Source organism: Theropithecus gelada, chromosome 4, assembly GCF_003255815.1.
Source record: "Theropithecus gelada isolate Dixy chromosome 4, Tgel_1.0, whole genome shotgun sequence".
In the NCBI taxonomy this organism is placed as follows: Eukaryota; Metazoa; Chordata; class Mammalia; order Primates; family Cercopithecidae; genus Theropithecus; species Theropithecus gelada.
In genome coordinates this window covers 138,534,016-138,606,104 of record NC_037671.1, presented here as the reverse complement: position 1 = coordinate 138,606,104, position 72,089 = coordinate 138,534,016, and the positions used below count along the sequence as shown (strand labels likewise).

Genomic DNA, 72,089 nt, shown 5'->3' with positions numbered 1-72,089 from the left:
GCCACCATACCTCGCTAATTTTTTTGTATTTTTAATAGAGATGGGGTTTCACCATGTTGGCCAGGCTAGTCTTGAACTCCTGACCTCAAGTGATCTGCCCGCCTCGGCCTCCCAAAGCCGGGATTACAGGAGTCAGCCACTGCACCCGGCCTCATTTAAAATTTTTTTTTAAAAAGGTAAAATTGGCCTCTTAGCTAAGTGATTATTTATCTTGCAGTGTGAAAGGACAAGAAAGCTCTACCGGCACAGGACTTAGCTGCTGCTGACCTCCTTTATGTTATCAGTGGACAAAAAGGCTAGTTAAAACTTGCTTTGATGCCAGGCGTGGTGGCTCATGCCTATAATCCCAGCACTTTGGGAGGCCGAGGTGGGCGGATCACTTGAGGTCAGGAGTTCAAGACCAGCTTAGCCAATATAGTGAAACCCCATCTCTACTAAAAATACAAAAATTAGCCAGGCCTGGTGGTGGGCGCCTGTAATCCCAGCTTACTCAGGAGGCTGAGAGAGGAGAATCGCTTGAATCTGGGCGGCAGAGGTTGCAGTGAGCCAAGATTGCTCCACTGCACTCCATCCTGGGTGACACAGCAAGACTCCATCTCAAAAACAAACAAACAACAACCAAAAAAACACACAAAAAACAAAAACAAAAAACAAAAAACAAACAAAAAAACCTGATTTGATATAGTTTCCTGGTGATTTTTTGTTTTGTTTACTGCTGAGATTTAAAATGGTTGCTTACCTTAAGACAAAGAGAGTATGCTTGTAAAATTTAAGTGCAGGACCAAAACATGGACCCAAGGGAGCGGAGGGTGAGCACACAGGAGATCACAGCTACTGTCTGCTGTGTTATAGGAGAGGGTAGAGCCAGCTGGCAGACAGCAGGCTGGAAGCCAGCAGTTAGAAGCAGCAGCTGTGGGTGACCTCGTCTGGGAGAAATGAGAAGGATCCCTAGAGTGGAGAGATGTGACGACAGTGCTCATAAAACCATTGTTGCCTTTACTGAAAGAGCAGAATTCAGGTGTTCTCAGATATTAGAAGACAGACAAGTCAGGTGAGCTGCTTAAAAATTCAAATTCCTTGTCCTACTTCAGTCTTGAGGCCCGAAAATCTTTATGTTACACCATCAACACGGATGACTCTGAGACAGCTCTTTCAGGAACCACACTTTAAAAATCCCTGGACTACGGTGCAGCATCTGTGAAAATAAAACACAAAGATCTGTAACAATTTTGCAGGCGATCGGGCTACATATTTCTACTTAGGGATTTGGCTTTTGTTTAACCCCTTTTAAAAGTCTCACTTACCCATGAAATTAAATTACTTCAGGATTATTTAATTAAGTAAGACACTTCCATTTTCTGATATTCTGACCTCTTGTCAGACAATGTGTCCCCATTGGGAGTGTTCTAATATAATCTTTATTTTAGAAGAAACTATGCTCTTTGCTGTTACAGCAGTTGTTTCTATTTGTTGCTGTTTCATTCTTTAAAAATAAAACCATACTGAGATAAATGCACAATTCCTGCTTCTCTCAGTTACCTACCCAGAAATAAAATAATTCTAGCTGTAACTGAGTCTATGCTATGCCAAGCCTGTCTGGTAGCCACTGTTTGAAATGCCTGCATAGAGCCTTGAAGGAATTCATTGTTCTTCAAAGTGCCAGCTGTACATACCGCGATTTCCTGCATGGCTTCTGCCACTCAGGAATGCTGCACCCTGGTGGTTCTTTAGGGGTGTCCTTTTTCTCAATTGCTTCATTGTGGGTCCCATAGTGTCTGTCTGAAGATGTTCCACCACAGCTCAAGAGCACCATCTTGGGATGCACATTTTTGCAACAGATAGAGGACTTGAGTGGCACAGAATGCCATAACTTGCTAGAGGCAAGTGCAGTAAACCTAGAACAAAAAATCAAAAGAAAGAAAGAAAAGCAGCAGTGAGGCAGTTACTTTAACCATGTGCATTAGCTTGGCAACACTTCTTAGAATTTTTCTTGGTAGGAGATGCAGACTTTATCCAAGAAAGACAGTGCTACTGCCTTCCACAAAATTTGTATTTTGCTATTGTTGTCTGTAGGTCAAGGTCACAGACAACTTTGAAAGAATCAGCTATAAATCTAATAAGCGGCAAAGCAGCTTAGAGGGCTTTATGGAAAAGTAAGTTCTTTTCAGATACCCTGCAAAAATGTGCTGGCCTTAAATCACCGATGACATTGTAATATTTGAGATATGCGAGAAAATCATTGAACTTTGGGACCATTTTCAGAAAAACAAAAATATAAAAGTACTTTTATTTTCACATCTCTAAAGTGAATCATCAGTAAATTATCATGTAATCTAAAGGTCTGACAAATTGGTCATTGCACCTTGGATATATGTGTTAGAAATTCTGTGATGGAGTCTCATTTGGCCTTTGCTTTTTCCAGGCTAGGCTTTTCAGCACTGATGTCTTATGCTGGATCTCCCTCAGCTGCCCACACACCCCATGGAAATGGGACAGATGAGGCAGTTGGTGGATGGGGGAAAGAAGAGTGAGACTAATAAGAGAGACCAGACGGGGAGAGAATTCATGTTTTTCCTCATGGTAAGTAGAGAGCTTGATGTATACGCAAATTCATATACATTTCTTTAGGTTGCCATAGACACTGATGCCAATATTCCTTTTGTCCTCAAATTCTCTCCCTGAGCACAGGCAGACTATTTAACAATGTCAATGCCAATCTGTGTGTGGAACACCAACTACAAAAAAAAGTTGGATGGCATTAATTTCACATGTGAAGTGGTCTGAACAATGCAACTAGGAGTTAAGAAAATGCCAATACCGGCCAGGCGTGGTGGCTCACACCCAGTAGTTTGAGAGGCCAAGATGGACGGATCACTCACCTGAGGTCAGCAGTTCAAGACCAGCCTGGACAACATGGTGAAACCCCATCTCTACTAAAAATACAAAAATTAGCCGGGTGTGGCACACACCTGTAATCCCAGCTACTCGGGAGGCCAAGGCAAGAGAATCGCTTGAGCCTGGGAGGCTGAAGTTGCAGTGAGTCAAGATTGTGCCACTGCACTCCAGCATGGGCGACAGAGCGAGACACCATCTCAAAAAGAAAGAAAAAAGAAAAGAAAACGCCAGTACGATCTCTCAGCCTCCCTGGTGTCTAGGCTGCTGTGGAAGAATCAGCAGCCTCTCTTCCAGAAGCTTGAGGGGAACTGGACTGCTGGGGGAGAGGCAGGAGAAGAAATTTAAGGCAAGAAGTTTGAGGATGTAGGGAAATCCATTAGGTATCAGCTAGGGTAATGCTAGACAAACGCTCACGAATAAGCCCTCACATTTCAGTGGTTGTCGTCACCCCCAGGTTAAGAGTCCACTGCAGGTGCTCTTCATTGACTGCAGCTTTTCTCCATGGAACAGTTCGGAGATCCAAGCTCCTTCCATCTCGTGGCTCTGACTTCCCCTAAAGCTAGAGAATCCTTCCTATTCAGATAGGGGAAGAGAGCAGAGAAAACAATGATGCTGTTTTTTTTTTTTTTTTTGAGACGGAGTCTCGCTGTGTCTCCCAGGCTGGAGTGCGGTGGCGCGATCTCGGCTCACTGCAAGCTCCGCCTCCCGGGTTCACGCCATTCTCCTGCCTCAGCCTCCGAGTAGCTACAGGCGCCGCCACCACGCCCGGCTAGTTTTTTGTATTTTTAGTAGAGACGGGGTTTCACCATGTTAGCCAGGATAGTCTCGATCTCCTGACCTCGTGATCCACCCGCCTCGGCCTCTCAAAGTGCTGGGATTACAGGCTTGAGCCACCGCGCCCGGCCTTAATGATGCTTTTTAAAAAACCAATCTGGGAGGTGACATAAATCTCTTTCTCATTTCATTGATGAAAACTAGTCACATGGCATAATCTGGATGCAGGAAGGACTGGAAGATGCGGTTCCTGGCTGGGCAGCCAAATTCAACTGACATATCTACACTGTGAAAGGGGATGCTGAATTTAGGGGACAGCTAGCCATCTCTGCCATGTAAAGTCCTGATAAGGCATAATAGACAGGACTGAGAAGGAAACCAGCAAAAGAAGAAACAGAATATTATGGAAACTGGACAAAACAGTTAACTAAAAGGAATTGCATTTGTCTGGTAGCCTGGCATAACGAAGATGAGATGGATGATTGAATCAATTATCTTTGAAATTTGGGGGTAAGGTAGTCTAAGAATTCAGGCATAATGAAATTAGGAGGCTTTGCTCAGTGTTCAAATGGGATATAATCAAGAACCAGGCCAAGTGTGATGGCTCATGCCTATGTAATCCCAGCACTTTGGGAGGCCGAGGGGGGTGGATCACTTGAGGTCGAGTGAGTCTGGCCAGTCTCGAGGGGATTGACACCAGTCTGGCCAACATGGTAAAACCCCATCCCTACTAAAAACACACAAATTAGCTCGGTGTGGTGGTGTGCACCTGTAGTCCTAGCTACTCAGGAGGCTGAGGTATGAGAATCCCTTGAATCCAGGAGGCGGAGGTTGCAGTGAGCCAAGATCATGCCACTGCACTCCAGCTTAGGTGACAGAGCAAGACCCTGTCTCAAAAACAAAACAAAACAAACAAACAAAAAACAAGAACCAGTTCTGGGATCTCCAAACAAAAACATTCTTTCCAAGTTATTGGAGGACAAGGTGAGATGTTTTCTAGTTGTTTGTGTCCCAAAGAAATTTGCTGTTTCTCTAGCTGGAACACTTGGGCTTTTGCTGGTAGAACCAAAAATAACTCTAGAGGAGAGGTGTTCACTATGTCTGCAATGAGGGAAGTGTTCTATATCTTTACTGCTCAATACAGTAGCCACTGGCCACATGTGGCTATTGAGCACTTGAGATGAGGCTAATGTGTCCAAGGAAATTTTAAGAAGTTTACATTTACAATTAAGTAACTACATGTGGCCAGTGCCTACCATTTTAGACAGCTCACCTCTAGAGGGATGTAATGGGCACCTCTTGTATCATCTGCCCAGGCCTCCCCTTTCTCTGTAAACTGACACCTTCTCCTACAAGCTTCCTCAGGTGGCTCTGAACAGCCAGGTTCATAACGTTTTTCCTTTTCACCAGTCATGGTTGCTTAACCCTGGGGTGATCACTATACCAACATTTTAGACAGTCAGAGTCTCTTCACAGATGCTGGGAAAATAACAGAGCAGTCAGTCTCTCTGCGGGTAGATTCAGAAGCTGTTGGTAGCCATATTTTCTGCATGGGGATTCAAGAAGCAGAGGATGCCAATCTGCAAAAATGATGAACGAAGCACACATGAAGAGAACAATGAGTGGAAAGAGAAAGCTAGAATTCTGGCTGCTATTCTAGCCCCTGAGTCCATACTATTTCTAAAACAGGGCTGCAGGTGACCCTCAGGGCATGATGGGTATGCCTATAGACCCAGCTACTCTGGAGGCTAAAGCGGGAGGATCTCTTGAGCCCAGGAGTTTGAGGCTGCAATGAGCCATAATTGTACCACTGCTCTCCAGTGTGGGTGACAGAGTGAGACCCTGTCTCTAAAATTAAAACAAAACCAAAAACACATTAACTCAGTTTGGAATGTCTGACTGCCATCTCTACCTATCAAAATTCTACCAATATTTCAAGGCCCATTTCAAAGGCCATCTCCTCCTCTATCCTATTTTTCCTTCTATTTTAGTTTTTGACTACTTTGAGCACACGGCCTTCATTGTTTTATAATTGTTTCTAGATGGTTTGTAGGTGCAATACTCCAAAACCTTCTCCAGACACAATTTTTTATTAATGCAGTCTAAAATGGCATTCAATTTTCTGGTAGCTACTTCATATTTTCATCTCATATTGAGTTTTGTGGTCAATTAAGACCCTCAGTGTCATAACTCTTGAGGAGTGAGGCCAGAGCATGCTAGGTCCTCACTGGCAGGCTGCTGAGGAAGTGGAGGAGGGAGCAGAAGAGCACAGCACAGGGAACTTCATACCAGTCTGGAAGTACTAACACGGCAATGATATCTGCTCATGGTCTGTGAAAGATTTAATACTTTATGTAGTGGTGTTCTTTATACCTTGATTATTTTTTTGTGACTTACAGATTTCTAACAATGCATAATTATAGAGTCGCTTTTTTAAGTTTAAAATAATAAAAAACAAACACTGGATTGGTGTAGGTGAGAGGGAAACAGCAGCAGGTAATTTTGGATGGTCAAAATATCTGGAGTCACTTGGCTAACCATTCTGTGGTCCAAAGTCCATTAGAGTTGTACAAAAATCTAGCCAATAGCTAATGAGGCTTGGGGAAGGAGCTCCAGGCCTGGACACCTGAGAAAGGTGGTTAAAGACAGGATGGGCCCTTTGGGGCTCAGTGTACAGGTAAGTTAGGTAGTAGAATCATTGGCTGCAGAGCCAGACAGACCAATATTCTTGTCCTGGGAGGGACTTGGAAGAAGTCACTTCGCTTCTCTAAGCCTGTTGTTTTATCTGTAAGATGAGGAAAAATTGTCTTTTGTGGGATTGTTGTGAGATTACCTGAAGGGGAAAACATATACCTGCCCCACAGTAGACACTGAATATATCACAGGTAAGGACTTGGTGGGCTGTTATGTTCTGAGTTAGGCTGGATTTCAGGCAGAACCATGCTTAGTAGAGGAATCAGAAATCAGTAAAAGAAAAGAGGCTGACAGCCAGGTATGTAGGCTAAAGCAGGAGAAGTTAGAAACTCAAAAGGAAAATAGAAAGCTTAGGGTAATAAGATGAATGCCAGTTCCCCCTAGCTGTTTGATACTGTTTGGCTGTGTCCCCACCCCAATCTCATTTTGAATTATAACTCCCATAATACTCACATGTCATGGGAGGGACCCAGTGGGAGGTAACTGAATCATGGGGACAGCTTTTTCCCTTACTGTTCTTTTTTAATTTTTTTTTTTAATTTTACTTAAGTTCTGGCATACATGTGTAGAACATGCAAGTTTGTTACATAGGTATACATGGGCCATGGTGGTTTGCTGCACCTATCAACCCATCATCTAGGTTTTAAGCCCTGGATACATTAGGTATTTGTCCTAATATTCTCCCTCCCCTTGTTCCCCACCCCCCAACAGGCCCTGGTGTGTGATGTTCCCCTACCTGTGTCCACGTGTTCTCATTGTTCAACTCCCACTTATGAGTGAGAACATGTGGTGTTTGCTTTTCTGATCCTCTGGTAGTTTGCTGAGAATGGCGGTTTCCAGCTTCATCCATGTCCCTGCAAAGGACATGAACTCATTCTTTTTTATGGCTGCATAGTATTCCATGCTATATATGTGCCACATTTTCTTTATCCATTCTATCGTTAATGGACATTTGGGTTGGTTCCAAGTCTTTGCTATTGTAAACAGTGCTGCAACAAATATGTGTGCATGTGTCTGTATAGTAGAATGATTTTTAATCCTTTGCATATATACCCAGTAATGGGATTGCTGGGTCAAATGGCATTTCTGGTTCTAGATCCTTGAGGAATCGCCACACTGTCTTCCACAATGGTTGAACTAGTTCACAGTCCCACCAACAGTGTAAAAGCATTCCTATTTCTCCACATCCTCTCCAGCATCTGTTGTTTCCTGACTTTTTAATGACTATTATTCTAACTGGCATGAGATAGTATCTCATTGTGGTTTTGAATTGCGTTTCTCTAATGACCTGTGATGATGAGCTTCTTTTCATATGTTTGTTGGCTGTATAAAAGTCTTCTGAGACGGGCGGATCACGAGGTCAAGAGATCGAGACCATCCTGGCTAACATGGTGAAACCCCGTCTCTACTAAAAAAATACAAAAAACTAGCCGGGCGAGGTGGTGGGCGCCTGTAGTCCCAGCTACTCGGGAGGCTGAGGTAGAAGAAAGGTGTAAACCCAGGAGGCAGAGCTTGCAGTGAGCTGAGATCTGGCCACTGCGCTCCAGCCTGGGCAACAGAGCGAGACTCCGTCTCAAAAAAAAAAAAAAAAGTCTTCTTTTGAGAAGTGTCTCTTCATGTCCTTTGCCCACTTTTTGATAGTGTTGTTTTTTTTCTTGTAACTTTGTTTAAGTTCCTTGTAGATTCTGGATATTAGATCTTTGTCAGATGGATAAATTGCAAAATTTTTCTCCCATTCTGTAGGTTGCCTGTTCACTCTGATGATAGTTTCTTTTGCTGTGCAGAAGCTCTTTAGTTTAATTAGATCCCATTTGTCAATTTTGGCTTTTGTTGCCATTGCTTTTGGTGTTTTAGTCATGAAGTATTTGCCCATGCCTATGTCCTGAATGGTATTACCTGGATTTTCTTCTTGGGTTTTTATGGTTTTAAGTTTTATGTTTAAGTCTTTAATCCACCTTGAGTTAATTTTTGTGTGAGGTGTAAGGAAGGGGTCCAGTTTGTTTTCTGCATATGGCTAGCCAGTTTTCCCAGCACCATTTATTAAATAGGGAATCCTTTCCCCATTGCTTCTTTTTGTCAGGTTTGTCAAAGATCAGATGGTTGTAGGTGTGTGGTGTTATTTCTGAGGCCTCTGTTCTGTTCCATTGGTCTACATATCTCTTTGGGTACCAATACCGTGCTGTTTTGGTTACTGTAGCCTTGCAGTATAGTTTGAAGTCAGGTAGTGTGATGCCTCCAGCTTTATTCTTTTTGCTTAGGATTGTGTTGGCTATATGGCTCTTTTTTGGTTTCATATGAAATTTAAAGTAGTTTTTTCTAATTCTGTGAAGAAAGTCAATGGTAGCTTGATGGGAATAGCATTGAATCTATAAATTACTTTGGGCAGTATGGCCATTTTCACAATATTGATTCTTCTTATCCATTAGCATGGAATTTTTGTCCATTTGTTTGTACTATTCTTGCAATAGAGAAAAAGTCTCATGAGATCTGATGGTTTTATAAAGGGCAGTTCTCCTGCACATACTCTCTTGCCTGCCACCATGTAAGACATGGCTTTGCTCCTCCTTTGCCTTCCACCATGATTGTGAGACCTTTCCAGCCATGTGGAACTCTAAGTCCATTAAAACTCTTTTTCTTTATAAATTACCCAGTCTTGGGTATATCTTTATTAGCAGCATGAGAACAAACTAATACACTACTGAATCATAAATACTGATCCAACAATCAATTTTCAGCACCTCTGATATGTGATCACTCTGCTGCAGCTGACACCAGCTACATCTCCAGCCCCTCTTGGCTTCTGTGCCTCCGTTGACACCATGCTTCCCCGTGGCCTCCTCCTACTCCAATGCTCCCACAGTTTCCTCTCCAACAGGCACTTCTTCACCTCCTCTTATAAACACTGCTGTTCCTTGCGGTGCTGTTCTGGGCCTCTTATCTTCCCACTTCACACATTCTTCCCCAGTGGCCTCATCTACGTACCTTTGATTGGTTTTCTACTATTTGCTACTGACTTCCAGATCTTATATCCAGTTAATTACTCACAACTCAAAACCCTTCAAAGTTCTCTTGGAACCTTGAGAGTAATTTGCTTTGGAACCCAGTTAAGCCTTTAATCTTCGGCCTGCCACCTCCATGTTTTTCCTGAACTAGACCTCTGGCTCAAAAATGACCATTGCTATGGTTTGAAGTTTCTCCCCTAACCCTCCTTATTCATATGTTGAAATCCTAACCCCTAAGATATCAGGAGGTGGGGCCATTGAGGGGTGATGAGGTTATGAGAATAAAGCCCCCATTAATGGGATCAGTGCTCTTATAAAGGGTATTCCAGTGAACCCCCTCTCCATTTTGACCATGTGAGGACACAGAGAGAAGATGGCTGTCTATGAACCAGAAACAGGCCCTCACCAGACACTGAATCTGCTAGTGCCTTCATCTTGGACTGCTCAGCCTTCAAAACTGTGAGAAAAACTTTCTGTTATTTATAAGCTATTCAGTTTACAGCATTTTATTATAGCACTCCAACCAGACTAAAACAACCATTGAGCATCTAAGTCATCACCACAATCACTGTAATCAATCCTATTATATTGCCAGCATTTTAAAAATTGTTTATCATGACCCATTACTAGTCCTAGAATTAATTTCATGGGTCACAATTGACTTTTTAAAGAAATAGAACAAAGAATAGAATGGAATGGAACAGAAATAGCAGAATGCTTGCCTCCCTAATAAGTATTGTTTTAAGATTTTTTAGTGTGTGTGCATTGTTATAATAAACATTTTATTTTTTTATTGTGGCTCATAGACAAAAGTTTAGTACCCACTGTGTCTTCCAGAGCATCCTGAATCAAATTATAAAAAACACAATTTGGAAACTAAATTTTCTGGGTTCAGTCACAGGTTCTGGTGCTTACTAGCTGTGTTTTCTTGGGAAAATTACTTAACCTCTCTATTTCTCAAATTTCTCATCTGCAAAATGGATTTAAAAATTGTATATCCTCATGGACCTATAGTGAAGATTAAATGAATTAATACAGTTCTTGCCTGACATGGATGAATACTTTCTAAGTACTGTCTACTCTTAAACAATAAAATATCTGAATACTCTATTAAAGATATCAAAATCATGAAAGTACATGAGATACTGAAACATAAGCATATTGTATATAATACGAAAATAGAAAAATTCATCAGATTGCTTTACCTAAAACAATCGCACTTTGAAAGACTTTACATTCATTTAGTGCCCTTTCTTGGCTTGGCACTCTTCTTCACCATTTTAAGGATTTTTCAATCAATTCTTTTGAGGACATTTTGACTTAATTTTTATAAGTCTAATAAATGATTATCAGATTTGGATTTTATTTATATCATGTGGGCATGGAAGTTTTCTTTTTTTTTTTTTTTTTTGAGACGGAGTCTCGCTCTGTCGCCCAGGCTGGGGTGCAGTGGCCGGATCTCAGCTCACTACAAGCTCCGCCTCCCGGGTTTACGCCATTCTCCTGCCTCAGCCTCCCGAGTAGCTGGGACTACAGGCGCCCACCACCTCGCCCGGCTAGTTTTTGTTGTATTTTTTAGTAGAGACGGGGTTTCACCGTGTTAGCCAGGATGGTCGCGATCTCCTGACCTTGTGATCCGCCCGTCTCGGCCTCCCAAAGTGCTGGGATTACAGGCGTGAGCCACCGCGCGCGGCCAGGCATGGAAGTTTTCTATGCATTATCCTTGCTCCCTTCTTCCTTCTTACCCTGATATCAGTAAGAGATATACTTCTGTTCTACACATCCCCATACTTCTGGAAAGGGACTGTATCCATCACCTAAGCCAATGCTTCCAGCTTTTTGTGTGTGTGTGTGTGATGTGACAAAAAAATAGTGCTTGTATAGCACTGTAGGATAAAAGGAAGAAGCCGCTCTGCTTGGAGATGACTGGTCAGATGTGACAGTGGCTTTGGGGCAAGAACAAATGGCAGCCCTAAGGCCTGAAGGGATCCATATCTCTACATGTGTAACCCATTCTCAGCATAAGATGGAAACCTCTGGATTCTAAACCAAGAAGTGCATGTCTTTCCCATTGCCACAATTACCAGTTCAGCATGGGCCCATGATCAAGTCTGGCCAAGGAAACTGACAAGAACAACTTAGACCCCATCATATCTTCCTCTGTCTTACTAGATGAGAAGAAGGATGACCATTGCCCTAATTGATGCCAACTTTAGGATGACACTAACTCTGTGGATGGTAGAAAATGTCATCTAAGGAACCTGGCTCTGACAAAACTGCAGAGCTGCTGCATCAGCCAACCCTGAAGTCTACCCTATTCTAGATTCCCTGTTAAGAAGATAATAAATGTCTTTATTGCTTAAGCCATTTTGAATTATGATTTCAGTTACATTCAGCCCAAAGCATCTTAGCTGATTCAATGGCTTGTTCTGTTTTATAGATTTTTCAAAACTGCAATTCACAGAATTATATTGTACTATGAAATATAAAGTATTACACACAACTTTGATAATTGGTGTTATGGACCACAGAGCACAGATAATCATAAGTGTTTAAATTTGGGGTTTTAGTCTCTTCTCAGACCTCCATTAACCCTTCCTTGGAAAAGCTTACTGCTAACTAGAGGTTTTTTGCCCCATCTATACCTCATTTAGATTCTTTAGCTTTTTGGTGGAATCAAAAAGCACTTCCCTAAGTCTGGGTAATTTCAACATGTAAGCTGCTGGAAGCCAAAATGACACCTACCTGCATAACTGCTTTTTTTGGTAGTCCATAGGGAACTCTGGCACAGGAATTTTATATTTACTATAAAAAGATTTAAGTTCATAAAACAAGTAACTGCGGACATGTGTATTAATCCATTTTCATACTGCTATAAAGAACTGCTCGGGACTGGGGAATGTATAAATAAGAGAGGTTTAGTTGACCCCACAGCTCAGAATGACTGGGGAGGTCTCAGGAAACTTACGACCATGGTAGAAGACAAAGGGGAAGCAAGGCACCTTCTTCACAAGGCAGCAGGAAGGAAAAGTGCTGAGCAAAGTGGGGAAGAGCCCCTTATAAAACCATCAGATCTTGTGAGAACTCACTCTATCACGAGAACAGCATGGGGGAACCACCCCCATGATTCAATTACCTCTACCTGGCCTCTCCCTTGACAAGTGGGGACTATGGGGATTATAATTCAAGATGAGGTTTGGGTGGGCACACAAAGCCTAATCATATCAACATGTGAGCCCCAGTGCCCTCAAAATGGCCCATAATTGATTGTGCTGGCTTTCATAGTATGGCCATCTTGAATGTGTCAAAAATCTACAACTGCCACAACTAGGAAAAGGCCAGGGCAAGCACCATAGGAGTTTTTTTGTATGTTGGCCATTGCTCTCCCAGCTCTTCTTCAGGCTGCTATCTGGCATCATCCTCCAAATGTATTGGCATCCATGGAGCAGAAGGCCTGGAAACTCACAAAAACCCCCTATGTGGCCAGCATTTCAAAGCCCCTCCTAACTGACAGAGGATGGACAATGGGTTCTAGCTCCTGCTTGTGTCTCAGCAGGCGAGTGTATGCCAAAGGAGAGGAGTGGACTTAGTTTACACAGCCCTAAACAGTGGTTGGGACAGTAACAAAACAGTTCTGAAGATCCCAACCACATAGCTGCCCCTACATTTTTAGGCAGCTTTGAATGACAAATGGTAGCAAACTCACATCTTCGGTCTTGCAATCACTGTAGAGGAACTCCCTCCTTCTTCTCTGCCACTGGAATTCATCTAGAAGAAGCACATCTAGCTATGAGTAGGGGTCACTGGATTGGCTAGCCTATTCTTACAAACTCCCAGACTGCTTTTTGTTTGTGTGTCTAATATTAAAAATATTAAGGAGCTGAAGAACCTTGGCTGCTCTGACCCCTGGACTTCCCTTATGCATGAAGAACTTCCACTCCTAACTCAGCTGTTTGAATTTAGCATCTACAGAGCAACTCCCCTTGGGGAAGGTTGACTGAGATAGCACAGGTTCTGGGGGCCCCTTCATGAGAACCTCTGCATTTCCATCACTTGAAGATACAGGGAGGCCAATCCTCTACCTATCCCAAGGCCAGTTCCAAGTTCTTGTCCCCAGGGTGTCTGACGCTTCTTTCAGGAAAACTTAACATACATATTTGTTTCAACCAGGGTATGCCCTGCCCTTTTGCACAGTTAATGGCAGTTTCACTCCCTAGAGAGGAAGACAGCATTTGGACTCGATGCCCTTCATTTGAAAAAAATTTATGAAATTATTTATAAAAATAAAGCAAGTAACCATCCATTGTTCTCAGAGATTAGTCTGAGGTCACTGAAATCTATGACAGATGCTAAAGCCTAGGATTTTAAGGATTATGGAGAACAATAAACATTGACTAAATGTAGATTTAGATCCTTCCCTGAAAAAAAGAGAGAGAGAGAGAAATAGAAAAGATTTTCAATAGAAGAAAACTTAGGTGGTGGCCCTCTTATGAAATTATTTATTATTGAAGATCTAGATTTTGAGAATTATACTATCACTGACAGCACTGCTTTTCTAGGCCATGTCCTTGGTTATTTATATGGAGCACATAATCTGTGTGCAGTTAAAAGAAATAGACTATGTATATTCTTGGATGTAAATTGAGACGACAGCACTTGTTCTGGGCAGAGCATGTGGCTGATGCCAGGGCCTCTCCTTACCTGGCACCTTGAAGACTCCTTGATGGGAATAGTAACAGCAGCAGCAAATGGGCTGCTTCAGCAGACCATTAGATTTCCTCATAATGTAACTATGGCCCTTTTAGACAAATCACCTCAGTATTCTTAAATGTATCACAATGGAGATCCTGAAGAGATCAAAGAAGAGATGGAATGGGAGTCTCTTAAAAAGAAATATGACTTGGCCGGGTGCGGTGGCTCACACCTGTAATCCCAGCACTTTGGGAGGCCGAGGCAGGTGGATCACGAGGTCAGGAGTTCAAGACCAGCCTGGCCAAGATGGTGAAACCCCATCCCTACCAAAAATACAAAAATTAGCCGGGCGTGGTTGCAGGTGCCTGTAATCCCAGCTACTCGAGAGGCTGAAGCAGGAGAATCACTTGAACCTGGGAGGCGGAGGTTGCAGTGATGGCGCCCCTGTACTCCAGCCTGGGCGACAGAGCGAGACTCTGTCTCAAAATCAATATCAATCAATCAATCAATCAATCAAATAAAATAAAATAAAATAAAGAAATATGACTTTACTTTTATCCTCCAGCCTGTGAATTGAAATATTCATATTATAAGCATGTGTAATGGATATATACTTAGTACTCTTTTTGTTTAACTGATGTATAATTTCTGTACAACATGCTGCACTGCACATATTTTAAAAATACAATTTGATGTTTTGACCTGCATATACACTTATGAAATCATCCACACAATCACAATAATGAATATATCCATAAATTCCAAAAGTTTCCCCTTGCCTCTTTGTAATCCTTTCCTTTCTGCTCCTCCCACTGCTCCTCCCATCTCCAAGCAACCACTGAAGTGCTATCACTAAGTGCATTTTCTAGAATTTAATATAAATGAAATTATACAGTACGTATTTATTTTTGTCTAGCTTCTTTTACTTAGCACAATTGAGACTCATCTATGTTGCTTCACATATCAATAGTTCGTTTTTTAATGCAGAATGGTATCACACTGCATGGCTATATCACAATTTGTTTAGCCATTCACCTGTTAATGGACAGATTGTTGGGTTTTTCAAGTCTTTTGCTATTATAAATTAAGCCCCTGTGAACATTCATGTACAAATCTTTGTATGTTTATATCCTCTTATTTCTCTTAAATAAATACTTACGTGTGGAATGGCTGGATCACAAGATAGATGTATAACTTTAAAAAAAAAATTAGAGACAGGGACTTGCTAGATTGCCCTGGCTGGCCTCAAACTCCTGGGCTCAAGCGATCCTCCCACCTAAGGCTCCCGAAAAGCTGAGACTATAGGCACATGATACTGTGCTTTTTTTTTTTTTTTTGAGGAAGAGTCTCGCTTTTGTCGCCCAGGCTGAAGTGCAGTGGTGCCATCCGATCTCACTACAACCTCCGTCTCCTGGGTTCAAGTGATTCTCCTTCCTCAGCCTCCCAAGTAATTGGGATTACAGGTGCCCACCACCATGCCTGGCTAACTTTTTTGTATTTTTAGTAGAGATGGAGTTTCACCATGTTGGCCAGGCTGGTCTTGAACTCCTGACCTCAGGTGATCCACCCACCTCGGCCTCCCAAAGTGCTAGGATTACAGGTGTGAGCCACTGCGCCCCGCCGAATGTTTAACTTTTATAAGAAACTGTCAAATTGTTTTCCGTATTGGTTGTGCCATTTTACATTCTCAACAATGGTGTATAAGAGCTCAAATTGCCCCATGTCTTTGTTAACACTTGAGGTGATCAGTCTTTCTAACTCTGGTCATTTTAACAGGTGTATAGTGGCATCTCATTGTGGTTTTGATGTGCATTTCCCTAGTGACTGAGGTTGAGCACCTTTTAAAGAACCTGACATCTGCCAATCTTCTTTGAAGTGTCTTTTCAAATTCTTTTGAAAAGTTCAAAAGAATTCAAGTTCTTTTGCCAATTTGTAGTGTACATATATATATAATATTCTTTCATAAAAACATATATTTTTGGCTATCTCATTCTAGATCAATATGATGAGGCAGATTACTACCTAAGAGGTCACCAACCTCTTATCCCCACAGCTACTAAACACACTTTACAAGTAGAAAATTTGTAAAGCTTCAGCCCATTCAAGGAGTAGAACATAGAGTTCTATTCTATTTTTGGAACATGGAGTTCCAAAAGTTTCCACTGTCTCAGGAATCATATACATAGTTTGGAATTTAGATGGCCTTGGGGCAGAGCGTGGGAAAAGTCAACTATGAGTTGTGCATAGATCCTAGGACCAGTGTGTACAAGTGGCATCCAAAGATAACTGAAAATAAAGGAGGTTAGAAAGTCAACTGCTGGGCTGGGTGTTGTGGCTCATGCCTGTAATCTCAGCACTTTGGGAGGCCAAGGCGGGTGAATCACGAGGTCAGGAGTTTGAGACTAGCCTGGCCAACGTGGTGAAACCTCATCTCTACTAAAAATACAAAAAATTACTGAGCATGGTGGTGGATGCCTGTGATCCCAGTTACTCGGGAGGCCGAGGCTGGAGAATCACTTGAACCCAGGAAGTGGAGCTTGCAATGAGCCGAGATCGCACCACTGCACTCCAGCTGGGGTAACAGTATGAGACTCCATCTCAAAAAAAAAGAAGAAGAAAAAAAGTCAACTGTTGTTTCTAAGTGGCTCTGGGATAAAGGGCAACATTAGGGTCTTTTTTATTTGCCTTTGTTCTCTTTGCTAACATGACTCACAGGAGGGTGCCACCCCTCATTATCTGCTGCACTGCACGGTGGCAGCAAGACGCACATGAGACAACTGGGCCCCAACAAATTCACTGGATGTTAATCCCAGGGCTCTCTTGAGAATGCCAATCTTAAGAAGGTTCACAGAGGCCTAAAATTAGGCAGACTGGACACAGGGTGGGAGGGGTGTTACTGCTGGGAGTAAGTGGCTATGATTCAGTAGGCATGGTACTGCCCAGTGTGGCCAACAGAGCATTTCAAAGATGGCTGCAATAATCCTTTCAATCCGTAATGTTTTTCTGAAATGTTGCCTTGACATTGGAGTAATGGGCTGTATGTCCCCCCATCTTAAATTTGGGTGCACCTTTGTGACTGCTTCATCCAAGAAGGGCTGTAGAGGTAAAGTTATGCGACTTCTGAGGCAAGATCATAAAAATGCCACCTTCTTCAACTCTGTTGGTACATCCATTCTTAGAAGCCATCTAACCATTCTTTGAGGAACACGAAGGAACCACACGGGGAGTCTTAAAGTCTATTACCACAAATAATTTATTTACAAAGCGGTAAATGAAACTACGCAGTGGAGAAACCTGGTAGACACCACCTTGACCTAGTTTTCAAAGTTAACAAGACCGACAGACAAGGAAAATAGATTAATGCATCTCCTGTCATGGTCACTAAGGACACATCATCACTCCTGTGGCATTTCTGCAGACATCACAGCTAAGTGTAATATATGATCCTGGATTGGATCTAAAATTAGCAGAAAAATTAGCTGTAAAAATATACTGGGATAGTTTGTAGGAATTTTAATACAAACCCTGAATTACATAAGTTTTATATAGGTTTCCTAATTTTGATGACTTTATCTGATTATGTAAGGGAATGTCTTAGTTCTTAGGAAATACACACTGAAATGTTTCCAACCTACATTTAGGAAAAACAAAAACAAAAACAAAACGTGTGTGTGAATAATTGGCGAATCTGGGGAAATGGTATACAGAAGTTTCTCATACTATTGTTGCAATTATTCTGAAAGTTAAAAATTATATAAAAATTGAAAGCTCTCCCCAACCCTCTAAAAGAAGGTAAGGACTTAAGCATTCATGGGATAGGGCTGGTTTGGACATTGGCAATACTTACTCCTACATGTTTCTCTGGATCTAGCAACGTTCACAGGCTGGCTGTGTTTTAGAAAATAACAGATGATCCTCAGGGAATGGAAATGAACTACAGAGGGATGTTACTGATATTTAGACAGGGGTTTGGACCAGCAAGGGTCTCCCTACAGCAGAGGGTGGCCAGTCTGTGCAAGCTCTTCCTTCTGTGACACCTTGTGGCAATGAAGAGCTATTGCGGACCTCAGTGCCATCTGTTCACAGGACAGACCTGCTTTTAATTCTGTCATCTCCTAGAGTTCTTCGACAATTTGAGAGGAAAGATGTTTAGGAAGGGATACAATCCTTCCAGTTAATACGGCATGTGAAACTTCAAACTAGAAATGGGAAAAATAAGAGATGTAACAGTGCTTGTGTCCTTAGTTTATAAAGTAATGCCAATCATATTTCTGTAGCTTTATTGTACAATTGTGTCAAAAACTATGCAAGTTCTAAGATATAATGACAAAAGTATGATTGAACAGTTCTCTCCAATGCGAAAAGTGCAACTGCAAAGCAAAGTTGTGTAATAGTGTCTTTGCACATTAGTGTGTTCTTGAAAAGCTGAGTAAACTGAACTTTCATAACTGCAACCATATTTTCACTGCACCTTGAGCATTTAGAATAATATTATAGGACGAAATTTTGAAATGTGAACTCATAGAAACTTTTTATTTATCTAAATATTCAGTCTCTGAAAAAAATCATGTTTTGCTAAAGTACAGTATTCCTACAAAGTTAGATGTTTACTTAGTTAGAAGCGAGTGATAAATCATGTAAGCTTAAGAGCTTACATGTTTAAAATTGTGGACCACATAATACGCAATTAGTTTGTATGACTGTTAATTTACTGATAAGAAGAGTGAATTTTTGTATTTTATTTTGAATTTGCATTATGTAATAATAAAAGCTGTTTGGGTTATAAGTAAGAGAGATCCATATCAACTAGTTCAAGCAAAAAATGGGAATTTATTGGCCCATATAACTGGGGAGTTTAGAGGCAGTGCTAGCTTTCAGGCATGGCTTAATCCAGGGGCTCAAATGTTTTGTTTCTAGCTAGCTAACTAGCTAGCTCTCCCTCTGTCTATCATCTATATCTCTTTACTTCCCTCTATATTTTTCTCAGTTCCTCTTTGTACAAACAGGCTTCTCCTTAAGGTCAAAGAAGACAGCCAAAAGCAAATAGAATAAGTTTCTCCAGTTTGCTCTGTCAGCAATGTCTGGGGAAAATATTCTGGCCCAATTTGGATTACAAGCACACGCCTGGAATGGGAGGATGGAGGCTATGTGCTTTACAACCCTACCAGGATCCTGGCCCAGGATGAGTGGCCAAACAGGATGTTAGGAGTTATAGTTCACCCAAAGAACCAGAAGATGAAAGGAAGAAAAAAAAAAAGGTAGTAAACAGACAAAAACTATAGTTACCACTGTCCCCTATGCTTCAATAATGTACACTTTTATAATTCTAATGGACATAGAGATAACTATGCATCAAAAGCTTTTTAAGCTAAATATTGGACCAATGCATGAAGACGTATTTTAACAGATTTAAAGAAAGCACTATTTGAAACAGCCAAAAGTTTTTTAATCTAACAGGGTTTAGTTAAATCTTAATTTATGCATGAAATGTTTTTGCATGTATTTATACAGAAATGTATTATTGAGAGGTGAAAGGCAAATTTAATACATTATGTATTTATAAGACAGCATATAAACAGTAAGTCCCAATTTTTGTTTTACAACATATATCCTCACCTGCTTACATAGACTTATGTGTGTTTCTTTTTTGTTTGTTTTTTTTGAGACGGAGTTTCACTCTTGTTACCCAGACTGGAGTGCAATGGTGCGATCTCGGCTCACTGCAACCTCCGTCTCCCAGGTTCAAGTGATTGTCCTGCCTCAGTCTCCCAAGAAGCTGGGATTACAGGCAGGCGCCACCATGCCCGGCTAATTTTTGTATTTTTAGTACAGATGGGGTTTCACTATGTTGGTGAGGCTTGTCTCAAACTCCTGACCTCAGGTGATCTGCCCGCCTCAGCCTCTCAAAGTGCTGGGATTACAGGTGTGAGCCACTGCGCCCGGCCAACTTATGTGTATTTCAAAAGTAAGGAAGCGTGTGCGACAAAATGATATTAAGGGCTGGGAAGAGAGATGCATGATAAAAATTTATTTCCTTTTTGTCTGTATTTTCTTATTTTCTATTAAATGACATATAAAACAAAACTCAAATTCCCTACAACTCAAAGTTTTATGCATTCAACCCTAGCTACAAATATAATCCGTTCCTGGCCAAGTGTGGTGGCTCACGCCTGTAATCCCAGCACTCTGGGAGGCCAAGGTGGGCAGATCACCTGAGGTCAGGAGTTCAGGACCAGCCTGGGCAACATGGTAAAACCCTGACTCTACTAGTAAAAAATACAAAAATTAGCTGGGCGTGGTGGTGAATGCCTGTAGTCCCAGCTACTCGGGAGGCTGAGGCAAGAGAATTGTTTGAACCCGGGAGGCAGACGTTGCAGTGAGCTGAGACCATGCCACTGCACTCCAACCTGGGTAACAAAGCAAGACTCCATCTGAAAAGTAATATAAAAAAAATAATAATAAAAATAAACAAATACTAATCCATTCCAAACTATCATGGTGCCTAGTGGCAAAAGGCAGAAGTCAGGTCCCACTAACTTACCCAGTTAACATGAGCGAAATGATTCAATTTATAAGAAAATTTAAGCTAAAAATCTAAGTGGGCTACACTGATGTGCAGAAAATGTTTGGATACCATGCATTAGTCAATGAGTGGATCTCGGCACATCAACATCAGAATTACTTTGAGAAGTTTGTTAAAATGCAGACTCCCCACATCTCAGTCCAGAACTTCCAATTCAGAAATACAGAAGGTAGGCCAAGGAACTGGCATAATAAATCAATTCCCAGGGGGTTTTTATATACACTGAAGCACGAAAACTCCTGTTTCAGAAATGATAAGGTAGAAACAGTATAAAAGGGAAGTGATCGGTCTGCCAAGAGAGACTTCCCTACATCATTTATGTTACAATCATTATTAATAGCACAGTTGCTTTGTATAACATTTTGACTATGAACATTAATCAGAAAAGTATAAAGTTGTCATTAAACATTTGAAAAATAGAGTAATTTTATTACATGTAGGGCTCAACATTTTTTTTCCCAGTAAAATACGCTCCAAATTTTTAGGGATTAAAATTCATAAAACTCACAAAATTCTTACTACAGAAACCATCCTAGGATCTCATCTATGTTGTTAACAAAAGTCTTGAAAATATGATTGTTCTTGGGAAAAAAAAAAAAAGAAAAGGCATGTAAGGAGGGAGGGAGGAAAGAAAGAAAGAAAGAAAAACTCATCAGAACTTTGCTGGGCACCGAAAGAGAACTTAGGGAAAGCACTTTTAAAGTCATAAAATTCCATCAAGGGTAGTCTCTAAATGATTTAAAATATAATTTTAATAAACCAAATTTCAATTTACAAATTAACTTATGGGGAATCTACAATTTTAGGGAATACCTATTATCCTAAAATTTTAAGATAATAAAATGAAGAAATAAAATGATCCAATTAAACTTGCTTCAACCCTCTACCTAGCTAATGTGTATTTGCAAGTATATTGTAATGGAAAGCAGTGAGTAATAAAGGAAACAATAAAACGGAAAATTTTTGTTTAGTAGAGTAAAATGTGTTAAGCTAAATTCTGGTAAATCTTTATTATAAAGACACTGAATAATTTTCTATTGGGAAGAGCAAAAGTCTTCATTGCTTGCTATAAGTACTTTCAAAGTACTTGGAAATATATTGTAAAGGAAAACAGCAAAATACAAAAATTAAGTGACCTTTTCAGTTATTTCCTTCTTTAGTGTCTATAGTGTCACAAGAGTTGAAAGAAAATTTTTAAGATGGGAGAGCTTCAGTGTACCAGACTGCAGTTATGTAGCTCTCAGTTTATTCTTAAGTGACATAGTACTGATCCTTTTACTACGGTTGCATTAGAAAGGGTTCTCCAGAGAAACAGGACCACTATCAATCCGATGGAGTTTTCTAGTTAAACCTATCCAAAACTTATGTAAAATTTCCTAGGAATTTTCTGTTTCCCACCTATGATCAGAAAGAATCTAGAAGTCATCCTAATTTTGATATTTTATTCATTCAAATTAGGATGACTCCTAGATTCTGTGGGTTTACAGTATAAAAAAATTCTCATTGCTTACAATGCTTTGGCATTACAGTTGACCCTTGAACAAAACAGTTTTGAACCATGTGGAATTGCATTTCAACCAAATGCAGCATTCCCTGGATGTAAAACCCATGTATATGGAGAGCCAGCTTTTTTTATACTGTGGTTCCGTATGATCAACAGTGGGACTTGAGTATGCATGGATTTTGACATATGCAGCAGGTTCAAGAACCAATCCTTCACGTTTACTGAGGTAGGGATGACTACATTTTGTCATGAACTGTAAAGCATTTAAGATTTTACCCTTCTTGCAAGCTAATAAATTAATCTGCTGGTTTCATGGATGCTGGCAGAAGTCACAAAAATTCTAGTTAGGAGACAAAGTACTTTATTGCTTATAGCACAGAAAGCAGCATGAGCATCAGCATATTTGTCAGTTCCTCTTGCCCCCAACTCCCACAGGGAATATATAATGGACCCAAATGCCCCCTGTACACTTAGCGGGTTGCACTGCAAAAGAGAAACCCAGATCCAAGGGTCCAAACTTCTCGAACAAGCAGCAAACAAGCCAATCTCCCTTACCCTGATATTGAGCAGTTACACAAGAGTCATTGTACAGTTACCCTGACCCACTTAATTGTCTATGTGTCTAGCTGCAAAAATGCTCAGTCTCAGGAGACAGGTAAGACTTGCAATCAGGCATACTTAGCAAGATTATGCAGGGACACTCAGGACCAAGACAGATCTTCCTCTTCTAACCACCCACCCTTACACGTTCTTGGCAGAACTCAAAATTTCATATGAATATGTGACTCCATTGACCACTGTGATTAACCTGATGTATAGAGGCTTAATTCCATTTGTCTCATATAGCACTTAATTAAGGGACTATCAACAATACCCAAGCAGCAGGACAAACTATTGACCTTAATCATGACACCCAGAGTTCTGAATACCATAAACCAACAGGGTCTACCTTGGAAAGTCAGTGGCTTTCTCCTTAAGACTCTCATTTGACCCTTCTACTTGGTTTGTGGCATTAATCCAGGCATAGCTGGATGTTTTAGGGATGGTTCAGAATCTCACATCTGTTGTAATTCTATCATCTATAACAATTCTGCTCAGTGAGTTGAGTTGGAGCTGACTGCCTTCTAACGCCCAGGTGATATCATTAATCACTTCAGCTGAACTCAGTGACAAACTCACTCTGTCGCCAGGCTGGAGTGCGGTGCTGTGATCACGACTCACTGCAACCTCTGCCTCCCAGGTTCAAGCAATCCCCCACCTCAGCCTCCTGAGTAGCTGGGACTACAGGTGTGCGCTACCACACCTGGCTAATTTTTTGTATTTTAGTAGAGACGGGGTTTCGCTATGTTGGCCAGGATGGTCTCAATTTCCTGACCTCATGATCCGGCCATCTTGGCCTCCCAAAGTGCTGGGATTACAGGCGTGAGCCACCGTGCCCAGCCTCAGGGACAAATTTCTTACCACTTTTCTAATTATCTGACTCCCATTGTTGGGACAACCAACCACAAAGTGCACACAAATGAGTCTGCTTTCCCGCTGGAAAGTTCCTCCAAGTAACTAGGGTGGCCCTATTTCAGAGAGCTGCCCACAGTCATCTGAGGTCTATGCAGTCTATTCCAGGTTCCTTAAACAATCTGAAATTTTACCCTATTTGCAAGCTAATAAGCTAGCCAGCCACAGTTTCATCAGAGCTAGTATTAGACTCAAGACTCCTGTGTTAAGGGATTATTTATTACTCATGGCAATAGCAATGACCAGAGCAACAGTATTAATTTTTGTGCTGCTGTTCTGAACCCCAATTCCCATATGCCAACATGAAGATGCCACATAATACTTGTACTGGCAATGGACTGCAGTATAGTATAGTATAGTATAGTATAGTATAGTATAGTATAGTATAGTATAGTACAGTACAGTATAGCATAGCATAGTATAGTATTAGTATGGTCCAGTCCAGTCCAGTCCAGTACTTAGAGAACCTGTTTCTTTTATAATGGGTAGTAATCATGCTTGTTCTTCTCTCCAGAGGGAGTCATTTTTACTATCTTGGAATGCTGTTCACTACATAAACATCACTGAAAAGATAGTTTCACACAAAACCAGCACCTCTGTTCTCAAGATATTCAGAAACCCAGAAAATTGTCTCCCAAGGGAAGCCTGTAGTTGGGAGAAATTACGAGAAACCACTAACTTCTAATTCAGATTTTGCATGAGTTAGGATTATATTCAGCTACATATAACAAAATCTCAACTACAGTGGTTTACCTAAACGTGTTTTTCCATTTGTTTCATTTTTTTTTTTTTCCTGCATGTCACCACAGTCCAGGAAGTACACAGTCCAGGTCTGGAACGGCTACATATGAGGTCATCAAGGACCCAGGTCACTATCCTTCTGTTCCACTATTCTTGTCATGTGGCTTTCCACTCCATGGTCACAACATGCATACGCCACCTCCATCTGTACAGTTCTGGTGGTAGGTGGAGAAGAATAATGACTAGATTTTAAGGAAGGTTAAAAACACTAGGATAGGAGGCCAGGTGCGGAGGCTCCTGTAATTCCAGCACTTTGGGAGGCTGAGGCAGGTGATCACCAGGTCAGGAGTTAGAGACTAGCCTGGTTAACATGGTGAAACCCCACCTCTACTAAAAATACAAAAATTAGCCTGGGCTGGTGGAGGGCGCCTGTAATCCTAGCTACTCCGAAGGCTAAGGCAGGAGAATCTCTTGAACCCGGGAGGAGGAGGTTGCAGTGAGCCGAGATCATGCCATTGGGCTCCACCCTGGGCAACAAGAGTGAAACTCCGTCTTAAAGAAAAAAAAAAAACAAAAAAAACAAACAAAACACTAAGATAGGAAAGAGGAAGAATTAAGAAAATTAAGATACACATGTAGGGTGATCAGGAGACACTAACAAGTTAATTTTCTCAGATGCAGTGTGAGTATAAAAATTAGAAAATTTGAGCAAGTGGGTGGATTAGATCAAAGTGATAGTTTCGAAGGTCATCTGCAAAGCATTAGTTAACAGTGTAACATGAATGCCTTGAAAGGTTTAATGTAACAGTAATTTAGTAGATAAGTTATAGTTCAAAAATATATTTTTAATGTAAATGAGTGATTTGAAATTTTGTTACACAAATGCACAGTTCAAAAGTACTATAATCTTTCATTGTTAGATGTTGCTATTCAGGTTTATGAATTACAGCTTGTAGTACTGTGTAAAGATAGGCACCATGCTTACAAGATCAGAATTCAGCTTGAGGCTGTTTGAGTTTACGACAACACTCTAGTGTGCCACTGTACTTCTCTACCTTCTGTATCACCGTATGGAATTGCTACACAAAATTAGCACTAAGAAACCTAAATTTCCTTAGAGTAGAAATAAGCTTATATGAATAATTCTCTTACAGGAATTAAAAATTAAACTATCTGCTGCAGTTGTCAGCAGGGTTTAATTTTTAGCATAAGCTGAGGCCATCAGTTTCTTAACAGTCCTATTCTTAAATAATCATTTATGTTTAAGAGATCATTTTACTGAACAATTTCAACGCACTAAATATCTTCAAGATTGAAAAAATAAGCACCTAGAGATGGAGCAGAAACTAAAGAAAAACAATTTAAGGAAAAAGACAGTCCTTAACTATGCATGCATCCTATGAATTATCCATGCTTTCAGTTGGTTTCCTGTTACTGCATGCTGTCTAAAACTCCATATTTAAAAGGGTTTGATACAGAAGAGTTAGAATGTGGTCAATGAAATTTGGAGCTTATCAATGGGTTTCAATAACTGATGCCACTTTTAGCTCTGCTAACATAGTAGAGATTATAGACAGAATTCTCTTGGCCGACTCCTATCATTGGATAAAACTCCTTCTCCCACACCAGTTTCTAAAGGTAATACAACTTGCTTCTATTGGTTTAAATTATTAAATAACAAATAAGTTTCTCAGCCAGTCAAAAGATATGTCCAGGCTCTTCTTACAAGTTCAATGTTAGGTGCTGTGGATGCAAAGAGTAATTAGTAATTGTCACTGTTATTATAGTAATCCTAATAATCCCTTATTCATATAGTTCTTCATTTTTAAAAAGTATTCCATATTAATTTTCTTATTTGAGATTCTCAATACCACTCTCTAAGTAATAATGCCCCATTTTACAGATAAGGCAATTCAAAAAAAGTTTTAGCGACTTGCCCTAAGTCACAGACACTAGAGAAACTATTATATGCAAGATAAACCTGGTCCCTTCACTTATGACACTTTATTCATAGTGGGACATTCAGACAAGTTGTGGGCAACTGCAACACGGTTAAGTGTTGAGCTACAGCATACAAGGTACATGGAATGGAGAACAGTCTTGGCTGGAGAGGGGTCAGGGAAGTCTTCCCAAAGGAAACAAAGTGTCATTTCAGACTTCATTGTGTTTGCCCTGTGGAAGAACATTCACTTCCACTAAATTCACTTATTCTGTTCTCAGAATCTTCCAAGTTGATTTTGTACTTGATAGAGGGTCAATTAACTTTACCTCTAGGCCAGCGCTTCACTCACCGTAATTTCTCTAGCAACTTCATCAGTCACCTGGGGTCTTGTTAAAAATACAGAGGAGGGGGCAGAGGGAGGGCAGGGGCCACCCTGGACTTTCTCTAAATCTCTTGGGGGTGAGGTTGGGAAAAATTGCTGCTTTAAGCATGAACACTTTCGGGATTTTGAAGTAAAACAGCAAAATAAAAAGGGTATTTTTGGTAGTGGCTCTAAAATTCCAGCATCAATACAGCTTTTTTTTTTTTTTTTTTTTTTTAAAGAGCGGTGTATTGTGGGGGAGGGGGAATCTTAAATTATATAATCGGGATGGGTGCTATGAAACAGGCTGTTAGCCTCTAGCCCTCACCTGCAAGGTGGCTGGCTTAAAGTAGGTGCTTGATAAATGTGTATTTACTGAACACAGGAACACATATATTCATAACTTCCAAGAGTTTCGAAAGTCTTTCTGCTCCAATCTTCCAGTGTCTAGGCAGCAGCATCGCTGCAGAGTGGAACAGCAAAGGTGCGTGGAGTTTGCAGAATGAGTTCAAACCTCCAGACATATCAGTTAGCAGTAAGAACAAGTTCCTTAATCTGTCTCCATCTATAATGAAGGAGTACAATTACCACTTACCACCTAGAGTTGTTGGGAGCCTTAAATGAGATTATTATAAATAGATTATCAATGAAATATAAATTTAAGTGCTTAGAACTGTATCTTATAAATGAGCTCCACAAATGCTTATTAAAACCCAAGCGGTACCCTCTCCCCTTAACATCAGTGATAGGTCCCTTTATACCTCATACCCATTACGGGCCAAAACAATAATAATAATAATAAATAAATGAACAAACGACAAACGAGAAAACTAGGCTACCAGGCACTGGGGCGATGGGCCGCAGCCCGGCGCGGTCGTGGGCCCGGAAGGGGCGCGGGAGTGGGCTCTCCCCGCCGGGCTCCCGGCACGTGGTCGGCTCGGGCCGGAGCTTCGCGGCAGTGGGGGAGGGGAGCAGCGTGGGACGCCGACCAGGGGTCCAGACCGCCAAGACTACGAGGCGCCGACTGCGCAGGCTCGGGGAGGGGCGCAACCACTGCGCGCAGACCTGAGGGGGGCGAACGTTCACCCGGCTGCACGCTCCCTGGATCTACTTGCGCAGCGAAAGCTTGTCTTCTTCCTCATTTTAAGACTGTGTATGGCGCCGCCTTGCGCAGGTTGTTCACCCTCAGAGGGCCTCTAATCTCGAGCCCGAAGCGGACTCCTTCTCCAGCCGTGCCCCTTCCTCCCCCGCGGAGGCCGCAGTGGGCGCGCCCACCTCCCTGCGGCCTCCGGAGGTGGTTTGGTGGCCCCCTCCCCTCTCCAGTGTCGCTAGTTGGTGCCGCTGCCACCCCCGGTTCCGAGCTTTCGGCACCTCAGCCTTCCCGGCGCCCCCTCCTCTCCTCCCACCGACCTGCCCTTCCCCGCGGGACTACCACCCCCACGTTTCCCTTAGCCCTTTTCTCTCCCGGCCGAGCCGCGGCGGCAGCAGCAGCAGGAGGAGGAGCCCGGAGGCGGCGGTGGCCGGGGAGTCCATGGCGTACAGTCAAGGAGGCGGCAAAAAAAAAGTCTGCTACTACTACGACGGTGAGCTGCGGGGCCGGTGTCCGGGTGGGCGCGCGGGCCGGGCGCTGGGTTCCGTGGCCGCCGTCGCGAGTGGGCGCCGGAGCTGAGGGGTGGGAAGGAGGAGGGACCGACATTTGGCCGCATCTTAACCCGTTCCCGGCCCGGCGCGGTTAGAACGAGACCGTCTTCCTCGCTCAGCACCCGTGGCTCCTGCGGGCGGGAATCGGGGGGCCGCCCCGCTTGTCTCCTGCCTCTCCCCCTTCGTCCGTGCCGTCCGCAGCCTCGAAGGTGGCCGCTGCTGGGGACGGCGCCGGCCTACCCCGCCTTGGTGGTGGCGGGGAAGGGGGCGGCCCATTCTCTCCTCTCGCCCGCCCACCATTCGTGGCAGCGCAGGTTTGGGGTGCCCGACGTAGGCTTTCTATCCCCTCGACCCGTCCCCCGCGAGGCAAAATTTCTACCCCGGCCTTGACTCTACACAAAGCCCCGCGGCCGCGAGAGCTCCGCCCCTCCCGTCCCCTTCCCCCTCCTCGCCAGCTCGCCTCCCCTCCCCTGCGTTGGGTCTGGCCGGAGCGTCTTCTCCTTCCTCGGCTTCCAGTCTTTCCCCGGACCCCTCCTCCCGGGTGGACGCTGGAGAGTAGTTACTGAGGGTGGGGGCTCAAGTCCGGCGTGTGGCTTTATCACACCCATGTTTTGCGTGGGCTCCAACCTTCTCCTTTGTTCGCTGGATTCTTTGAGCGCCTCTTTCTCAGGATTCAAATGGAAGGGCTCCACTTCCTCAATAATAGTTCGGATTTTCCAGTTTCAGGCAGAAAGCCTTCGCAGGAAGTAAGAGGTGGTAGGGAGATGTGGAACTGCTACTGCTTGTGTTGTAGATCACACTCGATGGGTCCTGGCTCGCCTCTGAGAGAGGTGGTTACCACCCACTTCTTTGTTGCTCTTTGTTCGATCGGGAAATCGACCCTGCTTTGGGGATTTAGAGAGCACTGGTATCTTGCAAAGGCTGTTCCTAGGTGGTGGGCATCCTGGTGTGGGAAAACTTTGAGAAGTGGGAGAAGTGCAGAAGTACTAAATATTTTAATAAGGTAAATTTGAGCTCACCGTGTATTGAATTACAAAAGTCAGATAATTTTAAGCATTCTATAATTTGGAGTATGAGCAGTAATATTAAATCTTCGAATCCTGTTTCCTTGCTGAATGGAGTAGTAACCTGTTTTACAGATTTCACAAAGGCTTGGTAAATAGTTTCTAGTAGGTTACTCTTGAGAAAAGGGATTCCAAAATTTAACAGAGAACCTATCCTAGGCTCCTTGACCTGAAAGTCCTGATTTGTATGAAGCAATACAAATTTTGGAAGCTGTTTCCTACATTTGGTGTATTGTAAATCACAGTATCTTAGAGAGGTAAGACCCTAGAGCACCAGCTTAGAATAAATCTGCCTTTAACTTGTAAATGGCCGTACTATCTCTTTTTAGTTAAAAAGGATTAATCTTTTAATGACTCTTACATATAAAATAACCACCTGTGTCATTTGGAGAAAATCTGAAATCTTACAGAATAAATCTGAATTGTCTGATCTGCGATAGCTAGGACAGAATAATAACAGCCCTACTTTTAAAAAATGATTTTTCAGAGGACCAGATATGTGTTATATAAATTGATTTGAAATTATGCCATCGTGGAGGGGTGGAAATGGAAATACATTTTAATTTCAACATGATTTACGTTGCATATTTTGGGTTATTCTTGCCCTGTATTCCCTAATCAAATTGGAAAGGAAGTAACCCTGTGTGTAAATTAATTTGTAGAATTACCTTGTTTATGAAGTTTAGAGATTTATCCTTGTCAAGGGTTGGAGTAAAGAGGAAAGGTTTTGGGTAGGGAAAAGTGGTACTGAGGTTCTTCTGGAAGCTGTCAGTTGCTGTTGGTAGTGATGGGCTCTAATGAAGGAAGCTGCTTGTAATTTCTTGTCACCACAGTGGAACCCTAGAACCAGGAGGGTACACTTGAGTAGCAGTTTCTGAACAGCTCTCTTGTCCTGGGTCCATTTGTGATAATCTTTGCTGTGTGAATGGGAGCAGGCACTGGTCCCCGGGGAAGGATGCAAGCTTGATAAGTAGAGTGGAAATATTTGTCTTGTGATTGTGACTTAATATAATACTTTATTGTAGCCCGTTCACCTGCTTTACCTGATGGCCAGCAACCAAGTGAATAGCTGATAGTTTGGAAATCTCTGGTGGGTTATTTTGTCTTTTGTCTGTGACTGACTTTTTTTTTTATTTTTATTTTTTTTATTTTTTTTTATTTTTTTTTTTTTTTTGAGACGGAGTCTTGCGCTGTGTCACCCAGGCTGGAGTGCAGTGGCGCGATCTCGGCTCACTGCAAGCTCCGCCTCCCAGGTTCACGCCATTCTCCTGCCTCAGCCTCCGAGTAGCTGGGACTACAGGCGCCCGCCACCACGCCCGGCTAGTTTTTTGTATTTTTAGTAGAGACGGGGTCTCACCATGTTAGCCAGGATGGTCTCGATCTCCTGACCTCGTGATCCACCCGCCTCGGCCTCCCAAAGTGCTGGGATTACAGGCTTGAGCCACCGCGCCCGGCCGACTTTTTTTTTTAAAGTGGAGTTCGTAGTTGCTTATATTTCACATAATCTGAATTTTTGTGGGAGGGAGTTAAAATATTTTGCAGAGATTATTAAATTTTATAGGTATTATGCTAATTATTAATATGTGATAGCGTGCCGACCTCATCCAAAAACTTACATTTTTATTACCAGAGAACACTGTTTTGTCAGCTTATAAAAGCGGCAATACTAATTCTTTTTTTATTGTGAGAAAAGAATGCAAGGAAAGGAGCTTCTGTACCTATGTGACTTTAAGGTATATAACATGAATTGGATTGGGAATGGGTTATATCTGTAGTAATAGGGTCTGAATTATCTGCTAGCCTAGGTTAGATGGTTTTAACTTCTTGGTAAAGGAAGTAGAAGGAAGAAAGTGAGTGAAAAAGAAAAGGAGGGAAGTAGCAAATTCTATAACCATAGGAATCCTACCTTTAGTCTTCCTGGGGCTGTTAGGCACACTGAGCCTCTTGGCCACACAGAATGTCTGCCACTGAGGCTGTTTGCATCTTAATGAAAGAACTTTTAAAGATATACATATTGTTCTCTGCACACATTATGTAATCTTCAGGTAACCGTTTAGGTCACTGAAATGTTGGTCCCAAGGGAACCTTCAGACATTGATGGATTAGGTATCCTTAAACCTTTGAAGAAAAGTAAGAGAAGTTATTACTTCTCTGACTGTAGCTATTGACCCATGCCTCCAAATTCCCAAAAACATACTTCTAAATCATGTTCATTCTTTTTTTTTTTTTTTTTTTTTTTGAGACGGAGTCTCGCTCTGTAGCCCAGGCTGGAGTGCAGTGGCCGGATCTCAGCTCACTGCAAGCTCCGCCTCCCGGGTTCACGCCATTCTCCGGCCTCAGCCTCCCGAGTAGCTGGGACTACAGGCGCTGCCACCTCGCCCGGCTATTTTTTGTATTTCTTAGTAGAGATGGGGTTTCACCGTGTTAGCCAGGATGGTCTCGATCTCCTGACCTCGTGATCCGCCCATCTCGGCCTCCCAAAGTGCTGGGATTACAGGCTTGAGCCACCGCGCCCGGCCAAATCATGTTCATTCTTTGTACACTAGATCATCATCAACAATCTGTAAAATGATACAGCGAATTAGATAGTCACTAAGATCCTTTCTGGGCCTTAAAACGATGTGATTTTTCTCTACTTAAATATAATTAGCAGCCAAGCTGTGTTAGGCTCTAGTTATAGTACTCACATTTTTAATACTTTATCTAGACATGTTTAACTATACTTTGTTTTGAATTAATCTTGAGGCCAAATATATTTAGTGCCTGTTTTTATGGTGTATGCAGTATAATAGGGTTTATATACCTAATTTATGTAACTATACACAAATTGCTCTGTGCTTTAGTTTTTACTACTCTGAGAGGGATGCATAATCAGATTTGGAGACAAGTGGTCCAGAAAAAAACACTCAAAGACTGTATACAGATAAAACTATATAAACATAAAAGTTGTCAAGATTAGGCCAGGTGTGGTGGCTCAAGCCTATAATCTCAGCACTTTGGGAGGCCGAGGCAGGCGAATCACCCGAGGTCAGGAGTTCGAGAAGAGCCTGGCCAACATGGCGAAACCCCGTCTCTACTAAAAATACAAAAACTAGCCGGGTATGGTAGCAGGCACCAGTAATCCCAGCTACTCGGGAGGCTGAGGCAGGAGAATGGCTTGAACCCAGGAAGTAGAGGTTACAGTGAGCTGAGATAGTGCCATTGCACTCCGGCCTGGGAAACAAGAGCGAAACTCGGTCTCAAAAAAAAAAAAAAAATTACCAAGATGGTACCTCCCAATGTACTCCTTCTTTAGCAAATTATAGAAATTCTACTTGGCAGTCAACGGTTGTCAGATTTTCTTAGACTTGTATTTAGGAGTGGTACCAAAGTCTTTTGCCGAATAACCTTTAATACAACTGCATAGATTCTTAGCTGTAGTATAAATCTTTATTATCTGTGAAATAGGTAATCATTTCTTTGGAGGCAAATAAGTGCTAAATTAATTACAGCAGCAGTTCATAAATACCAGTAATACTAATTGCACAATAAAATGTGACTAAATAAGACTGAAATTTTCCTGTACTTGTCTTTCCCCCAGAAATCTTTTGCCTCTCTTTTCTTTCAAATTTTACCTTATCAGAGATGCTTTCTCCTATTACTTAAGTCCCTGTTACTGCCTTATTTTTCTTCCTTTCGGTTGTACCATATAACTTTTGTCTCTCTCCTCACTGTAACATAAGCTTCATTAGGACAGTCTGTCTGTTTTGCTTGTGTCTGTATCTTTGCCAACTACATTTAAAAACGTAGCTTTTTTTTTTTTTGAATTAGTGATGAATAAATGATTAATTCCTTATACCTTTTTTTTTTTTTTTGAGATGGAATTTTGCTCTTGTTGCCCATGCTGGAGTGCAGTGGCGTGATCCCGGCTCACTGCAACCTCCACCCCACTCCCAGGTTCAAGCAAATCTCCTGCCTCGGCCTCCCCAGTAGCTGAGATTATTACAGGCACATGCCACCACGCCTGGCTAATTTTTGTATTTTTTAGTAAATACGGGGTTGTACCACGTTGGCCAGGCTGGTCTCGGACTCCTGACCTAGGTTGATCCACCCGCCTCAGCCTCCCGAAGTGTTGGGATTACAGGCGTGAGCCACTGCGCCCAGCCAATTCCTCATTAGAACACTTTCATATAACGTTCCCTCTAATTCTTGGAACTCCTCTGGACTACATTTAGGTAGGATGGGTGGCATTTTGGCATTTTTTGTATTGTTTAGATGAAAACAGATTCACATTTCTGTTTGGTGCAGTCTACCACTTTTCCTTTTCCACACTGACTCTAGTTTTAATGTCCAAGGAGAGATCAACATCTGGAATCTTTATTTTTCTTTTCTCCTTTTCAAAGAGTTTCGTCTGCTACCAAACAAACAAAAATCCTTAACAAAAACTTTAAATGCTTCTGTTGACAAGTCCTTAAAGGAAAACACTTGGGATTGGAGAAGGCATCTCTTAGGGAATGTTAATAAATTTAAACTTGGAAGAATTCAGATAAGTCTAAGAATTTTTTTGTACTGATAAGTAAGCCTTATTCCTCTGTATTTCAGTAGCAGTCTGCTTATAGTTACTTGTTCATTAAGCCAGCTTTGGGTTCTGACATATCAAATAGGCTTAAAGTTCCTACTGTGTGCCAAATAGACAAAAGATTGCTCAAGTCCTAAGAAGGAAATAAAAGACTGCAGGTATAAAGTAAGAGGGGGGCCGGGTGCAGTGGCTCACACCTGTAATCCTAGCAGTTTGGGAGGCCGAGGCAGCAGATCATGAGGTCAGGAGTTCGAGACCAGCCTGGCCAACATGGTGAAACCATGTCTCTACTAAAAATACAAAAAAAGGTTAGCTGGGCATGGTGACAGGTGCCTGTAATCCCAGCTACTTGGGAGGCTGAGGCAGGAGAATCGCTTGAACCTGGGAGGCGGAGAGGTTGCCGTGAGCCGAGATCATGCCATTGCACTCCAGCCTGGGTGGCAAGAGCAAGACTCTGTCTCAAAAAAAAAAAAAAAAAAAAGTAAAAGAGAGGGGACCTTTGATAGGGTAATCAGAAAAGGGAAGGCCTGAAGGAAGAGAATGGGCCAGCCTTAAAAAGAGTTACTACATAAGGTATTACAAATAGTAAAGCCAGATAGTTATTAATAGAACTTGGTGCACTTAATGGGAAGGAAGATGAGGAAAATGTGGAGTCCCATGTTGGGCAGTAAAAGGTGGGACTGCACAAAACTGTGTGGTAAGAAATTTGACTTTACCCAGAGGTGGAAAGCCATTGAAAGTTTTTCAAGTACAATGCAATTATTTCTCTTCAAATAATTGGTAAGGAGTTGTGGACTATAGGCTGGAAGCAAGAATTGAACGCATATTAGTTCATATAAAATGTAATGGTTGCACTTTAGATAGAAATAGACACATTTAAGAGAGATTTGGGCCTCAAACCAATAGAACTTTTTGATGGACTAGAAATGGAGTTGGAGCTGGGGGATGGTGGTAGAGAATAAAGCTACGTTTCTGGATTGAGCAGTTAGGTGGTATGTGGTACTTACTCACTAAGGTTGGGAATACTAATAAAGAGCTGTTTTGAACATCTTGTATTTGGGATCCTTATTGAATTCAAGTGAAAAGACTGAGAAGAGAGTTAACCTCTGGGAGTTTATAATCCAGAGAGGAGAGTCTAGACATAGAAATTTGGGATTTCTCAGTTTATATCAGGTGAAGTATTGAGACTGAAAAGATACAACATTGACAGACAACTGGTCCCAGGACTTAACTCCCAAGAGAAGAGAATTTAGGGCAGAACTATTGTTCACTGATGAACCCAAACACTTAGAACAACACCTGCTTGGCACATGGTAGGCTCTTGATTTATTAAATGAATGGATGCACTGAAAACCCTTGATCTTTAAAGGTTGATGGTGGAGTGGCCTTGGGCTAGGAGTAAAATCCAAGAAAATGGTATTATGGACGCCAAGGCTCCAAATGTCTCAAGGATAAGTGACTTCCTTGAAATATGTATTAAAGATGTGTTAATATGTATAAAAAATGGATAGTGGGCTACGTAGTCTGGAAGACGAAAATAATACACTTTTTTCTTTTTTCTTGTTTTTTTCTGAGTCTTTTTTTGCAGTCAACTTATCTTTGGGTCTAAAGGTACATTTCACAGTTCCGAAATCCAAAATGACCTGAAAATTGAAAAAAATTTTGGTAACTCATTTGGAATCAAAATCTTAACCTGAATCAATGTGAGGCTATTTATGATCTTTATTCCACTGTGAATAGTGTAAATATTCACACTTTTTTGCTGCAGAAATATTTATGTTTGATTATGTCATGCCCCCCAAACTCTAGGCTATTACATAATATATGGCAGGTGTACCATATCTCTACAAAATCTGAAAAAGTGTAAAATTGGAAACATACCTAATTTCAAGGAATATGGATAAGAGATTGTGGACCTTAGTAGACACTTCCATTCTGTTAGCTTCTTGAAGAGTGAGCAATTTGTAAAAGTTTGCAGATAAATAATTCTTTACAGTAATTTCTTTGCATCGACAAAGTTTGTTGTGTTCAAGGAACCACCTTGAGCTGATTTTTCTGGATATTTATTTTATTGGTAAAGTATTTTTATGTAAAGGTTGAGTATCCTTTATCTGAATTCTTGGGACCAGAAGTATTTCAGATTTGGTGACGTTTTACAATATTTTTAATTATTTACCAGTTAGCATCCCTAATTCAAAAATAAAAAATTTGACATGCTCCAGTTAACATTTGCTTGACCATTAAGTTGGTGCTCAAAAAAATTCAGATTTTGGAACGTTTTGGATTTCAGATTTTCAGATTAGGGATAATCAAGCTGTATTTTGACGAAAATCAGTAACGTTTAAAATGCCCAAATTATTAATACATTACTGACCATGTAAATGATGAATAAAAATTGTAGGGTCTTAAAACTTCTTAGCTTTTTTATGCTTTATGCAAAAGTGGGCCGGGCACAGTGGCTCATGTCTGTAATTCCAGCACTTTGGGAGGCCGAGGCGGGCAGATCACCTGAGGTCAAGAGTTCGAGACAAGCCTGGCAAATATGGAGAAACCCCGTCTGTACTAAAAATACAAAAATTAGCCAGATGTGGTCGGGGGCCCTTGTAATCCCAGTTACTTGGGAGGCTGAGGCAGAGAATCGCTTGAACCCCAGAAGCGGAGGTGGCAGTGAGCCAAGATCGTGTCACTGCACTCCAGCCTGGACAACAAGAGCGAAACTCCATCTCAAAAAGAAAAAAAAAATGGATGCCTGCAAAGTAGCCATCTAGAGAATTGTGAGATACAGAATTAGTGGGAAAAAGTTGGAGATGGTTATTTTATAACCCCTTTGTATTTTAGAAGAATTCTTTTTTTTTTTTTTTGATACAGAGTCTCTCTGTCACCCAGGCTGGAGTGCAGTGGCACAATCTCAGCTCCAGGGTTCAAGTGATTCTCCTGCCTCAGCCTCCTGAGTAGCTGAGACTACAGGCACACACCACCACACCCGGCTAATTTTTTGTATTTTTAGTAGAGACGGGGTTTCACAGTGTTGGTCAGCATGGTCTTGGTCTCTTGACCTCGTGATCTGCCCGCCTCAGCCTCCCAAAGTGCTGGGATTACAGGCGTGAACCACCGCTCCCAGCCAGAAGAATTCTTGGTTAACCAAATAATTATCTGTAGCTTGGCTGCCCTGTATACATGTATCATTTAGGTTCTTTGTGTATTCTTTGTGGGACTGGGGTCCCTAAATTTCAACAGAGAAACGTTGAAAGCTATGCATATTCGTATACAATTTGAGGACCCTATTAGTAAAAAGTAAATTACTCTGATATATTAGGTACATAGTTTCTTGTGTTGGTTTTCTTTAGAAAAGATCCGAAGCCTTTATTTAAAATATTTATATTTCATATTATGTCTTGTTTTTTTTTCAGCCTTCACCCTGCCATTTCTAGTGAATCTATAAGTGCCCTTGGCATTCCGTGTTACTACTTAAGAACATTAGCTGTGAGCTGCCTTGCCGGAGTTTGAATCTAGCTCCTTCACTTGCTAGCTATGTGACATAGGCAGTATTACCTGACTTGTCTGTTTCTCATCGTTCTTTACTATTATACAATAGGAATAATGTAATAATACCCACATCATAAGTTTATTGATAAAAGATATGTGAAGTACTTAGAATAGTACCTTCTCGTAAACTCAACAAGTGTTAATTACTGTTTTTTTTTGGTTTTTTTTTCCCCAAATACACTTGCTCAGAAATTGCTACTGTAGTCTCCAATTACTGGGGCCTGGGGCTTTTCACTGGATTTTCAGTGTGCGCATAACTAGAGTATTTGATGTTATGACGTAGTAGATGTTAGAGACATTTGATTTGGGTAATTCTTACGCAGAGGCAGATAGATGGAAGTTAGTGTTTAGTTTGTGTCTTTTCTATTTTAGGTGATATTGGAAATTATTATGGACAGGGTCATCCCATGAAACCTCATAGAATCTGCATTTCTAGTGAAAACTAGAATTTATTTATTTTTACTTTAATGATTTCGTTAGTAGCGATAACTAAGAAATGCTTTCCCTTGTATTAACTTAATTACATGATGCTTTATAACACTAGTGGGTTTTCCATATCTAAGAATTGATGAGACCAGGCTGCTTTCAAGGAATTGTATGTGCCTTATATTGTCACCATGTAAGGTAGAGCTTTATGGTAGATTCTTTCTTAATAGGTAGTTTATTTTCTGCATTCATTGCCTCTTAATTATAATTGCAGAGGAATGTTGCAAAGGGCCATGGCTCTGCTTTGCTAAAGTCTATGTTGTTTCTTAGCCTTGTTGGCACCTGCGTTTGAAAAGGTGGCTTTCCCTTTAAAAGACCTTGTGTATATGAATTGTTTTGAGAAGAGAGCTGTGTTGAAAATGAAGTTAGGTAAAATTAGAGGTATGATACCAACAAAAGCAAATATTTGTGTTGTTAGAAGCATGGATTTTGTAAAAGCTGATTGCTTATCCTGGACTGTTATCAAATATGTAGAAGAGAGGACAAAAAAGTTTTGGGGTTTTGGGGTTGTTTCCATTAAACAAACAAAAGGTGTATTTAGGGAGGACTTTGAAAGATTTAGTGGATAAATCGCATTCTTTATCCTAGCTTTTACTGTAATATATAAATCTATGTTGAAATGATAGACTTCAAACCATTAAAATAGCTTGACTCTCCTGACCCTGTGGGGTATTAGTTCCAAGACCTCCACAGATAGCGAAATTCATGGGTGTTTAAGTTCCTTAAATGAACTGGTATAGTATTTGCATATAACCTATGCATATCTTCCCTTATACTTTAAATCATCTCTAGATTACTCATAATACCTAATACAATGCAAATGCAGTGTAAATAGTTGTTACACTGTATTTAGGGGAAGATGATAAGGAAAAGAAGTCTATACGTGTTGCACACCACCATTGATTTTGTAAAAATATTTTCAGTCCTCAGTTGAATCCACAGATACAGAGGGTTGACTTTATATATTTAAGAGACTTCTTGTTATTTACTATTATAAGAAACACTGGAGCTTTACCTAGACGTATTCATTTTATTGAAATGTAGTTGATGAAAATCTGTGATTTTGGTGTTATTTTCTCTTTTTAAAATCTTATGCATGAGTTTAAAGACATTGTGATATAAGATGCCATTTAACAAGAATTATAACTTTAACAAGGAATTATAACTTTTTAGTCATGAAGAATGAGACAGTATTTTTATCAGCTTGCAAAATGTCATGCTGTGTCTTAGCGGAGCAAAACCTCATTTAGGACCTAAATTTCAGTTACCAAAACTTCCCTGATGGGCCTTACTATGGACACAGTATGTTGTAACATGCAAAACGCCAATGATGAGATTTCTGAGATGCCAGCAATTCATCCAAGAAGCAGTTATTTGCTGAAAACATTTTAAATCATACCAGTAAAACTCAGAGAACTTACCATAAGCATCTGAATTTGCCAGAGAATACTGAAAGCAGGCATCACTTCAAGGAACAGAAATTTTAAAAACTGGGGGTAACTGAAAATCAGAAAAGCTTGCTTTCCTTAATCTACAGATAAATGTAGTGTGTAATAATGGAGTCTTCAGCTGGTAAAAGTGTGCATAGCATCTTGGTCATCTGATACAGTTTGAAAGTTGCAAAATCTAAGTCACTGAGGTTTTAAATACATTTTGTTAGGTAGTAAATGCCTTCTAATGATAGATATGCATAAATTCAAATAATTCATGGAGAGTCTCTTGTCTGTATTGTTTAGTTTGTGTCTTTTCTATTTTAGGTGATATTGGAAATTATTATTATGGACAGGGTCATCCCATGAAGCCTCATAGAATCCGCATGACCCATAACTTGTTGTTAAATTATGGCTTATACAGAAAAATGGAAATATATGTGAGTATTCCTTTTGATACATATTCACTGATTTTTTTTTTTTTTTTTTAGCTACTGTGAAACTTTGTCTATTATTCCCCTTTTGAGGGCATTTAGCAGATGAAAAGATCTGGAAGAAAACAAACTTCTTTTTTTGTTTTATTCTTAGGAGATGAATAAAAATGAGCGCTATAGCCTCTTTTTTCCTTTTCCTTTAACCATTTAAAAAAGTTCTCCCTACCCTAGGCTTTCATGTTTCTAGAGAACAACTCCATATAGCATATTAACTATTTTTACTACAATCATTGGTAACCTGCCTGTGCTGCTGAAAAAACTTTTTGTTTTATTCTTAAGAGATGTATAAGAATGGGAACTATAGCTTTTTTTTTCCATCTTCCTTTAAGCATTTAAAAAAGTTACCCCTACCCTAGACTTTCATGTTTCTGGAGAACAACTCAGTATAGCAACAACTCAGTGTGGCATATTAACTTTTTTTTTTTTTTTTTTTTACAATAATTGTTAATCTGACTGTGCTGCTGAAAAGAGTTGACCTGCAGCTGTTACAAAATAATTACACATAAAATTAATCCCACATATATTTACAGGGCATGTAATACATATAGAATACTGTGTTAGTGGCCAAGCATAGTACAAATAACACAAGTGCAACAGCTGCCTTAATGTTTTTGTAGATAAAGATGAGGGTATGTGTAAACAAATACAGACACAACAATTAGCTATTTGGGGAGAAAATAAATATTTAAAACAATTAATGTTAGGCAGTATATGTGAATATGTGAATTTTCAGTTACATGTAGACATTTAGAGAAGAGGAGAAGTTAGAATAAGATTCAGTCTGGAAGTCTTGTGGAAGAATTGTGTCATACGTGAAATTGAGCTCTTCAGAACAAAGAAGATTAGGATAGAAGAAAGGACGAGAGGTCATGAACAAAGATTTAGAATTGACACTCTCGTTTAGTGAGTGATTTCATTGATGAAATCACTGTATGCTTTATCATGGAAAAGGAGAGAAAGAGTTTATGAACATATGGATTTGACTTTTTACTCAACCTATTTCCACTAAAATAAGGAGTGATTAAATCATAGTTGATATGCCTGTGTAATGCTTTTAAAGGAGTTTGAATTAGTTTTGAAATTGATTACTGTTTTCTAAAACACATGTATAAGTTTGGGTTGGTTTTGGAATTTATATATTTTGTTCCGGTAGACTTAGTTCTTTTGAGGGGACTATTAGGAGAATTTGTATATTTGTTTGATAATACTGATATAACCAGTTGTAATTCCACAGTTCTGACATTTATTTCTCTTCACAGAGGCCCCATAAAGCCACTGCTGAAGAAATGACAAAATATCACAGTGATGAGTATATCAAATTTCTGCGGTCAATAAGACCAGATAACATGTCTGAGTATAGTAAGCAGATGCAGAGATGTACGTTTCTAAGTAAAAAGTATTTTCACATTGATAAATGTAAATTAGTATTTTTAGGAGCTTCGAATGATCCAAATCTGAATATTTTTCCTGTTGGTCAATATGTTACAATTATTTACTAATTTGAAAAGTCATTGTAACGCTACTAAAGCTACTTAAGAAAAAAACAAACCTATGTGAAGCTTACTGGTTCATGAAACTGCTGTTTGGATATTGTTCTACTCCTAGTTTGCTCCCCTGATAACTTCGGGTAAATACATATTGGTAGGGAGACCTCACTCCCTTGCTCCCTTGCTTCAAAAAACAAAAACAAGATTACACTTTGATTAGCCTTAGCTTGACACATACCTCTTGTCTTCTCTTTGTGTACTTCAGTTAACCTGGACTATAATACACATCTCTTTTTCTTTGTTGAGATGTTAGTGAAGCTTTTGATTCTACATAATGTTCTCTTGTACAGGTTAAAAGTATTTTGAGAGATTGGTAACACATTGGCTTGAAGGTAGAATGCAAAAGTCAGCTTAAAATTATTGGAACAGTATCTTAAAGCTTGATATTGAAGATCATTCTCATTAGTGTTTGTATTGATTGACTTCAGTGATGATTATAATACTAAGTTAGTGTAGGTGCTAGACATCTCGTATTTACAACCTCATATACATTTCTACCGTATCTTGTTTGATTTGTTATAATGCTACAATATAATTAGAACAGATAGTATTTAATTATTATTTTTTTTCAATGAAGTTTCCAACTTAGACGCAAAAGAGGCATGGGTAGCCCTTGGGCAAACAACATAACAGGATTGATTTAAAACCTGCATAATAATGAGTTATATTAAGCTTATGATCCTGGCTGGGTGTGGTGGCTCACGCCTGTAATCCCAGCACTTTGGGAGGCCGAGGTGAGTGGATTACCTGAGGTCAGGAGTTCGAAACCAGGCTGGCCAACATGGCGAAACCCTGTCTCTACTAAAAAAAAGTACAAAAAAATTAGCTGGGTGTGGTGGTGTGCACCTGTAATCCTGCTACTCAGGAGGCTGAGATAGGAGAATTGCTTGAACCCTGGAGGTGGGGGTTGCAGTGAGCCGAGCTCACGCTATTGCAGCCTGGGCAACAGAGTGAGACTCTGTATCCGAAAGAAAAAAAGATTATGATCTATCTGAGCAGTAAGAAACTAAAATGTATTTCTTATAGTGCTTGTGACTTAAGGATGTACAAAGATATTAATATATAAAACAAGGACCCTTATTCTTGAAGAGGTTACAATTCAAGGGCATAGGGAAAGACTAAGAAAGGGTTATATATGTCTGCCATATCCCCTTCATTCTGTAAATACTGAGGAACTAAATGTGTGATGTTGTGTCATTTATCTGTATATGTTTTTTCCTTGTTGTCTTTAGTATCTTTCTGTATTTTGGCTCCCATGAACCTAGTTAATTCTTACCAGCTTTCAAGATCAAGATTAGCCATGGAAATAGGCAACCAGCTGTTACATCTTTTTGGTTTAGTAACTTCCTGACATGCATTTCAAAGTTACAGATATTAATACGTATTTAAGGAGTTTTAAAGAAAGTAAATCATAAAGCAATTGAAGTTACTTTTAGAATGTTAACTTATTGTAATATTAAGGGGAAAGGCCTAGAAAATTTAAGCGTGTGTTTTAATTAAATGAGAACTGTTATGCATAGACAACTATTGAGTTCTTGTTAATAGACCAAGAAATATTCCACAGATACTCCTGATAAGATTTGATGATGATCTTTCACAGATAACACTGTAATTACCTTGGATAAAACAATAAATATATTTTAAAGTTGTAAACTTTATATTACACTGTGAAGTGTATGTTTGATGATTGCATCAAGCAAAAAAAGTATTTGTAGGAAATAGTTTTTGTAAGAAAAGGCTTTCATTAATTTGCAGAGTGTGTTGAAATTAATGAAATCCATCTTCCACAGTTAATGTTGGAGAAGATTGTCCAGTGTTTGATGGACTCTTTGAGTTTTGTCAACTCTCAACTGGTGGTTCAGTTGGTAAGTGCTAATACAATCAGATTTAAAAGTTGTTCTAAATTTGGTGTGTATCTTCCAGGTTATTTGTGTAAAGCAGGAGTTTTAATGATTGTGGATTTTGATAACAAAAGGAAATCAGTATGTTTATAGTACAGTACAATTTGCTTTCAAACCTCTGTTTTGTTAATGTGACTTAAATTCTTTTGTAACTTACATTTTTCACTTACAGACTTCTTTCATCCCCCTTGTCTTCTAGCTATCATTGTTAGTACCACCATCTACATAAACCATTATTTAATCTCAGGGCGCAGCTCTGGGAGAATGTTTTTCTAAGGAGAAACTCCTATTTGTGTCATAGATGATTTCTGTTAAGTTTTATGATTTTAAGCTCTTTCTTATGCATGGCATACACTTGTAGGGTTTTTGTCTCGTTGTACTAATTTTTTATGTTAAATGTTTAAAAAGTCTGCCTTGTTTCTACTTCTTAGCTGGAGCCGTGAAGTTAAACCGACAACAGACTGATATGGCTGTTAATTGGGCTGGAGGATTACATCATGCTAAGAAATCAGAAGCATCAGGATTCTGTTATGTTAATGATATTGTGCTTGCCATCCTTGAATTACTAAAGTATGTTAATTTATATTGGTACTTTTTTCAGTGATAAAATGTTTTCATTAAAACACAATAAAAGTCTGTGGCTTAAAAGAAATCAGGTAAACCATAGGTTGAAATAGTTAATGGTGAATTTTCTGGGAATTCATTACAAAACAATGAAGAAATGTAGGAAGTTTGCCCAAATCTTCGATTATTAAGAGTTAGTGTGTGGCCAGGCACTATGGCCGAGGCCTGTAATCCCTCCACTTTGGGAGGCTGAGGTGGGTGGATCTCATGAGCCCGGGAGTTTGAGACCAGGCTGGGCAACATGGCAAAACCCCATCTCTGCCAAGAAAAAAATTAGCCAGATGTGGTGGCATGCATCTGTAGTCCCAACTACCCAGGAGGTTGAGGTGGGAGTATCTGAGCCCAGGAAGTAGAGTCTGCAGGAAGCCATGTTCCTGCCACTACACTCTAGCCTGGGCAACAGTGTGAGATCCTACCTTAAAAAAAGAATTAGAAGTGTATAAAAGGCCAGGTGCCGTGGCTCACGCCTGTAATCCCAACACTTTGGGAGGCTGAAGTGGGTGGATCATGAGGTCAGGAGTTCGAGACCAGCCTGACCAGCATGGTGAAACCCCATCCTACTAAAAACACAAAAATTAGCTGGGCATGGTGGCACGTGCCTGTAATCCCAGCTACTCAGGAGGCTGACGCAGTAGAGTTGCTTGAACCTGGGAGGCAGAGGTTGCAGTGAGCCAAGATCGCATCAGTGTACTCCAGCGTGGGCTACAGAGCAAGACTCTGTCTCAAAAAAAAAAAAAAAAAAAAAAAAGAATTAGAAGTGTATGTAAATGTCAAAACTCCCATTAAATATCCTTTTTTAAAAGTAGTTTGGCAGTTTTCATTTTAGTTAGTTTCAACTAATAAAAAATGACAATGACCTTGGAAGTTTATGTTCTAGTATTTTGTAAATTTTAAATTGAAGACAAAAATTTGAAACCAGTATTTAAGGAAATTTGTTTGCCTGTTGAGTTAGTCTAACTGCCTAACTTCCATATGTGAATGAGGCTTTGTTCTCTACTGATGGATATAAAATTATCTCTTGAGTTGCTGCAGGAGTTATTTTTCCTTAGCTGTGGCTGCAGTTTGAGAGAGAGAGATCTGTAGAGGTACTTATGAATGTGGACATTTGCAATGTTATTTTTTGCCATCAGTTATGACACATCTTAGCAGATTCTACTTTATATTGTACTGAGCTGTTTTTTGCTTGTAGTTATTCCATGCATGCTATCCATAGAGGCTGATTTTTCAGTCACTGAAAATTGATACTGACTCCTCAAATAAACAGTAATTGAGCAGGATCAGTGTAACATCTTGTCAGCTCATCAGGAGCAAAGGAAAATCATTTGCAATCATTTGCCTTGTGTTTTAATTGACTGTTGATGTTGGTTCCAGTGTCTTCAACTCTTTGAGCAAGTTCTTGCCCACTCAGCCAATAGTTTTAAACAACTTTAATTTCTCTGGACACAATTTTTTTGGGTGGTGTAATCAAACATGATTTAATAAATTGACTTGGTGCACAGCTTTCCTTGCTTATCTAACACATGAGCCACTCAGAAACTTTACCTTGATCACAGCCTCATTTCTGTTTCTTAAATTTTGTGAAGAAATTTTGCTATACTATTATATGCTCTTTATATTCTTATGAGAATAGTCTCATGAGTGCTTAGTCTGGAAATATCAATTTACATTGTATTGTTTTATTTAGCACAGCTATGGCACCATTACATAATAAATACAATGCTTTGCCATCTAATAACAAAATGTCCCTTCATTGTACTTCAGAAGGATGACATGAGAAGTCCATTTTCCCTTTATTTTGACATGAGTATACACTGGTAACAAAATGTCATGATATGGTGATTCATGTGGCTCCTAAACTGTGTTTGAGTTACAACTGTGTCATTGTTATCTGTGGTGTTCCAAGCACCAGTTTGAAGTGATGAGAGTACCACATGTAGCCTCTGTCACAGCTAACCAATTCTGAAGTTCAAATGGAGCCATGGGTAATAAACAATTGAGCATGGCCATCTTTCAGTAAAACTTTTTCTATGGACACTGAAATTTGAATGTTTTAATTGTCACATGTCAGAAAATACTCTTGTTTCGCTTTTGTTTTTAAACCATTTAAAAAATATAAAAACTATTCTTAGTTCAAAGCTGAAAAAAGAGGCAATTGGCCAAATTTGGGCCATGGGCTATAGTTAGCCAATCCCTATTTTATAATATTGAAGATTTACTACAGAGGTGTTATAATTAAAGTAACAATCTTGAGTATGGTATAATCTTCAGTTTTTCATATATTAGAAATATGTGCTATGTTTTTGAAGCATGTAGAATGGAACAAATTTCACAAAGAGTAAATATGTATTTTTTAACCTACGTAGGGCCATAAGTGGGTATTTAAAGGCCTAAGGCTCAAACCTCAGATATTTGAATAGCCTTTTAGGCTGAAGTTAAAAGGTGATTAAACATCCTGGAATGCTAGAGCTCAAAAATAGGTTTCCTGAATTTGTGGTGCTTCTTCCCATCTTATAACCTTTAAAGAAAAAAACAAAAACTTATGGATTTGCTTTCAGGTATCATCAGAGAGTCTTATATATTGATATAGATATTCATCATGGTGATGGTGTTGAAGAAGCTTTTTATACAACAGATCGTGTAATGACGGTATCATTCCATAAATATGGGGAATACTTTCCTGGCACAGGAGACTTGAGGGTAAGACTAAATTCTGTCTTAATAAATACTGTGAGACGAACCTAGGAGATCAGTAACCTTATACTTGAAGTAGAATTTTTCCTGAGTTAATAATTTGAAACTTGTATGCAGAATTGAATTACTTCATATGCAGTAACATTTGCTAAAATTCACTGTTGCTAACTAAGCAAAAATTTAGTGAGAACTTAAGGCCGGTTTTTTTTTTTTTTTCCCCTCAGCTGTTTTCTTTGGTTGAATAAATATTTTTGAATATCCACAAAGCACAAAGCCCTTCTCTTGATGTTCAGTTTGAATCTTCAAAACTACCTGATGGTAGCCTATGTTGCTATTGATTATAAGGATCGGTGGAATAAAATAGACTAGGTCTTTTTAGGTTTTTCTGCTCCTCTCTTTTGTGATTGGTCTTGACTTTTAGTAGGTCTAATTTTAATCTTTTTTTTTCCTTAAACTTCTAAAATTGGTAATGTATTTACGTAGAGAAAGAATAGTGTAGCCCTGCCTGCCTGTTACATTAAGTGTATTTCTATTTTATTTCTGTTATCTTTTTCCATTTGATGCTCTTGTCTTTTATGACTGTGAAAACCAGTGGTCAAATCCTATTTCTGTAAGCTCATTAAAGGTTTTTTGCCTCACTACACTTTTTTTGAACCTAACGACACACATGTTGAAATTTATTCAATAATTTAAACAGCTGTTTTTAGTTCAGCCTGGATTATATGGGAGATTTGTCTTATATGGCATTGAACAAAGTTCTAAACTATTTTATTAAGGTTATTTTTCACGTCTATGGTATATCGTTACAGTTTAGCAACCAGAATTTAAAGAGTTGCCATAAAGTATTCTTAAGCTGTATGGCTTTTCTTTGTTAGACCACAATGTGATCCTTTCTCAGTAAACTCTTTGAGTAAAAGAGTTACCTTAGTAAAACTTTTCCATACTTACAAATGGGTGGGAGGTCAAATGTTTGGTTTGAGTTTAAATTATTTAGCTTTTAAAATTGCAGATTTGTAATTTCAGTTCCTTGCCAGTAAGCTCCTTCAATTTATCCCTTTCCCCACCTGGTCGTACAGACTAGTGGTTCTCAAACAGTGGACCCTAAACTGAGGAGAAAGCAGACCAGCATAGCCTGGGAACTTGTTAGAAATACACATTCTTAGGGCCCAGAAACTGGGTGATTCTCCACCTTAAAGTTTGAGAATCATTGCTGTAAACCGATAGAATATATTTGTCAGCAACCATTACATCCTAGTGGAAGTCAAGCAAAAGTCTTCTCTGTTTTAAGCTTAAAGAATAAGACAGTATCTTTGCAGTATGATCCTAGTTTATCTCAGAAGTGGAAAATGGAAGCCTCATGTAATTTCTGATAGGTGAATGTCACTATGGTCTCTTCTCAGTTATTATTCATAATTCTTACAGTTTGAAGTTTTTGAAAATATTAGAGAATGCATGTTTTGGAAGGATTTGAGACTGGTTTTCAACATCTCTTTTTCTTAAGATTTTACAGTCGCTGTATTAAATGATGTTTTAAGGATAACATTTGAATATTTTAAGCATGTCCCCATAATTTTGTGAGAGAATTAAAATCAGTCATTACATTATACGTACAGCTGTATTTGGACTTTCTGTGTAACTCATGTGTATCTTTGGATGTTAATTTAAGAAACACTCCTTTTTCTGCCTGCTAATTCATTCTAATGCTGAAAAGAAGGCTACGCTGAGCTTAGCTCATTGTTGAAACTCTGTTTGCTTTAATTCGAGTAGTCTAGTGGAAGAAAGAAAGGTGGAGTAGTAGCAGTTGCAGAATGAGACCTGGAAAAGATAAAGCTTAGTCTAACAAGGGCAGCAGCTCTGAGTTGCCAGCTAGTTAGTGGCAGTTAGGATGAGAAGTGCTGACCAACTTTTCTGCATTCTGAAATCTTAGAGTCAAAATGTATTTCATCTGTGTTTTAACTGTGCAGTAGGAGTGTAAGGATTCACTATACTTTGTCTTTTCCATATTTGTATGGCTTATATTTAGTTACTAAATCTTAATAAAAATTTAGACTGCAAGAAAAATTGGGAGAGGAGGTGTGTAATTTTGCTTGCTTTCCTCTCGTTGGATGATAGGTCTCATAACTCTAATATTGAGGGTAAATTTTGCTTTTGTGAAATTGAACTGAAGCTAAGACCATTCCATGAGAGGTTCAGGAAGAACTTGCACAAGTGCTAGTAATCCTAAAAATTCATGGATCTTCAGACATTATAATTTAACACACATAAGAATTAGGCACCCCACACCCCAGCAGGCACGGTGGTTCGTGCCTGTGATCCCAGCACTTTGGAAGGCTGAGTCAAGTGGATTACCTGAGGTCAGGAGTTCGAGACCAGCCTGACCAATATGGTGAAACCCTGTCTCTACTAAATACAAAAAAGAATTAGGTGGGCGTGGTGGCGTGCACCTGTAGTCCCAGCAACTTGGGAAGCTGAGACAGGACAATTGCTTGAACCGAGGAGGCGATCTTGGCTCACTGGAGTGCAGTGAGCCGAGATCACGCCACTGCACTCCAGCCCAGGTGACAGAGCAAGACTCCATCAAAAAAAAAAAAAAAAAAAAGCACGCTCCTAATCCTTTGGTATTGCAGTTAAAATACTAGTTTGTAGTAATATCTGTACTATACAGTATCTTCTAGGAATACATAACACACAAATGCATACGCACACATACAAATGCATAACATATACAAATAAGTATATATACTACGTGTATATATCATTTAAGAGTATAAGTAGCTGGAACCTTTGTGTCTTTTGAGAGAGATTAATGCCTGGAGTGATACTCATTCAACCAGTAGAAACAAAATTTATTTGAAGTCCAATTAAAGAACAACTCTGAGGCTGGGCGCCATGGCTCACACCTGTAATCCCAGCACTTTGGGAGGCCGAGGTGGGCGGATCATCTGAGGTCCAGGAGTTTGAGACCAGCCTGACAAACATGGAGAAACCCTGTCTCTACTAAAAATACAAAATTAGTCGGGCATGGTGGCGCATGCCTGTAATCCCAGCTATTCGGGAGGCTGAGGCAGGAGAATTGCTTGAACCTGGGAGGCAGAGGTTGCAGTGAGCCAAGATCGTGCCATTGCACCTCTAGCCTGGGCAGCAAGAGCAAAACTCCGTCTCAAAAAAAAAAAAAAGAACAAATCTGGTGCTTTAGTTGGTAGCTGTTAAATCTTCGAGAAAGTCTGGGTCGTTCTTTCATCATAAGTAAACTCATACCAACAGATTGTGAACCACAAGAAGGATTCTGCAGATGATTGTCCTGCAGGGCTTTTTGGCTTCATTTATTTTCCACAGGTTTACTCATAAAGTTGCCTTGCCATCTTACATATTCTACTTATGATGGATTTTCTGGTTTAAGGTAATAATGTAATTTCATTGCCTTTAACTGCTTGTGTTAAATTTCTTTTCTCTCAAAAATAATCACTACAGATTAATTGAAAATGGTTCTTGTGTGCTTTACAATCAGTTTATAAATATTGGAGCATATACTTATTTGTTCTTTATTATTTCCTTTCTCAATTTGATTGTTCCAGTCTCAACTTCTAAGATGAATTCAAAATTGGATCCTTAATAGTCTTTTAGTCTTTTCAAAATGTAGTAAGCAAATGTCAAACTTTTTGTTATAGAATATTCTCTAAGATCTGTTTATGTATTTTAGGATATTGGTGCTGGAAAAGGCAAATACTATGCTGTCAATTTTCCAATGAGAGATGGTATAGATGATGAGTCATATGGGCAGATATTTAAGCCTGTAAGTATTGTTTTCAAAATTGGAATGGAATTTCAGAATGTTATTGGAGATGCTAACATTTGTTATCTTGTGTGTAGATTATCTCAAAGGTGATGGAGATGTATCAACCTAGTGCTGTGGTATTACAGTGTGGTGCAGACTCATTATCTGGTGATAGACTGGGTTGTTTCAATCTAACAGTGAAAGGTAAGCAATTCAAAGGGTGGTATTCCCAGAAAAAAATGGTTTTTCTTCCACCTGAGAACTTCCCATAAAAGTTCTCATTGTAATTTCTTGCCTGCTGTTTTAACACTATACTCTGCATTTTTCCTGGGGTTTTGTCTGTCGTATATATGACTAGAGTTATTCTTGTTACATTGTGGCAGATTTATATGTACCATTTATACATGACTAGTTTTTTAGTTTATTGTAGTTTGAACCCAAGGCAGCTATTTTCGAATGTTTTTGTTGACTCAGTGTCAATAAAACATGCATACTTTATTACTTAATTGGATTATTCTCATTAAGGAAGAAGAGGGTTTAGCTCTCCTCACCACTTTGCCCACAGCATACTTGTAACCCTTCCCACATCTCTATTTTTTACAAATCAGAATTTGGTTGTGACATTTAGTGTTTACAGCAGCCTCTTTAAATACTTTTCAGCTTATCCAAGTTTTCTTTGCCGCATAATTGTTCCTAAGTTTCACATTTGCTTAGTTTTCTCTCCACTTATTGCTAAACTACTGGTGTCTCAGTATCTCCATATGTTCAGATCCATTGAGTATTCTGTCACTTTTACCTTCTTGAAAAACAGCCTTCTCATCTGTTCATGTTTGGATGACTATCTTTGGTAGACCTGGCGGGACATATAGCTGTTCTCTGCTTTTTTTCTGTTGTATTGGTTCTCCCTGGTGGCTCTATTCTCTGTCGTTAATTTTTTTCTCATGTTTTGGTGGAGCGCCTTCTCAAGTAGCTTCCTGATAAAAAGTGTGTGGGAGATTAGGAGTGCTGCAGTACATACTAAATTTTGATCACGTGTTGAAGTCAGCATATGATGGAAGTCTAGGCCAAAGCAAAATATCACCATTCTGGAATGAACTTCTAGGGTGTAAGAATAAATCTGAAATTTAATAAGATCTTAACATTTATTTGTTGGTTAGAAATGATTTTTATCATGAGTGTTTGTGTATGATATTAGAGGTTTTTTTCCATGTGAACTTTTAGGTAGCAAGTTGATACTCTGCTTTGTATTCTCTAAGATGTAGAGAATTCTCAGATAGAACTTTCTCCAGAACAACTGCTGGTCTTAATGGAATTGGATAACTAAATACAGATATTAAAAGCTTCTTTACTTAATGTTACGATTGCTACTATACCAGCTGTATTAGAATTATGGTATAGTCTGTTATTCTACATTAAGTTAAATGATATTAAATTAATTGTCCCTTTGTAGGTCAGCAGTGGTTGAACAGCATGTAACTTAATGTGTTAATAACCATCTTTTGCCTCAAAATGTTTATAAACTTTCTTTTTTTTTTTTTTTTTTTTTTTTTTTGAGACGGAGTCTCGCTGTGTCGCCCAGGCTGGAGTGCAGTGGTGCGATCTCGGCTCACTGCAAGCTCCGCTTCCTGGGTTCACGCCATTCTCCTGCCTCAGCCTCCCGAGTAGCTGGGACCACAGGCGCCCACCACCTCGCCCGGCTAGTTTTTTGTATTTTTTAGTAGAGACGGGGTTTCCCCATGTTAGCCAGGATGGTCTCGATCTCCTGACCTCGTGATCCACCCGTCTCGGCCTCCCAAAGTGCTGGGAGTACAGGCTTGAGCCACCGCGCCCGGCCTATAAACTTTCTAAAACGATCTACCTAATGTACTCTTAAGAGTGTGTATTAACTATCAGTTTTCCTGTTAGACATGAAAGTCCTTAATGTTTTTGTACTTAATAGTTTTTATGATCATTTCATTCTTAGAGAAAAATTAACGTTGTATTTCAGCTAATAGTGTTTCAGTTGTATAAAGCATGTAAGGATATTTGTAATTCCCAAGTCTTAAACTTCATTCTGAGTTTCTCTACTGCCAGCTTTGATTCAGCTTTTTCAGATCTGCTGAAGTTAGTTATCTCTTGTCCATCTCCTTGCTCCCATCAGCTATGTTCTTGCTCTTGTATTCTCTCCCATTCTTCATTTTTATGAATTTTGGCCTTTAAAAAAATACCTTTCCAGTCATTTTTGTCAAGTTTTGGAATGAAGGAAAAGTAAACATCTCTTTGTTTAGCCAGCTATCTTTACTTGGAAGCCTGTAAGTTAACTTTTTGTATGTTTGTTTTGTCTTTAACAATATCCAAATGGTTTTTATCTGTTATAAGAAACTTTTCTAGTAGCAGTAATAAAAATTGGGTGCTAGAATTATGTAAATCACATAGGGCAACTATTGAAGAATGCTTCATGAAAATTCCCACAGTATACAGTTACATGAAGAGAACAGATAAACTTTGTAAAATTAACTCTGAATTGAAAAGAAATATAGAAAAACGATTTTCTTATTTAAAGATTGAGTTATTGCCTAACTGGTAATATTCCTCAAGGAGAACTTACTGGTAACTTATAAATGATTATTGAATTAAGACATTTATCCACAGAAAATATTTACTTTTATGTTAGGTTTACTATTAATATTATATTTAAATTTCTACACATAGAAGTTGAAATTTTTGAAAATAGTAATAGATATTTTTAACTCTTAAGTTATGAAAATTACTCTGTACCACTACCTAAAGTTAACTCAGGGTTAAACTATGTTGTTTAGCTTTCCGTAATTATTTTACACATGTCCATAAGGAAAGAAGTGGTAATGAAAATTAATTTAGATTATACATAATGTTTTATTGTAACCTGATTAATTTCACCATGTAACCCTACATGAACATCTTTCTGTGTTAATAAAATAGGTGTATGTTCATATTATAGTCTTAATATAATTGTGTACTTGACTTCCATCAGGGACACTTTTAAAAAGTGTTTAAAAGTGTTTTAAAAAGTGTAAAATAGTGTTTAAAAACTTTTAAATAGCTAGTTAATCTTAATTTTTTAATGTATTATTGTGTGAAACGTGTTTGGAAAGGAGTTTTAGACTCGAACTTTTTTACATTTTTATTTGTTTTTTAAATATTTGGAAAACCATTTTGGTTGAATAACATTTGCACTTACTATCTTTTTAAAATTTATTTTTCAAACTGTTGCAGTATGCAGATTTTGTTGTTACCCAAATCTTCTTGTCTTAGGTCATGCTAAATGTGTAGAAGTTGTAAAAACTTTTAACTTACCATTACTGATGCTTGGTGGAGGTGGATACACAATCCGTAATGTTGCTCGATGTTGGACGTATGAGACTGCAGTTGCCCTTGATTGTGAGATTCCCAATGGTAAGTGTTCTTATTATGATATCTTTATTGTATGAACTGTCAGTACAGATGCTCCTCCACTTATGTTGCAATTAGGTCCTGATAAACCCATCATAAGTTGAAAGTATGATAAGTAGAAGATTGATACAATACACCTAACCTACCAAACATGACTTAGCCCAGCCTACTTTGAACATGCTCAGAACAGTTAGGTTAGGCTGCAGTTGGACAAAATAATCTAATACTGAGCCTGTTTTGTAAAAATAAAATGTTGAATATCTCATGTAATTTATTGAATACAAGACATTGAAGTTGTGACAAAAAAGCCAGAAAACTCTAAGTCAAGCCGTTGAAAGTCAGAGACTATATATCAAAATGGATGGATGGATGATTAGAGTAAGTGCCATTCTTTATAAATAGGAGAACATTCACTTTATGTTCACTTTTAAACCTTTTCTTTGGAACTATTTCACCACCTAAATCTGGATTCTGTGCATGGATTTTTGTGAAAACTCAGCTTGTAATGTGTAACTCTATTTTATTGTTTTCAATAGAGTTGCCGTATAATGATTACTTTGAGTATTTTGGACCAGACTTCAAACTGCATATTAGTCCTTCAAACATGACAAACCAGAACACTCCAGAATATATGGAAAAGATAAAGTAAGAAATCGTTGAATTGTTTTGATAAACATTTTATCTTGACAAAGATTTAGGATGCTTTAGAGGGCCAAGTATGATGGGTCCTTTTAACTTTATTAGACATTTCTCTTGTTTCTTTCTAAAGGATTTAAAACATTAAGTTACTGATTATTCTTTTTTTTTTTTTTTAATTTTAAATTTTTTTGTCAGGATGGGTGTCTCGAACTCCTGGCTTCAAGTGATCCTGTCACCTCTGCCTCTCAAAAGTGCTGAGCTTACAGGCATGAGCCACCATGTTCAGCCATTTAATTTCTTCAGTTAATGGAAATAATATTTTTTTATTAGTTGAAAAGTATTTGAAAATTGCAAGGCGCACTATAAGTTATTTTCATTGTCTGAAACATTTTGTTAAGGCTTTGTCTCCACAAGCAAAGTAGAGACATTATAGTACATAGCATGGGTTTGAGTCACCTCTGTACCACAAACAAGCTGTATGATGTTTGATAAGTTCACCTGCCTTTGTGCTTATGTTTTCCCCTCATTGAAATGGGGGACTAAAATAATGCCTCCTTGGCCAGTCAAGGTGGTTCATGCTTATAAACTTAATGCTTTGGAAGTCAAAGATGGGAGGATAGCTTTAGACCAGGAGTTTGTGACCAGCCTGGGCAGTATAGGTGAGATCTTGTCTGCAAAAAATTTAAAAATTTGCCAGGTATAGTGGCGTACAGTTGTTGTCCTAATGCAGAGGCTGAGGCAGGAGGATTGCCAGGAGTTTGAGGCTGCAGTGAGCTATGATCTTGCCACTGCACTCTAGTCTGGGCAACAGAGAGAGACCTTTTAATTTATAGGTTTAGCTAGACCAAAGATGAAATTTTTTGCTAAATATTTTCTCTTGCATGTAAGAACTGCAAAGAAATTGAATTTTGTCTAATAAACTTTGCATGTGTAATTTAGACAGCGTTTATTTGAAAATTTGCGCATGTTACCTCATGCACCTGGTGTCCAGATGCAAGCTATTCCAGAAGATGCTGTTCATGAAGACAGTGGAGATGAAGATGGAGAAGATCCAGACAAGAGAATTTCTAGTAAGATAATGCCTTTATTTTTCCAGTTTGTCAAAATGATACTTCAAATTGAAGGTTTTAGTGGCCTAAGAACTTCACTGTTAAGTCATGTTCACGAGCACACTATTATTATTGTCATTTTTGCCACTTTCAGAGATTTACCTTCCCGATCTCAGAACCTGATTTGGGTGTCAGCAGTTTCAGTTTGTATGGCTGGATATACATACATGATTGAAAGTTATCAAAAGCTAGCCACTTCAGTATATTTGGCAATTAATAAGACATCTCATTTATCTGAAGTAGGTTGAACCAAATAACTAAACATCTGTTTGATTTTGCAACTTCTCATTACACTTAATATGATGGTTAGATTGTAGCATAATGGTACATGTAGTGGTATAGACTGTCTAACATATTTGGTATTGGTACTTTTTTTGGTCTACTTCACTTCTCAGCTCTGAAATAAAATGCTACTTTTTAAGTAATGATATTATTCCTATCCCCATTAGAAAAACACACTTTTTTCCTTCAGTTTCAGCATTTTTAAAAGAAAAAGAAATTCCCCCAATTTTTATTATGTGTTTTTGAGCCATTTCTTCGTACATGAAAGCAAAGTTCAATATTAAGTAAACCATTCATTCCATTCAAATTTTAAAATCATTAGGCATCTGTTATCCTTTACCTTTAAATGTGGTAACTGCTGGTGCATTTGTATGAGTATGCTATAATGATTATAAAACCTATGACTGTTTTTGTCAAAATTTATTAAAATCTTTTGTGCAGTTCGAGCATCAGACAAGCGGATAGCTTGTGATGAAGAATTCTCAGATTCTGAGGATGAAGGAGAAGGAGGTCGAAGAAATGTGGCTGATCATAAGAAAGGAGCAAAGAAAGCTAGAATTGAAGAAGATAAGAAAGAAACAGAGGACAAAAAAGCAGGTCAGATTTGTTTCTTGGTAGTTGTTTGAATTGTAAATTTTAAAAATTGAGCTACATTGTAATGTTTATGGGATCCTAAAGTCAGTTACACAAGTATCAAAGGAGGAACTATGCTAGGTAGATGACTCTCTTTTTTCTTACATATAAGTGGTGCTTAGCTCTTAAAGCTTTTATATAAATGTTATTGTTCCTGTTTGCTTTAATAATATAGGAAACTTTATCTTCTTGATAACGTAGGTTTAAAATAGTAAACATTGTACTGTGATAGAGATTGGGTAAGAAAGAGGACAAAGTAATTATGAATCTATTTGTAATGCATGGTCAGAACTGAACTTCTAAGGTAATTTTTAACTACCTAAAGCTTATTTAATGGGAGAAAACACAAAGAAGAGTTACATACCCTTAGACCAGTTTTGCCATTTTGAAAAAGGTCAAATAATGGATTTTGTTCAGAAATTGAAGAAAACATTAAAAGCTCTGAGGAAAGCTAGGAGGGGATTTGGAATGTGGGTTAGGGAGGAGTTAACACGTTGATACATTGCCTTACCTTAAAACGCTGTGTTAGCTTTAGGGAATTGAATTTGCTACCTGAATCTGTTAGCTTTCATCTGACTTCCCAGAACACTTACACATGCCTCTGCCATTTTATTTAACACATATTATAGCACCTCACAGGATTTTGTCTCCCTGCTAGATTGAGCTGCTCATGGCTGGGGAACACAATATCTTAAATATTTGTATTCTCAGCGCTTGATGCATTTCCTAATGCAGGTAATGGTGATGAGCACACGTTTTAGTTAACCTGTTAATTTTGATCCTGTAGCGTGTGAAAAACTGATTTAGAGGTACTGATCCAATTTTTCCTGTATCTATCAAATTGAAGTTGTGTGAATAAGCTGGCTCTTTTTTTTTTTTTTTTTTTTTAAACTAGAGAGTTCGTAATTTGTAACATCTGGCACATCTAGTTCTATTCTTTTCCTTGTGAATTCACTCCTCAATAGGCTACATACAGTTCTCTATCTACCATTTTATAATTTTAACTTCGCAGTGTATTATAATGATGGCTTCAGTCTATATTTGTATACTGATTGACATCCAAAAATTCAAGCCATGACTGAGGTAAGGACTTAACTTTAGGTGTAGGATTTTTCTAACTTTTTTTCTTTTCTTTCATTTTCACTATGTCGTCTTCTTGTCTATTTTTGGTGTTCTCATTTTTAAAAGCTTTATCTTTTCTGTGCTTAAAAAATAAGCCCTCTATTTGGTGATGGGGCTCTTCTGATAGGGCCTTGCAGTTGTTAAACTTCTTCAGCCTACAGAAAAATGAAATACTCTTTTTAAATCTATAGGTCAAAACCTAGAGTTAGGGCCACCTTTTCTCTTCCCACCCCAATCCGGTGACTGTTCATAGCTTGTACTGCCATCGTTTAGGAACACAAAGCTTATTTAGACCCTAATTCATTAATACTAAGATTGCATGATACTTTTTTATATTTTAAAAATAAAGTATATTTTGAAATAATATATATACATTTTATATTTCAAAATAGGTTTTAATCTTTTCCTAATCTTTATTTTTAGACGTTAAGGAAGAAGATAAATCCAAGGACAACAGTGGTGAAAAAACAGATACCAAAGGGTAAATGATGTTCCTTATTGAGTACTTTTTACATACTATAAAAATGCTAAACATGTTTATTGGTGTGTGTGTGTACACACTTCAGAAATACTAGACTGAACCTTAGAACATCATTATGAGGTACTCTGAATTTTAGTTTGTATTGGTACATAAGACAACATATGCCATCTTACCTATTGGTTTATCAATATAAACTAAGTTAGTTTGTATTTTTGTACATCATTTATCTGAGATCCTTTTTTGCTATTGTCTTTTATATGTGCACTTAATGGTTTTCATGGTGTTCTTATTTCTGTGTACATAATTTTTTTAGTGTTGTGAGATAGGTACGTTTAAGAAACAATTTTAAGTAAAAACAGTTGAGGATTTTATTGTCAGAAAGCATGTAAAAGTTTGAACATACATAATTTTGTGCCAGCCTTTACAGGATAACTTGGAATGATTATAAAATCACTAGAAAGATTAAGGCATTAATTATCCAGAAACACTTAAGACATTATCAGTTAATGTGTTTGTTAGCATGAGCCTACAGGACCTGATCAATAGAGTAGGTCAGTGCATTGAAATCAAGATTGTGCCATTGTTAATATTTCACATTGCCTCTTTCAACAGAACCAAATCAGAACAGCTCAGCAACCCCTGAATTTGACAGTCTCACCAATTTCAGAAAATCATTAAAAAGAAAATATTGAAAGGAAAATGTTTTCTTTTTGAAGACTTCTGGCTTCATTTTATACTACTTTGGCATGGACTGTATTTATTTTCAAATGGCTTTTTCGTTTTTGTTTTTCTTGGCAAGTTTTATTGTGAGTTTTTCTAATTATGAAGCAAAATTTCTTTTCTCCACCATGCTTTATGTGATAGTATTTAAAATTGATGTGAGTTATTATGTCAAAAAAACTGATCTATTAAAGAAGTAATTGGCCTTTCTGAGCTGATTTTTCCATCTTTTGTAATTATCTTTATTAAAAAATTGTACTTGGATTGTCTTTTGTCTGTTTATTACTACAACATGAAATCTTGTTTCAACGGCTAATGACATCATTTCTTTAGACTTACAATACACTCTAGATGAAAGATAATAATTACAGCTCGAAAGATATCTTATTTTTTGTTTCTTTGGGAAGAGTATTTATAGTAATTATTATTTATTTTTGCAATAGAAATTCTACCACCTTGCCCTCTATAACTTAGCCAGTTAGTATCAGTGAAGATTAACATCCCATTACAATTTATGAAATAATAATACAGACTCTACAATTGAGATGTAGGAGTTCTTTGAGCTGACCTAAAGATCCTCAAAAATTGAAATGGAAATTCTGAATTGAAAGAAGAAACGGACCAGAACTTGTGTTGACCAGACTTGCCTGTTTAGTATATTGCTGGGTTAAAATGGAACCTGCTATTGAGACAAAACCTGTTTCTTTTACTGCATTTACATGGCATCCAGGTTCCATTATTAGTTACATGACATCCAGGTTTCTAAGTCAAGGAAGTAAACACAAATGATTTATCATTCAACAACTACTTACTGTGTGTCTGCCCATTTTAAGACTGTGGGAGTGTAACTGAATATAACGGAAAAATGCTTTCACTCAGAGCTTACATTCTAGTGCCAGGAAGCAGACAAGTGAGGGTAATTCCTGCTACTAAGATGTGCAAAGAAGACAAAACATTTTAGGAACTTGCCAAAATCAGTAAAATCTCCTTTTTTTGTCAGGCCCAAATTGATTCTTTTGAGATAAAATATTAAGAGAGAAAATATTTATCTACAGCTCTGTTAAATATTTCAGACATTCACAATAGCACGTAGACTTTTGTAATGAACAGCTGTGCACCCACCCAGATTTAACAAACATTTTACTTTTGCTATATTTGCTTCAGTGTTTTTTTCTTAAAATACACCTAAATTGAAGCTCTCTTCGTGTACTTTTGTCATTTGTAATCCCAGCCTTAAGAAGTAATCATTATTGTGATTATTTTATCCATGTTTTTGTGCATGTTTTACCCATGTTTTTGTACTTTAGCTACATATTTGTTATTAACCTGTAAACCTTTATGACATTAGGAACTAAGGAACTTAGTCCCTTGGTTAGGAGGATAGTTAAATATATTTAGTGTTGGTGAAACAGATGGTATTACATTTAGACAATTCTGTAACTTTGCTTTTTTTCTTTTATTTTTCCATAGCTTATTGGGGTACAGATGGTGTTTGGTTACATGAGTAAGTTCTTTAGTGGTGATTTGTGGGATTTTGGTGCACCCATCACCCGAGCACTGCACCCTATTTGTAGTTTTATCCCTCGCCCTCCTGTCCACTATGATGATCCTCAGTTTCAAATAAGAAAATACCATTTCCCAGGCTTCAGATGTTCCGGCATCCTCCCTATGGATCTCCCAGTACCTGCAGCTCACAGGGCAGTGGGGGCTGTGGTAGAGTCACCTAGGAGATCCCGGAGGAGATGGACAGTAAAGATGGGAACTGAGCTCAGTTCCAGTTCCAGTACTGGGCTCAGTACTCAGGTGCTGGGAGACAAAGGCCCTTTGCTTTTTTTCATCCAATATTCTGATCTACCCCTGTTGAGACGTGTTAAGTATAGTTCATTTTGACTGCTATGTATTCCATTGTGTGAACATACTGAAATTGTACACTTCAATACTATACTGAATCTCCTTGGGTGTATTTAAGAGTTTTTGTTTTTTAAGTAGTTTGTTATATACAACTAACACCTCAAGAGAATTAAAGCAATTTCAGCAAGGTGATTTGGTACAGCATTAATATCCAGAGATCAGTAACACTGACCAAATCTGTTAGAAGAACAAAGACCCCCATTTGTAATAACAACAAAAATTTCTAGAAATAATTTGTAAAGACGCTATGGTTCTGGTGTCTAGTAAGGTCAGTGTAACGTAGTAGGATGTCAAAATACCCTAATACTTTAAAAAATTCATGTAGGATAAAAATGGTATTTGAAATTGGCAAGGACAGATGTTATTTTGTAAGTGGAATTAGGATAACAACTGATAACCAAATGGAAAAAAAAAAAAAGCAAGAGTTTTCTGCCCTCCACTAGAAGATTTAAATAGAAAAAGATAAAACTACCAAAAACCTAAACTCTTAAAGCAAATGGATTGGAGAAGGCCTAAGTGTGACACCAAACTCAACTATAAAATAAATGATATATTTGATAACAAAAATTAATTCAGTGGACCAACAAAAACTTAGAAGCCAAGTCAAGAAAAATGACAAGAGACAGTGGGAGGCAGATTTGTAACACATCCCAGGTCAAAAGGCTCATATGTAAAGATAGTAGAGGAACACAATGTATAAGGATGTGAACTGGGAAACAGTTTGTAAATATGAAAAGATCTTTAACCTCAGTAAATAAAAAGCTATAGAGAGACTTACTTTTTAACCTCGTTTTTTAAACATATTTTGTTTGTTTATTTATTTATTTTGAGGCAGTCTCACTCTGTCACCCAGGCTGGTGTGCAGTGGCGCAGTCTCGGCTCACTGCAACCTCCACCTCCTGGGTTGAAACCATTCTCCTGCCTCAGCCTCCTGAGTAGCTGGGATTACAGGCGCCTGCCACCATGCCTGGCTAATTTTTTTGTGTCTTTAGTACAGGATTTCACTGTGTTGGCCAGGCTGGTCTCGAACTCCTGACCTTGTGATCCACCCGCCTTGGCCTCCCAAAGTGCTGGGATTACAGGCGTGAGCTGCCGCGCCTGGCCATTTATTTTTTTTAGAGGAAGGATCTCGGTCACCCAGGATGGAGTGTGGTAGCATGATCGTATCTCACTACATCTTAGAACTTCTGGGCTCAGGGTATTCTCCTACCTCAGCCTCCCAAGTAGCTGGGACTACAAGTGTGCACCATCACACCTAGCTGATTTTTAAATTTTGCTTTGGAGAGATGGTGTTTCCCTGTGTTGTCCAGGCTGGTCACAAACTCCTAGGCTCAAGCGATTCTCCTGACTCAGGCATAAGCCACTGTACCTGACCTAAACCTATCATGTTACAGACTTAGAAAGCAACTATTGGCAAGTGTTTGAGGAAACTCATGTCAGCTTTGGTAAACTAAGACATTAACTCAAAAGTTATTTAATTCATTTAATGAAGGTGCCACGTTGTCTCAGTTGTCTATGGCATGGGTGGACACTGTTCTACGTCGGCATTGGTACTCTAAGCTAGTTATATCTAAGCTTTGCCCTTCTACCAGAGCTACTAGCATTCTGTCAATGGGTGATTATTTGAAGTTTTTACATTGAAGTTAGTGACCTGCATCTTCTGTTTTTTTATGGTTTTGATATAGCAATACTGCTGAAGTCTTTTTGATAACTGGGATTGGTAATATTTGTTATTCACATTGTGATATAAATGATAGGGGCTTTTGAAAACAAGTAGTAATCATTTCAATAACTTAGGGTCTCTTCACTATAATCTTAGGAAAATTACTAACTTCTGTGCCTCAGTTGCTTTGTAACTTAAAATGAGGAAAATAATAGTCCCTACTTCATAGGTTTGTTGTGAGGATTGAGTTAATAACATAGTTAATGCTCAGTAAGGGTTAGCTGCTTTTTTTTTTTTTTTGGTCTTTTTTTTTTTTTTTCTTAAACAGAGCTCACTGTGTTGCCCAGGTTGGAGTGCAGTGGCATGATCTCAGCTCACTGCAACCTCTGCTTCCTAGGTTCAGGTGATTCTCATGCCTTAGCCTCCCAAGCAGCTGGGATTACAAGCGTGCACCATCATACCTGGCTAATTTTTGTATGTTTAGTAGAGACGGGTTCCCACCATATTGGCCAGGCTGGTCTTGAACTCCTTACCTCAAATGATCCACCCGCCTCTGCCCCACAAAGTGCTGGGATTACAGGCATGAGCCACCGCGCCTGGCTTGCTGTTGTTATGAGGTAAAGGTAGGTAGTTGGGTAAGAGTGGTGCCAGGGGAAGTTCTAAATTTTCGAGTGTTCCTTTAGATGCCAGATGGGTTGTATCTGAGCCTTTTGTTGCAGTTTGAGGCCTACTAGCGTCAGACTGCTAGGTCGTGGTGGATAGAGAAGCAATCTTTTTGAGACCTGATTTTAGCAAGGATACGAATAATATTTGACAACTTTGGGGGGATTTAATGCCTCTGTAATGTACTCAAGGATAATCTCAAGAAAAATGGTATTAAATAGATTACAGAAAAATAGAACTATCATATTATTATTATTGGCTATTTACATGAGCAATGTGGAGAATCTGTTCAGGATCACAGCATTTAGCAATTTCTCAATTGCTGCATTTCCTCACTCTACCACAAGATGGCAGATACTGCATTTAAAAATTTTTCTGTGTGTTTTACAGTCACTTGGTGGCCCATGTAACAAGCAGAGCAACATGTATTACCAGGTTCTTTTTGAATGCAATATTGGATTAAAAACTATTTGAATTAAACTACAGTTAAGTATACTGTTTAAGGTTTTTCTATAAGAATTATAACACTAATTTCTAAGTTTTACATCTGCAAAACACAGTAGAGTATATCTGGTAGTCATTGACTAATTGTGACTTTGCTGATCAGACAAAATGGAACTAATATTAGAGCCAGAATAATTTCTGTTTTGACTGGTGGTAAGAATCGGTTAGTATACAGAATGAGAAAAAATTGAAATTTACTTCTAGGAATTATAGCTTAAAACAGTGAATATTCAGGGGCATTGGGTGCTTGTTCCACGACTACTGTTTACTAAACTAAGTACCTAACTCCTTTGGTCTTTGAACACTGCAGAGTTATGATTAGGATTATTATGAAAAATTCTTTTTTAGTAGAATAAACAGCCGGTTAAGGACAGAAGACACCTTGATTAGATTCTGTTATTTGCTCTTTTTATTAAGGTTGTTTTACTCTAAATGTTAAATAAATGTATAATATTTCTAAAGTAAAATGAGTAGCAGGATTCTGAATAGGAAATTTTTTTGGTCAGACCCATTTTGCAACCAGTGGTTTATACTTAGGAGTGAGTTGAACAAAGAAGCTCTAATCTGTTTTTATGTTGTGGATTTTTGATTCTATTGATAAATCAGTAGCTTCCAGCTTCTCTCGTATCCTCTACTAGTCATCTTTTTGGTTTCTTCAGAAGTAAACATCCAGGGTCACTTCCATGCACTTGCCACATACTTAATAGGATGGTGTACAGGTTAAACTTTTAAAGGAAAGTACAGACAGGCAATTCCTAAAGTAAAAGAGAACACAGTATCAAAACTGGTTGTACTTAACAAATACCAACAAAAAGTCATTACACTTCTGGCAACAAATAATGTTTGATTTAAAAGACCAAGAATTTCCCCTTTTGCTTTTATTTTTTTAGTATGCTATGTCCTTAAGTGAGAAATGCACTTCAAAAATTTTCTTATTCTGAAGTGTAGACAGAACGTTTGAAGTTGTGTTGCCTTTGACTAGACTAGGTGAAATTAAGGTGCTCAAGAGGGCACTGTTGTGCCCTGTTGTGCCCGTGGTAGATAATAGCCCTCCAAGCGTAAGGATGGGAGATCTGTTCACCAGTATTTCCAAAGTCATATTCTTAAAAAGGCTAGATTTCTAATTTTCATAGAATCTAGGTATGTTCTTTTCAACTCAGCATCTGATAAGAAAGTTTGGGCAAGTAGGTGTGAAAAATTTACTCTAAATACCATTTTCCAGGAAAGAATATAATTCAAAGTCCAAATTATTACTAGCTGTCATCTCCCCCAACAATCACATAAGCATTATTATTGTCACACACATTTATTTGTATAATTCAGTGTTCATATGTAATAGGCTTAGGCATAATTCCTGTGCTATTCCCTTTTGATGCCAAACACCCTTTTGTAATCTGTTTTGTCTGAAATCCAAATTAATATGTCTTAAAGTAAATGACAAAGCACTGGGCTTTCTTAACGTAATGACTCTTCTGCCATCCTATTTCTAGAGTTAGGCAGAAAATTCTGTAAGTCTATCTTATTTCCAGTCTGTTTGCGACTTTGGTGGGCAATAAATCTGATTTCCCAGAAAAACACATCTGGACCCCAATAGGTAAGTAAGGTAAACAAGCCTCGTCTTAAATTGTTTGTGCTTCTGACCTGACCTCAAAACACCATCGTCATCTAGAGCAGCAACATGTAAAGAACAATGCACTGGAAGTCGCATATACGGGTCTAGCACCAGCCTTTACATTATACAACTTTGCTTTGGGCAAGTCATTTAAATTTCTGTGCTTCAGTTTACTAAATCTATGAAACTGACTAGGTAACAGCTGACATGCTTTTCCACCACTCCCTGTTTTTTACTTGTGTCTGATGTCACAGATTGATCATTCCTTTCTGGCCTTGAGATCCATATCAACCCAGATAGCCATTAACCCAGATAGTAAGAGTTGGCATTAAAGATAAAATGTTTTTGCCTTTCCTGTCCTGCAAGCTCTTTAAAGTCCAAAATATATATGCCTTTATGTCTTTATGTATAATAGGTGTGCAATATCTCTCTTGGTTGTTGAATAGGATAGGCTTATTAGACTTCCCTTTTAATGTCAACTTTTTTTCTCATATTTAAACATTTGCCCATAGAAATTCATTTTTAAAAAGTTTTAAATCAGTTGATTATACCAAGCATTACTATTAAAAAAAATCAAAGTCAGAGACCATGTAAAGTTAAATATAATCCTTAATAATAACAGGATTGGAATAAGGGATAAAAGAAAGAGAACTCTATATATATGTACACACACACACACACATATATATATACACACACACACGTATATGTGTGTGTGTGTGTATACATTCTAGAGAATCCACACTCATGGGTCACTGGATGGCAGAGAAGTCCTCAGAGCATTGCATGGGTATAACTTGTTGAAAATTCACTCTCAAACGTTTGCTGGATATCTGCCCTCTAGAGTGTTAGGGAAAGCTGTTCATGGAAAGTTGTCTCACAGGAGGAACTCTTATCATGAAACTCCCTGAGCTGGTGCAAGGGAAGCTATCTAGTGCTGCCAATCATTATACACAGCAGCGGTCAGATCCTAGAGAACTGGCTGGAGATGTAGGAGTAAGGAGCTAAAGAAGCCATGTGTGTTTCAGGGACCTGATGAGAAGAGCACACCTGAAAGTGAGAAAAGAAGCTTCTTCCTCCACTAGCAAAGCAGCTTGACATCATGGCAAGTGGCAAAACAGAAATATTTAAAGGGTTCAACTCCAATACTGCAGTGCAAACAATAGAGGAGATACTTGAAGTTGAGAGGCAATAAAGTGTTAACTAGCCTATTCCCCTTTCCAAAGGACTTTGGTGTTACCTTTTGTGTGCAATGAAATAGAGTGTCCGCTATTATCTCTGGCCTGGGCTTAGCTAGACCTGAGTCTCTTGCTTTCCCTCCATTCCCTAAAAGTGAATCCATTCTTCCTTCCTGCACAACTATCAACATCTTTCCAAGCCATTATCACCACTATTCTAAGGGTGAATTTGTTGACTTTTACCATAAAGAACAGAGGGAACTCTAAAACAAAAGGTGATTTTGAACAGTGAAGTCAGATGATATTCAGGCAAATTGTGTGTACTTATTCTCAGGGAGGCTATATAGGGCAATATAAAGACCATTGAAACTAGGCTCCATCACTTATTTGTGACCTTGGACAAGTTTCCTACACCTCGGTTTCCTCATCTATAAAATGGTGAAAATATCAACTTCAGATAGCTATGAAGTTAAATGAGATATGAGTTTATCTCTGATCTTTCCCAGAGCTTCACTAGTATATTAAAAGGAGGTAAAAATCCAGAAGGAAAATGGAAGAGGAAACCACAGCAGAGAAGGGAAATGACCATTTAGGAAAGTTAACCAGCAAGTGGTGACTAAAACCACCTGCAAAGGGAAAAGCTAGGGAGCAATCAGTTCCCAGGCCAGAACTCCAGAAAGGTCTAGAAATGTGAGGCATCATAGAAAACCAGTGCAGACTGGAGTTGAAAATAGGAAGACTGACTCATGTCATTAAGAGGAGTATTTAGACCCCCGGATACTCTCCCCTACACTGAGAAGCCTAACGAGCACCCTCCTCCACACTAATAAAAAAGGTGTACCCTCTGCTGAAGTTGAATCAGATTGGCTCTAGACTCAGAGACACAGGAAATGAGGCATCACACTGAGAAAAATAATAGTCTTCATGTTGAACTGTGACACTCCATTGAATCTCAATATGGATCTCTTTGTGTTTATCCTTGGATTTTGTTGCTCCTTAGATTTGTAGATTCACGTATTTCGTCAAATTTGAGAAGTTCTTAGAAAAGATCAACAAAATTGACAAACCACTAGGCTAAGAAAAACATTATGTAAATAACTAAAATCAGAAATGGAAATGGAGATATTACTGCCAACATTACTGAAATAAAGATTATGAGTACTATGAAGAATTGTATACCAACAATTCAATAGCCTAGATGAAATGGAGAAATTCCTAGAAACACAGAAATTACCAAAACTGGCTCAACAGCAGATGGAAAATTTCTATGGACCTGTAACAAATAATGGGATTAAATCAGTAACCACAAACCTCCCAACGAAGAAAAGTCTGGGACCAAATTCACTGATGATTTCTACCAAACATTTAAAGAATTAACACCAATCCTTTTAAAACTTCTGAAAAATAGAAAGGAATATTCTTAACTATGAAGCTTTCCCGAGACCAAAGGCAGTCAAAAGCACCACAAGAAACAAAAACAAAAGCAAAACCCCAAACACCCCTGCCAAAAAAAACCCTACAGACCAACATCTATTATGAATATAGATGTAAACCCCCAACAAAATACTAGCAAACTGAGCCCAACGGCATGTTAAAAGGATTATAAATCACAACTAAGTTTATCTCAGGAATACAGGATAAGTTAAATATAAGATAATCAATCAATGTAATACCCAGCATTACTAGACCAAAGAAAAAAAAAACACACACACACACAACCATTTGAAGTGACACAGAAAGGACATTTAATAAAATCCAGCACCCTTTCATGATATATTTTTAAATGCTCAGAAAACTAACAATAAAAGGGAACTTCTTCAACATTATAAGGAACATTTATGAAAAACCCATAATTAACATCCTCAATGGTGAAAAACTGAAGTTTCCCTTAGATCAAGAAAAGAGAAGGATGTTAGCTTTCATCATCACTATCCAACATTGTATTAGAATTATAGCAGAGCAATTAGACAAGAAAAAGAAATAAAAGTCAATTAAATTGGGAAGAAACAAGTGAAACTATCTTGATTTGCAGATTACACAATCTTATATGTAGAAAATCTCAATCCAAAAGAAAACTACCAAAGTTAATTAATTCAGTAAAGTTGCAGGGCGCAAGATCAGCACTTGAAAATCAGTTGGTTACTATATACCTAACAATCTGAAAAGGAAATTAAGAAAACAATTTTGTGTACAATAGTGCTCAAAAGAATAAGATAACTAGAAATAAATCTAACCAAGAGTTGAAAGACTTAATACACTGAAAATTACAAAGCACTGCTGAAAAAAATTAAAGATCTAAAAAAATGGTAAAACCTAAATAATACTAGGCTCATAAATTAGAAGATTTATAATTAAAATGGCAATACTACCCAAAGCAACCTACAGATTCAGTGCAATGCCTGTCAAAATTCCAGTATCAGAAATGGATTAAGATGATAAAGAATACTGTAATATTTGCAGTCTTTCCCAGATAAACCAAAGCTGAGCAAGTTCATCACCACCAGACCTATCTTACAAGAAATACTAAAGGGAGCTCTTCAATCTGAAAGGGGGGAAAAAAACCACTAACACACAAAAATAAAACAATTGAAGATAAAAAAAAAAAAAAAACCACTGATGGAAATTCAGTATATTGACAAACCCAGAATACTTTAATACTGTAACTATGGTGTGTAATCCACTCATAACTCTAGTATGAAGCCCAAAGGACAAATCTTTCAAAAATAAAAATAGTTACAGCAACTTAGAAAGAGATATGCAATATAAACATATGTAAATTGAGACAAAGTCAACATTTGGTGGGGGATGAAGTTTACATTGAGAGTTTAAATTTTTTTCTTTATTTTTATTTTACTTGTGATCTATGATAAGTTGTCATCTTTAAAAAATAACTGTATATCTATACATTGTTTCTTATAAGTATCATGTAACCACAATATAATATAATCACTAAAAATGAAACCAATAAATTAAAACATACTACCAGAGAAAAATCACTTAACCACAAAGGAAAATAGTTAAAAAAAAAAAAAAAAAAGGAAAGGAAAAGAGGAGATACAAAACAAACAGAAAACAAGCAACTAAATGGCAGAAGTAAGTTCTTATTTATCAATAATAACACTAAATGTAAATATACTCAGTTCTCCAAATAAAAGGCACAGAGCCGCTCAATGGATAAAGAAACAAGACCTAACTATATGCTGACCACAAGAAGCTCACCTTACCTATAAAGACACAGACTACAAGTAAATGGGTGGAAAAAGATATTCCATGCAGCTGGAAACCAAGAAAGAAGAGGAGTAGCTACATGTATATAAGATAAAATAGACCACCAATGAAAGACTGCAAAAAGAGACAAAGAAATTCACTATATAATGATACAGGGATAAATTCAGCAAAAGGATATAACAATGATAAGAATCTATGTGCCCAACACCAGAACTCCCAAGTATTTATAAGCAAGCAATAGATCTAAAGCGAGAGATAGACTGCAATACAATAATAGTAGGGAACCGGCTGGGCGCGGTGGCTCAAGCCTGTAATCCCAGCACTTTGGGAGGCCGAGACGGGCGGATCACGAGGTCAGGAGATCGAGACCATCCTGGCTAACACGGTGAAACCCCGTCTCTACTAAAATATACAAAAAACTAGCCGGGCGTGGTGGCGGGCGCCTGTAGTCCCAGCTACTCGGGAGGCTGAGGCCGGAGAATGGCGTGAACTCGGGAGGCGGAGCTTGCAGTGAGCCGAGATTGCGCCACTGCACTCCAGCCTGGGCGAAAGAGCGAGACTCCCTCTCAAAAAAAAAAAAAAAAAAAAAAAAAGAAAAAAAGAAAGAAAAGAAAAGAAAAGAAAAAAAAAAGTAGGGAACTTTCAAAATCCTCCTCTCAGTAATGGACTGATCATCCAGACAGAAAATCAACAAAGAAACACTAGAGTTAAAATACACGCTAAAATGAATAGACCTAACTGACATTTACAGAACATTTCTTCCAACTGCTGCAGAATACACATTTGTTTTATCAGCAGGTGGAATATTGTGCAGAATAAACCGTATCTTAGGCCACAGTACACTTCTCAAAAAATTCAAAAAAGTAGAAATCGTATCAATATTTTTTCTGACCACAATGGAATAAAACTAGAAATCAGTAACCAGAGAAACCTTGGAAAATACACAAACAAATGAAAATTAAATTATATACTCTTGTATAACCAAAGGGTGAATAAAGATATTAAGAAAAAAATTAAAAATTTCTTGAAACAAATGAAAATTGAAATGCAACATACCCAAATCTATGGGATACAGCAAAAGCAGTACTAAGAAGGAAGTTTACAATACTTCCCAAAGCAATTTACAAATTCAATGCAATTCCTAGTAAAATACCAATGATACTCCTCACAGAAATAAACAAATCTGAAACTTATATGGAACCATAAAAGATCCCAAATAGCCAAAGCAATCCTTAGCAAAAAGAACAAAGCTGGAAGCATCACATTACCTGACATCAAAATATACTACAAAACTAAAGTAACCAAATCAGCATGGTACTGGCATGAAAACAAACACAGACCAACAGAACAGAATAGAAAATTCAGATATAAACCCATCATTTACTGCCAAATAATTTTCAACAAAATTGCCAAGAACATGCTACGGGGAAAGGACAGCCTCTTTAATAAACTGTGCTGGGAAAACTAAATAACCATATGCAGAAGAATGAAACTAGACTCCTATCTCTAATGATTTACAAAAACCAAATCAATATAGATTAAAAAATTAAATCGAGCTGGGCGCAGTGGCTCACGCCTGTAATTCCAGCACTTTGGGAGGCTGAGGTGGGTGGATCACCTGAGGTCAGGAGTTCGAGACCAGTCTGTCTAACATAGTGGAACCCCATCTCTACTAAAAATTAGCTGGGCATGGTGGTGGCTGCCTATAATCCTAGCTATCAGGGAGGCTGAGGCAGAAGAATCGCTTGAACCCCGGAGGCAGAGGTTGCAGTGAGTCGAGATCACACCATTGCACTCCAGCCTGGGCAATAAGAGTGAAACTCCATCTAAAAAAAAATGAACCTCTCTTCATTCCCTCTTCCCTTCTGATTTGATCTTGACAAATTATATAAATGTATTAAATTATCACATGTACCATGAAATATGTATATTATGTATCAATTTATAAAACATTAAAAATATCTTTAAGAAGGTATAGTTAATTAATTATTTTAAATACTTATTATTCCATAAAAGTTATAATGTATATCTATATTCTTGACATGGAAATATATTTACATATATATTAATTAGTGAGGGAAAGCAGATTATATAACAAACATATAATGTGACTACATTGTTGTTCAGGTGATAACAAAAAAACAAATACATACACCGAAAATAAATTTGACAACATTTAATCTATTAATAATACTCCCCCAAATTCTTTGAGCATAGAATTCTTTCTTGTTTTCGCAACTGCTAATAAAATTGGGACCTAGTATCTGCAGAGCAGATTATGGAAGATTTGAGCTTAAATGGTGATCCAGACTCTATATATGTGTATCAACATAAATAGAGTCCAGAGGGTTAACAATCAAAATATTAACAGTGATTTTTTTTCTGTATGATGTGATTAATATGTTTTTAAATTTCTTCTATTTATTTCTCAATTTATCTTCAATGAAAACATAAATTACTTTGATAGTTTCTTAAA

General features: G+C 38.5%; 1 protein-coding gene across 2 annotated transcripts; it reads left to right on the top strand.

Moving 5' to 3' along the window:
• Nucleotides 1-27,768: 27,768 nt before the first annotated feature.
• On the top strand, nt 27,769-59,120 carry HDAC2 (histone deacetylase 2). 2 transcript variants are annotated; one of them, XM_025381931.1, is made up of 14 exons: nt 27,769-28,283; nt 39,753-39,865; nt 41,179-41,296; nt 43,257-43,331; nt 43,799-43,937; nt 46,547-46,688; nt 50,383-50,475; nt 50,553-50,661; nt 53,731-53,871; nt 54,405-54,513; nt 55,447-55,577; nt 56,340-56,495; nt 58,077-58,134; nt 58,747-59,120. In XM_025381931.1, exons 1-14 carry the CDS (start codon nt 28,232-28,234, stop codon nt 58,775-58,777), a joined length of 1,467 nt encoding a protein of 488 aa, XP_025237716.1. In that variant the 5' UTR covers nt 27,769-28,231; the 3' UTR covers nt 58,778-59,120. The 2 variants fall into 2 exon arrangements, with proteins under 2 accessions (XP_025237716.1, XP_025237717.1); XM_025381932.1 differs by lacking the exon at nt 27,769-28,283 and adding an exon at nt 28,421-28,655.
• The last annotated feature ends 12,969 nt before the right edge of the window (nt 59,121-72,089 follow it).

What these genes read in the sequence shown, in the direction of transcription:
- HDAC2 (XM_025381931.1), top strand. Translation starts at nt 28,232, where the DNA reads ATGGCGTACAGTCAAGGAGGCGGCAAAAAAAAAGTCTGCTACTACTAC. An exon ending in AGTCTGCTACTACTACGACG is followed by an intron (nt 28,284 to 39,752) that starts GTGAGCTGCGGG and finishes TTTCTATTTTAG; the next exon opens with GTGATATTGGAAATTATTAT. An exon ending in GCCATCCTTGAATTACTAAA is followed by an intron (nt 43,938 to 46,546) that starts GTATGTTAATTT and finishes ATTTGCTTTCAG; the next exon opens with GTATCATCAGAGAGTCTTAT.